Consider the following 72,089-nt stretch of genomic DNA (forward strand, 5'->3'; position numbering starts at 1 on the left):
CAGAAACATACACAGATCGCTATGATCCATGTATGTTTCTGCCTGTAAAATAGAAAAAAAAAATTAAATATCAGAAAAAAAATTACATAGGGTCCCCTCCAAAAGCCTTAACCAGCCCCAGGCTTGCCAGCCTGTCCTGGTTTCTAAAATTACGGGGAACAAAATGTGTAGGGTTCCACTGCAAGTTAGAAACCAACACCAGGCTGAAGGGCCAGTCCTGGTTTTAAATATAGGGGGAAAAAAATTGCGTAGGGTCCCCCTATATTTAAAACCAGCACCAGACCCAAAATGGTCGGGAAGTAATGCCACAGCCTGGAGACCATTTCACCAGGGCACCGGGGCCAAAGCATTATCAGCCCAAGCCATTCAGGCCAAGCCGGGGAGCTCAGGGGAGATGGGGACCCCCCCAAGAAGGGACCCCCCCAAAACCACAGGCTTGGGCTGAAGCCCGGGGCTCTTCCCCGCACCCATGGAGCATTGGGTACGGGTGTAATAAAGTGTGAAAATAGAAGTAAACTATTGTATTTTACAGTGGGACTACAGGTGCCAGCATGCCTGCCCTTTGGCACTTGTGGTACAGGTGCCAGCAGATGGGCGGCACCTGTACCCACACTGTAAAATAAATATTTAAATAAAGACAAAACACACACATCGTGATTAGTAAAGCTTCATTACATACACCTACCCATTCACACATACTTACCTATACCAGATGTTTCTGTCCCCTTTTCCAGTAGAATCCGTAATGACTGGCCCTGCAAAAATAGATTACATAAGTCACCCTTATCCTGGCGCTGGTCTCCGCAGCATCCCCGGGAATTGGCAAAACAAAAAAAGTCTTAGTAAATTTACCCCTTAGGGTCACCCGATATGTCAGCCCCTGCTGCATCCCGCTCTATGTGGTCGACACACGCATCACCAGGTTGAGCTGCATGTAAGGTCAACCTGACGATGCGGCTTGCGACCAAACGGGAGTACGCAACAGCCGACATACTGGGTACACACTAGACGATTTTGATAATATGGTGGCGCGATCCACTGGAATCTGGCTTATCATCCGAGAAATCGTCTAATGTGTACCCAACTTTAGAGGTTGATAGGCTGCTCTTGTCAACGTCTCCACTTTACCACTCGCCAAGGCTTGATACATCTCATCTTTAATTTTTGTTTTATTTTTGAGTGGAATCTGCCTTTGCTAAACAAGGAGCCTCTATTGAGCAGGTGTTTTTGGATTACAAAAAATGGAACCGTTATAATTAATTGGGGTCTGGTTCAAAAGTGGTAGCAGGCAGAACTATGAAGGGATGTTTCTTATATTTGCCCGAATGCGTAATCTTACCACAGTCACAGACGGGGGAAGAAATTAGGGGCATGCACCTATGAATGCATACAATGACCCAGTAGATTCAATTGTACAAAATCTACAGTATCAGGTAAGGAATGGATGCACACATTTTCCACTAGTCCCCAATGAGATATAGCATTAATCCAGGCCTTTGATTTTACATAGCAACAACAAGCCCACTATATTATAGGCTAAGGTTGGAAGCACTCCTTAATTAAGTGGACAATGGTTGGCTAGAATGCCTAAATAAAAATCGGCTTTGCTATATACATCCACAATGCATTTTGTTGCCTGTGCTCCAACCTGAATGCATTCTCATGCCTTTTCCTTCAGATACTAATCCAGTAATCTTTTTTTAACACCTTGGTAATGCATGATCACAATCTCTTAATAAACAGAGTGGTGTGTGTGTGAGATGTAAGCTGCTCCTGTGTTGGATACATCAGAAGGAATTGGCAAGAAAGCTCTTTCGAAGATTAATAGCGTCAGCCTTCAAATAGGAGGCTAATGGTCATATTTTGAAATCTGGTATCTGTCTGCATTTTGCTGTGAACTTGACACTGAAAGGTTTATTTTAATGCACAGAGGTTTCACAGTCAAACTCTGGGAAATGCAAAGAGAGCTAATGTGTATGAATAAAGAATATTTTGCATAATATATAGGTGAATTAACATAGACGTGTCCACTATATAGTTTTCACTTTGTTGATGATATCTACAGTACCATGTAGGCAGGGAAGGACTGGCCCTGTATTTAGCCCTGGCAGTCCGCCCTGGACTTGCGTGTGAAGGAGACGTGGTTAAATTCAGAGGGGCATGCCGCGAGTCACGGGGCTGGCCTCGCGGCAAGCCCCCGTCTTTCCACGGCCCAGCACAGCAGCCAGCGGCCCATCCATGCCTCCACCCCTTCCGTCTCCGAAATATTACAGTGACTCCGGAGCCGTGGGGTAGAGAGCGGGAAAACTCTTTATTTCCCCCTCCTCGAGCAGGTCCTTAAGCTATCGGCCCTTCTGGCATATGCCAGAAGAGCCCAATGGCCAGTCCGGCCCTGCATGTAGGCATAGTGCGGATCATAATAAGAGCAGTATTCAGGCCTAGATTCACGGTAAGACCATATTGGCTTTAGCCTAGGGCTGCAGAATTAAAGGGACAGCAAGCCCCTTTTTTCTGTCATGCAGTGTGCATGTGACTTTTATTATAGTTATAAACCTAACATTATATCATGTTCTAAGCCTATATTTGGACTTATAAATACACCAAGCAGGGGCAGAGGATGCTAAAAAAACAAACAAACGTAATCACCATTTGCCTGAGATTACCAGCCCCCCCCCCCCCCTTTTTTTTTTGCTTGAACTGCAAAGAATCAAAATTTAACAAAAATATTTTTTTTCCCATGTTGGAATGCTAAGAAATTTTTTAAAATGTTATATTTAGTTGGATTTTTTGCTTTTACTATTCTGGTATAATGAGCATCACTGCCTTTGGACTCAAAGAGGAGAATTAAATTGTTTATCACGGCCACAACTCCCATCTAAAATGACCGGGTAGTTGTATTTTGGCGCCCATTACTTATCATGGATTTCTGCTCGCAGCCTCCTGAAGTATGGGCAGAAAATTTTCCAAAGTAGGGCAGCTGGGCGCCTGAACCACATGGCGCTGGGCATTTGGGTGCTTTAACTGTCACTTTAGGCAGGAGAAGCTGCTATACACGGCTAATGGCCGGCATTTTGGGACACGAGACCTGTGATAGTGATGGGCGCCCAAAAACAATTGAATAGCCCCGGGTTACCTTAGACGGGCACTGCAGCCACGCAAAACAATTGAATTGACCCCAAAAGAGCAGAATTTGGGGCTCCCCCAAGTGTTTGAAGTTTGGTCAGCAGGAGCCTCTTGGAGAGGATTGCAAGGCTATATGTAATGTCATACATCTAAAGTTTTGTCTTGGTACAAGAACTTTTTGAGCCCGTGCAAAGTTATTTCTTTCTAATTTATTTCTGGTGACCCTTTAATACCATCACGCCAACTTCTGTCGATGGAGTCACTCTTCTTTTAGCTACGTACGTGACAAAACTTTATGGAAAAAAAAATAAAAAATGTTCCAATTATATAAAAGCGCAGATGACTGGAACCACCCCAGTGAAGAGCCCAACTCCTTAATGTATAGCAGATTGGCAGGTCATTATTCTAATATATGTCTGCGTTCCTCGATGAGCTAGCAGCATGTGAAGGAGTTGCCTCTAATCAGAGAGAGCTCAGCAAGGTCATCCGTGAGTGAGAAGAGAAAGTATATTCCACGTCAGGCGAGCTTCCATCGCTGAGAACCAATAAACCCTGGTGTGGGAGATTCAGCTTTGTTCCTGTGGCTAATAGGAGCTATAACTTTACTAAGAGTGAAATATATGTCTGCAGGAGTTGGTCTGTCACCTTTAGTTTGGAACTCTGGAATGAGAACACATCTACACATTTTTTTGGCAATAGATCTCCTTGAAGGAACCCAATTTATTTCTGTATAATTGTTACTTTGCTTAGACAGGGCACAAATAATACGACCATGAATCAGGAGTACCGTGAAGAGGTGACCTGGCGCGCTGACTGTAGAGTCCCGTCCGCTCGCCTAGTGAGACATATAAACACTTACTGAGCAGCTCCTTCAGATAAACAAAGTCACAGCACTTCGATTTTAGCAACCGAATGACCTTGTGGGGCAGCTCCCCACCCGCAGTACAGAAAACGTCTCATCCCTGAGACAGCATGCCTCTTATTATGAAGGAGAAATGTCAGCAAATTGAGCACCAACCCAAAAGGGTGACATTGTCAGATGTCAATATTTCTATTAAGTTATTTGGTTATTCAGCTCTTGGAGGGAGAGAAAAAAAAAACTTGTCTGAACTTCAGAAAATGCATATTTTTCAATATAATGTGTACTAGTTACATTTCATGTACTGCTGTAGACATTTAATGGGAACCCGCTTTCGAAGATTCGCTTATTACGGCTCATGTTTAGGGACACACTTCAAGAGGGCCCGTTCCAAACGGTGCAAAGATAACGCAATTATGTAGATTATAATTGAAGTCTAATGCAACTTCCCTGTACGTTTGTTGGATCATGAGAACAATAAATTGGCTGGCCTGCTTATAGCATGCTTATTAGTGGTTAGCGTTGCTGGACAGAGCTCTGAGCAGGGGCGTATTTATAATGGGTGCAGGGTGTGTGGGGCATACGGGACCCTGGGTCCAGGGGGGCCTGCACCGCACACCCTGCACCCATAAAACTTACCTCTCTGGAGTCCCATGTCGGCTCCGGTGTCTGCACCTGTAAAAAAACAGTTTGAAAATGGCCATTTTCCCGTGGTTTGTGCATGCGCAGTACAGGGAAAATGGTCGCCCGGTGACCTGCGCATGCGCTATAGACTCTGGGCACACTCTAGTGCCCAGAGTCTATAAGTGCGGCGCTAGCCGCGCACCGCTCAGTGCGCAGCCGGCAGCCGGACGGAGAGGAGGGGGCCAGTGACAAAGACTGCACACGGGTCCAATCCTCAGTAGAAACGCCCCTGGCTCTGAGCCTCTAGCAGCAATGACCCCTTCTATGGGGATGCAGTCAGGAAGCCGACGGTCTAAATGACGACCGCCGGCTTCCCGACTCTCCAATCCCGGCAAGGTACTAATGGCCGGCGTCGAAAACTCGACGCCTGTCATTAGACCTACGCCAGGAGCCCGACGCCCGGCATACCAAACGAAGGAAAGCCGGGCGCGGACAGCCGCGGTGGGGAGGGTTAGGTTTTAGGGTTCCCGGGGGGACTTAGGGTTAGGTACTCCCCGGGAGGGTTAGGTTTATACTAGGGGAAGGGGGAGTTGAGGTTAGGCAACCCCCCTGGAGACTTAGGGTTAGGCTGCGTCTCCTGGCGATGATAACCATCACACAGGCGCTGTGTGACTTGTATGTATGGGCAGTGCTTCCAACATCGGCCAATTGCGTGCGTAAGGGCATCGCGATTTTAAACATAATACAAGTTTATGAGACCAAGTTGGTAGAAAACATGGCTATGTACCCCAGATGCAAAGTTTCAAGGTAGTTGTATTTTATTTCACTGCCCCATCACTAGTCATAACTTAATAATAAATGAACAGATGGAAGTGTAGAGTCACAAAGGGAAGGTCAGCACACATTGCTTGGGTCAGCAGACTAACAAAGATTTCCCATGCACTGTTTGTGATCTATCTCTGCAGCCACGAAAACTTGTTAAAACTTTGGTTTTAGCCTTGGTCACCAGTTTCAATTAGCATAACAATTGTCTCTGTATACATTTAATAAACCTCTTCCCTCTGCTGGCTCCTTAGTTGAAACACAAATATTGAACACTGAACTCCCACATCCCACGTCCCTTGTCTGGTCGGGGAATTGAGGTGGGTGCATCAAAATTGGGTCTGTTGGGAGCTAAACACCAGATACTATTAATCAAGCAAAGTATACATGCCGTAGTATGACATTTGCTACATACTGTGGGGTTGGCGAAGAGGTGAACGTATGCTTAATTGCAGAACGTATCTTGCTTGACTATGGTCCTGATTCAGATTTATACTCAAACCCGAAGGTTTACATCCAAATCTGATGGTTCTGGGTCTGCGCATGTCCCACGTGATCGCTCGCAGTCTACAGCGTGACTGACGTGGCTGCGGCATTTGAGGCGGCGAGCGGAGGTGGTGACCAGGGCCATTTTACAAAACCGGGGCGTTGCCCCCTTTTGTAGGAGTGCCAAGCCCAGGGTCTCCGTCATCGGATGCAGACATCCTGGACCTGGCAGAGGGGTTCCAAGGGCAGGCTGAATAAGCTTTGGGGATGGTCGCAATGGTGCACTTGGATCACAGATGCATGCATGAGGCGTCCATTCCTACAGACTCCTCCTCTTGCTGCATTCGGATTTTACGTGTACGGTATTGCAAAGCTGCTTCCCTGCGACTGTGCAATACCATCCACATCGGAATCCGATCCTATGATCTGTGCATGCCCCGGAACTGAGCGCACACAACTTCCAGTGATGTGCATTTCGATAGAATTATTAATATTAATTATTAACATTTATTTAAACAGCTCTAGAATATTCTGTTGCACTTTATGATTGTCTCTACAGAACTGGATTATAACAGGGGAATTGGTATGAAATACCGCCGGCCGCATGGCCATCGGTTCGATTCCCGGCAGCGGCAGCCCGACATCAGCAGAGATCCCGGCAGCGGAAGCCTGACAGCGCTGGAAATCCCGATCGTGGATAGGTAAGTATTGTCTAGTCTAACCTAACCCCCCTAACCCTAACCCTCCTTAGGGGTGCCTAACCCTAATCTCCCCCCCATGTGCCTAACCCTAATCCCCCCTCTAAGTGCCTAACCCTAACCACCCCCTTCCCCGCTGCCTAAACCTAAGTCGCCCGGGGGGGTGCCTAACCCTAAGTCCCCCCCCCGGGTGCCTAACCCTCCCTCCCCCTGGCCTAACACTAACCCTCCGGGGGGGGTTGCCTAACCCTAAGTCCCCCCCGGGAGCACTAAACCTAACCCCCCCCCCCCCGCGGCTGTCCACTTGCTGAGCCCGGCATCCCTATGATCAGGATGCCGGGCGACGGTCTCCCGGCATCGGGGAAATGCCGGGCGTCTACATCTAGATGCCCAGCATTTCACCCTTGCCGGGATATGACAGTCGGGAAGCCGGCTGCCGGTATTTAGGCAGTCGGCTTCCCGATTGCATACCATAACAGGTGTTCTCACATAAGCAAAGTTCGGTGAGGGTCTATCTACAGAACTTCAGACTCTATAGAGTTAGATGTAAGCTAAAATACACAGCTGGATGCGGATCTTTTGCACCTAGTACATATTTGCTGACTTTTGGCACATCAGGGGGCGTGGCCAAGCATAGGTGGGCAGTGCGGGGGGCATGGCAGCGCAATTGTGTCATCATAAACCCACCCCTCTACAATGCTGATAATACTGGCATTTGTAAAGTAGGGGGCAGGGCTGCAATAACACGATTCAGCGCGAATCGCATTGTTTTCCGTATGGACCATTCATTTCACTCCGGAAGTGGGCGACGCCGAGCTGACGCAGGCAGCAGCAGCTTTGGACCAGAAGACTTTAAATACTCGTTCGGGTGGCCGGGAGTACCACCCGAGTTTTGGGAGCATCCCTGGCGTGTCGGGAGAGTAGGCAAGTAAGATCTAGTCAGGGGCGGATCTACCCATTGGCCAGGATGGCACTCGCCACGGGAGCTGCCCGGTGGTGTCACCCACGGCCAGGGGGTAGGATCACATTGTGTTACATGCCAGGCCCAGTGTGAGTGCGGTCGCATGACGGCTGCCTGGAGCCAGCTCCGGCTCCTTCTCTGGCTGTGAAGCAATAGGTGCCGGCGGGGGAAGGAGACTATGGCTGCGGATGAGCTTGGCAAGCTCAGTTTGCATCCAGGCTGAACCAGTTGAAGGAGTACAGAAGAAAGCAGATTAAGAACATGGAGGGGATGTTCCAAAGGTGAGTGCCCTAATACCCATGCCAGCACCACTAGCTCTCTGCAAGTACCTTCAGCCCTTCTCTCATTGCGCCCACCCTGTTGCCAGCCCACTGGGCATTCTTTTTACACCTTTTTCAGCAACCCAGGCCCCCCTCCTTACTGCATTCTGGCCAGCACCACAGGGCACCTGTACCCCTCTGCCAACCCCCTCCCCCATAGAACACCCTCTGAAGAGCCTAGGGAAGCACAGGGGGTGACGGATGGGGAGCCTGGAGAGACTCAAGGGGTGACACAGAGAGGGCCTGGAGTGACACTGGGGGGGTGGCCTGGAGTGATACGGGGCCGAAGGGGGTGCCAGTCTCTTACTTTGCCAGGGGCACTCAGACCCACAGATACACTCCTGGATATAGTATTTGACAGGTGCAGATGAGTATTAATAGCGATGTCTAGTAGCAAACCATGCACACGTCGGATTGCAGGACAGTCACATTGCAATACTAATGTAACCCGACATATAAGACAATATACACATTCTTTCTATGCACAGTTGTGTAAAATGCCACTTATTTACAGGCCCGGTATATATGCGAAAACTACTTTTCTACACACATATTTAGTCAAAGGTTTATTCTCCAAGTGACTTTACATGCAGGAGACTTGCTATGTTACCCGAGTAGTCTTTCCAGTGTCATTACATGATTCACTTGCGCAGTTACACACAGCCCCAGCCATGCAGAGTACTGTTAACGCATTTGGTGAGTCGACATTTTGTTAAATCATTCTGACTTACTTTGGGGATAATTAACTTGTAGTGTTTCAGAGTAAAAATATTCCTCATGCCGGATCACATGACCAAAGTAACTATTAAAACTTCAAGTACTATTATTTAAAATGTATTTTCTCATTAAAAAAGATCCTTAGCGGTTACATAAATGACCGTAATGTGAATAATTTATGATGCATTATGCATTGTAAAAACTCTGGAGCAGCAGAGACATAGTTAAGATAGAACAGGCTAAAATACTTCCATTCTTTTAACTGTACTATACATTTTGCATTTATATTTTAAATCAGATGTACTGCATTATGGATACTGAACTATGTGTTGATTATACAAAGTCTGAGAAGCAAACTATTATTTAAGTAGCAAGAACAGAATGCTGTTTTTCATCCCTGAAACCATCAAGACTGTGGTAGAGAACAACACAAAACCAATAACGATTACAGGCTAGGCTAGGGTATTTTTAGCCACTTAATGAAGTTTGGTGTTGAGATTTTGTTCCTTTACTTTAATTTAAAGGTAAATGATACACATAACCCATGTGGCTGCTGGGAGGATTAGCATAGGAGGATGAAGACCCAGAAGGCAAGATCTATGGGTCTCCTCAGCCTGATCAACCTAACAGCTCTGCCATTTACTATCAGGACAGTCTGATTTCTCCAGGGTAGGAATGGCCATCAGTGAGTTAACCAGCGATGGTCACCATCAATAGTATTATTGTTGGTTAACCTCGATGATATGAAATCATCAAAGGGGAATTATCAATCGTTTAGACCCACTGATAGTCATTCTAGACAGTGGGCAATAAGATAATCAGAGGTGGGCATGTCAGGGGGGGCTCTAGGCTTTGTGTCCCGGCGCAACCTAAAAAAAACAACTTTGCGGGGCTTTGTACCAATGATGGTAGAGAACCATTTGATTTCCTCCATCAATGGCAAAACCATTGGCCATCTGTTGTTAACCATTGATCGTTGATAACCATTGATGTTCAATGGCCATCTCTACTTCAGGGTCATGTACTCAACGAGTTGTTAAATGCACAGTCATGCTAGCCCCTGTCTACTCCATTGTCTTCTATAGTTGATGCAAATGAGCTAGTGGTGGATCTGTACTAGACTTGTTCAATCTCATCCCGCAGATATTTGATTGGATTGAGGTGGATACTTCTTCAGTCTGGATCCATTCCAGCAGTTACCGAACCTGGCAGTTTGGAGCATATTATTGCTGAAAAAGCTCATTCGCAGACAGGCACAAAGTGCACCCACTGCTGCCACCAACTGATGCATCACTTCTGCAGTGCTGTTCAGATATCTTGTGGTATCTAAATTTTGCTCTGTTCATATCCAGACACAAGTGTGCTGTGAACACAAATTCCACACCTTTCTGCTAGAACAGGATGGATCTGTGGAGCCTTGTAGCTTTTATGATACAAGTATTGAAGTGAATCAGCAGAAATTACAGATAGGTCCTCATTCACCTAGCAGTTTTGTGTCATATAACGCAAGAGACTTGGTGTGACTTTGATGCTCTGCCATGGGTAGCGATTCATATACCTTAAGTACTCTTTCCAAAATTTTGCAGCTTATTCACATCCTAGCCTCGCACAAGGCCCTCACAGTGTACCAGTCACACTAGATTACTTTTGTTGCAAAGGAATTGGTATAAAGTCACAGGTTTGTTGTCATGTAGTTAAATCATTAAACACTACTGTCTCTTAACTGAGTGTCATTGTTCATGACTCATCAGTCTGAATAACCATTACATGTCTGAGTGAATGTTATTCACCAAACTTAAAGGTCAGGCTGTCTAGACTGCAGGTGTAGGCTTGTTTACTTGGTTATATAAAAGGGTCTGCATGTGCCCAACCCTGTCACTGTGTATTGGAGCCTCACAGTGCTGTGCGGTTGTACAGTACTTGGGACCTGATTCAGACCTGATCGCTAAGTTGCGCTCGCTCGCTCTGAGTGATTTTCGCCCATCTGCGCATGCATATAATTTGCAGTGTGCATACGCAAGCCAGTCTTTGCGATCTGTTTTTGGTTGCTTGTAAGCCACTATCAGGTCGCTACTTTGAGTGACAGATAGTGCCATTTGTGGGTGGTAACAGGGGAAGGTGCTTGTAAATGTGGGAGTGGTGTTGCGGGGAGTGTCAGGCCACCAAAATGCCGTTTAAAGGGAGTGCATAATTAGCAAAGTAGCGTCATTGTACACGTCACCAGCATGTATTTCGGCCCACACTGATCGCTGTGCTTGCAGTGGGTTAAGGTAACCTCAAGGGCTGCGAGCAGCTCCGATGGCTCTTGATGTTCCCGATTAATCCTACATTTCCCTGAGATGAAGTGTGTTGCGAGTGGCAAGGGGGCGTCTTTAAACACTTGCAAGTGCACTTTGCCATAGCTCGATAAAACATAGACTCTGTGTGAGCACTTCATTTAAATATCCGGCCCCTTTTTGCAAGCTAGCGGCCGCAACTTGCGATCAGGTCTGAATCAGATCCTTTGCCCAAGAGAGACTGATACCTTATCATATTGACTGCTGTTAATCTTCTATCAACCTTATCCTGTTATCTTCAATAAAACCTACTCTGGTTTGGAATCAACGTGTGGACTAACCTCCTTGCTCACATCCGTTATGCACCTAAATGTGGGTCACTCATAATGGAACTCCGTCTTTGGCATTGTACTTTTGTCACATTAGCGTATATTTTAGGGGAAAGTCTCTGGCGGGACATTTGCTACAGCTAAGGCATGGCGAACAGTAATAATTGGCGTAATTTTAGCAAAGGTGTATGTGGATATATCTGTAGGACTGACCACACCAGAATACTATGTACCAAAGCATTTGTGTCCCTTGACCCAAGAAAAACTTACCCTATTCCAAACAAGTTGTGTGCTCTTGGATGCTTCTGTCAGTAGCACTCAGCTAACGTATCTGTTACTTTTGAATGGCACCACCTGGATTTGATTAAGTCTAGGAGTTACCCTGACTCCTATGAGTCTTAGAGGCCAAGGTGCTGAACTGGAGTCCTGGGGGCTTCAAAATCGATAACAGGGAGACTGCTGCCCCGCAACTGTCTGCCATCACTCTGGAGCCAATTTTGACATGGAGGGTGCCCTAGCTGGGAAAGTTAAATATACATTTCACAGGCTTGACGTAGTAAGGCAGTAAAGAAAAATATGACATAGAAGTCAAGGAATAGAACTCTGGCCCTGCAGCACTGTCATCACTAACTTAAAGATCAGCTCATCTAGTGCTACTGTGACCATTTATCATGGGGTCTGTTCTAGACAGTAGTGGCATTCTGCTCATTGGACTGGGTGTAGGTTACTTTCATAGCCTTGCCTTGCTGTAAGGATCACAAAAGCTGCTATTGTCGAGATGCTAAGATGGAGAGTTAATCACAGGTGGAGTCTTGGCATCTGTGTATATAGCCTTATCTAGCAAACTTTGCTATGTGAATTTAAGGTCTTGCTCCTGTGTATCCTTGCAGGCCAAACCTGCTGCTTTGTGACCTGACAGATCCTGCTTTGCTCACCTGTACTGCTGCTTATTAACTAGCCTTGTATACCTGTTTTGACTGTGTTTATTACTTAATTGTTTATTGTCTGCAAGTATACTGAGCCCAGGACTATGTTTAGGCTACACTTAGTGCTTAACCTTTCTGTGCCTCTTTCACCTATTGTCCCAGCCCTCTGCTGAAGCCCCATTTTGTGTCACTTCTGGTCCCAAGCTCCCAGCCCTCTACTGAAGCCCCACCTCCTGTCACCTCTGGTACCAGCCTTCTACTGTAGCCCTGCCTCCTGTCATCTCTGGTTCCAGCAGTCTACTGAAGCCCCACCTCTTGTCACCTCTGGTTCCAGTCCTCCACTGAAGCCCTGCCTCCTGTCACCTCTGGTTCCAAGCTTCCAGCCATCTACTGAAGCCCCAACTCCTGTCACCTCTGGTCCCAAACTCCCAGCCCTTTACTGAAGGCCTGCCTCCTGTCACCTCTGGTCCCAGCCCTCTACTGAAGGTTTGCCTCCTGTCACCTCTGGTCTTAGCCCTCCACTGAAGGCCTACCTTCTGTCACCTCTGGACCAAGCCCTCTACTGAAGCTCTGCCTCCTGACATCTCTGGTCTTAGCCCTCTGCTGAAGCTCGACTTTCTGTCACCTCTGTTCCCAGCCCTCTACTGAAGCCCCGCCTCCTTTAATCTCTGGTCCCAGGCTCCCAGCCCTCTACTGAAGCCCTGCCTCCTGTCATTGCTATTCCCAGCCCTCTACTTAAACCACACCTCCTGTTACCACTGGTCCCAAGCTACCAGTCCTCTACTGAAGCCCTGCCTCCTGTCACCTCTGGTCCCAGCCTTCTATTGAAGCCCCACCTTCTGTCACCTCTGGCCTCAGACTCCCAGTCCTCTACTGAAGCCCTGCCTCCTGTCACCTCTGGCCCCAGACCTCTACTGAAGCCCTGCCTTTGGTCACCTCTGGACCCAGCCTCAATCCCTCTACTGAAGCCCTGCCTCCTGTCATCTATGGTCCCAGCCTTCTACTGAAGCACTGTCCGAGCCCTTTACTGAAGCCACACCTCCTGTCATACTCAATCCCGGAGCTGCAGATATTATAGCTTGTACCGCTCTTGGACAATGGAGTCTGTCTGAGAATCTTAAAAGGTAGTTAAACTGCTATGTTAAAGTGACACTAGAGCTGATATAGGCCGGCATTTAGGACACAGATCAGATGGCATGCACCATTGTGCAACAGCTACAGCTGTATCACACCATACAGAGTTACCACTTGAGATGCTGCTTAGGAGGTGTGTGCACAAAGAAAGGGGTGTGGATATGACAATATATGGACATGGGCACAGCACATGGGGGCATGCCTCCTGTATACTGGTTAGCTACATATACCTTGCAACATTCCGTCAGTTGGGACACAGGTCCTAATTTCTGGGATGGTGAGGTGAGACGGTCACCTTTTAGAACTGTGCTGCTTTTTGCTAAGCTGCTATTGGTTACTAATATACTGATAGATCTTCCCGGTTTAGACATTGTATTCATTTATCCACGCCAGGTTCTATTGTTACACGTACAGAGATTCAGACTCAGCCGCACACAGATGCAGTATACAAGTGTCACAAATCAAATAAATAAAAACGCAAAAAAAGATGCTCAGCGCAAGTCGTGTTGCACAGGACCTGGTGGGTCGCTTGTGCCATTTAGCACTGTATTTGTAAATCAGAATTATGCAGTATGTATAGTCTGTGACAAGGTTTGGAAAGATGATGGTCACTTCTGTGTTCTGTGTGGTGTGAGTTGGGTTGATATAAAGGCATTTCAGGCCAAATTTTAATTACAAAATGCAGAGAACTTAGGGCCTGATTCAGACCCACTCGCAACCGGCTGTCCGCTCGCAAGTGGTTCAATGGTGTGCACTGAGCATGCGCACGACGGCTGGAGCTCCGTCGTGCGCATGCGCCAGACGCGACGAGCGAAGGACTTTCCTTCGCTCGTTGTGTCTGATCAAAGGGGGCGTGCTGTCGATGTTGATTGACAGCACGCCCCCTTTGGTGGGCGTGCCTCCCTGACGGGGGCGTTCCCAAGGGAACGCCTACCATCAGAAGCCGGCCCACTGACATCACTAGTGATGTCAGTGGGAGTGATTTTGGCTCTGATAGAGCCAAAATCACTCCGGGCCTTGCGGTTGAGAAACTCAACCGCAGGCTCCGGCTCGCAGTGGCGATGGTCGAGATGGTCAAGACCATCGCGGCCATCAACCAGCACGCACGTATTGGCTGTGGGTGGTGACCCACAGCTATACGAGCGTCTAGGAGGATGCTCCATAATTATGGAGGACGGCCCTCATTCAGAGCGTGCGCTCTGCTCAGAGCGTACGGCTCTGAATGAGGGCCTTAGCGTCCAAATGTGGAATGAGGTGAATATTTTGTGGAACAGTTTTCAACAGTTCATCCATCTCTACAAGTCATATACAGGGAACTGAGGGCCTGATTCAGACCCGTTCGCTAGGATGCGTTCGCACGCAGCCATCAGCAGCCAAAGTATGCAAATCCTGCGATCGCTAGCAAGACATTAGCGCGCCCACTATGTCTTGCCATGTGATCGGGGTATGTATTTAGACGCCCACCAGCCTGACACAAGATGCCTACTGTCCCTTAGTAACATACATCATCTCCAGGAATTGTATTAAACAAACGGTAACATCGAGTAACATCGGACCCATACGCAGCACTTGTGGCTGACCATACCCTACAGCAAGCACCGCGAGTGCTGCTGTGTGTAATTCAGCCATGTCACGTGTATGCTGATGATGCGTCTTAATTATGCACGCCCCTGAAACAGCGTTCAGAAGCACAGACACGCCTGCGTTCGCACCACCACCCCCCCGTTTCCATCGACCACCCCCCGTCACCCCCCACAAACGGCACGTCCTGTCACTCATTCTAGCAGAACGTCTTTGTACAGGGTGAGATCGCTTTGCGATCGCATGGACTAGTTTGCGCACAGCATCTTATACGCATGCGCAGATTGCAAACATCGGCAAGCTACGTGCGAACGCAGCCTAGCGACCGGGTCTGAATCAGGCCCTGAGTGCAAACTTGGAGTGTGCAATAAACCACTGCAACCAATAATTAGTTTGCTTTCACTAGTTTTCCTTGCACTAGACAAGCTAGTTGCTGATTGGGTGCCATTGGTTATTAATTGACACTTCCCAAGCAAGACCCAAGGTCACAGATCCAGTCAATCACTTTACAAATTATTGCAGCCAGGTCCATTTTTGGGTCCGCAACCTAACCCTAACCTCCCCCTCTTCAGTTGAACTGGAAGAGGAACCCACTCAGCTCTCCTAAGCATGCAAACCCCACACCAAATTTAGCAATGGGGATACCACTGTCCATGCTCCTTTGAACCGTTGGCCGGTATGTGCACATTTTCACCAATTATTAAAAATAACCCCACTATCATAAAGTTTCAAATCTTCTTTTCTAAATAGCAAAGAGTAATGGACACAAAAAGAAGTTCAGAAGGCGTCCTGCCGTGTTGCCAGCTTTCCATGTTTGTTTTTGTGTTTTGATGCTTTCTTTTTATTTTACAAACAAGTTTTAATAGTTAATTAGTTGCAAAAATGACCTAAAACATTTTAACTTCAACTCATCATGGAGCAACATGGTTTTTTCAATCCAAGCTTTAGTTGTTTATTCAATTTATTTTGCCATTTGTTTTGCATAAACATAGAGCAATGAAGAGTGACGTCCCATGGCGAGCGTCTTCTTCTAATACAATGGCTCGTCGTGTCCTTAGAGACACCTAATAATTCAGACTCCAGGGAACCCTCTATCTCAGCCTATGTAGGACCATCCGTCATTCCCGCTAATGCATCTGTGTTCATGAAAGGCTATTCTTTAAAACACGGCCCGTCGGGAATTCTTGGGTATAAGTATTAGAAACTATTTCTCGGATACCTGAAATGACTGAGCCGGGGGGACAGAGCAGAGATATAGACAAGTAATTAAGAATAGACACACGAAGGAAACTCGTCACGTACTTTCCCCTGGCAAATTAAGCACAAAAAAATCGCTTGCAAATGATGAAAGTTATTTGTTCAAGGATCTAATTAAGTTTTAAGCTCCTGAATGCTGCAAAAAATATAATTGAAGACATTTTGTAACAGGTTTAGGGGTATATTTACTAAGGTGCGGGTTTTTAGAAGTGGTTTTGTTGCCCATAGCAACCAATCAGATTCTACTTAACATTCATCTAGCACCTTCTAGAAGGTAATAGCTAGAATCTGATTGGTTGCTATGGGCAACAAAACCACTTCTAAAAACCCGCACCTTAGTAAATATACCCCTTAATGTATGAATTTAGAGTTATACCCTATGACCTGGTTCTGTTCTGCCACATGTCTCATCACTTCCCTCCTGTTATCCATTTTCTATTGTCCTTCATCCTAATCAGCATTTATATCAATCTGCGGCCCTATTTTTTTTCACTTGTCCTTTCTCCCTTAGGATGTTTATATACTTACTGTACATATGAGATTTTAGTATTTTAATGTAGCATATAAATTTAATGTAATAGTTGCTTTCTTTCATTTCTCAATTGTTATAGCCATAGCTGCATTATTGTAGATGTCTTTTGCAAACTACTGTTGCGTCCTTAAGGGCTGATTTAAACGGTAACGGCCTGTTTCTGAGTTGAATGAAATTTCAAACGCGGCTGCATCCAGTGGTTTTCCGTTACTGCGCCTTATGTCACGGGCTGCATACAGTATGCATCTTCACAAACATTCTATTTATTAACATTCCGTTCTCAATCTGCTTGCAGTGGGCTTCTGAAATTACATTCTCATTACGTGCAACTGGGGATCAGATCAAAGCATCACCTTTGCCTGTTACAGCCTATAGTATTTACTGTACTGTACTTGTACTGTTGCGATGTCAGTTTGCAGGTGAGACCAGTGAATAATATAATTTATTGATTTTTTTTTTCAGCCACTTGAAATGAATAGGGCTATATTTTTTCCTTGGGTGTGGCTGACAAAACAGTATATATAATATGCTATTAATTACCGGTATATCTAATACTACATTTTTATGTAACATATGTTTTTTAAATAAGCAATACAAGGATAAATGTTTTTCTCAATTTCAAATAGAGATGAGCGCTTCGGTTTTACACGGTTATGTTCGGATCTCAAAAACTGAATCATATTGGCTTCCCGTGTGGTTGGATAGCCAATAAGATCAATTCGAACTAATCTGACCTTGCGCTAATTTGGTGAAAAGAACCGACCAAACAGAACCGCTCATTACTCCTTCCAGACATACATGCCGTACGGGGTCTTCTAAAACGTAATGAAGATAACATCGGCAAAGAGAGTAGACAAGCATTCAAACGGAATCAGTATGTAATACCGACAGAGGGGATCCAGGCGGTCAGAATCCCGACAGGCAGGGCCTGTGAAAGGTTTCTTGGCACCCTAGTGCAAGGTTTTCTTGGCACCCCTTATACAGTGCCCCTAGTACTGGCCCCCCAAACAGTGCTCCCAGTAGTGGTCCCGCCTATGCAGTACCCCCAGTAGTGGTCCCATCTATGCAATGCTCCCAGTAGTAGTCTCCCCCCCAGCAGTAGTCCCCCACCTATGCAATACCCCCAGCAATAATCCCCACCTACACAGTGCCCCTAGTAGTGGTCCCACCAGTGTAGTGTCCCCAGTAGTAGTCCCCCCAGCAGTGCCCCAGCTGTAATCCCCCAGCAGTGCCCCCAGTAGTAGTCCCCCCAGCAGTGCCCCCAGCAGTGCCCCCAGTAGTAGTGCCCCCAGCAGTAATCCCCCCAGCAGTGCCCCCCAGTAGTAGTCCCCCAACAGCAGTGCCCTCAGTAGTAGTCACCCCAGCATTGCCCCCAGTAGTAGTCCCCCCAGTAGTGCCCCCAGCTGTAATCCCCCAGCAGTGCCCCCAGTAGTAGTCCCCCCAGCAGTGCCCCAGCTGTAATCCCCCCAGCAGTGCCCCCCAGTAGTAGTCCCCCAACAGCAGTGCCCTCAGTAGTAGTCACCCCAGCAGTGCCCCCAGTAGTAGTCCCCCCCAGCAGTGCCCCTAGTAGTAGTCCCCAATACAGTGCCCCAAGTAGTAGTCCCCCCAACAGTGCCCCCAGTAGTAGTCCCCCCCAGCAGTGCCCCTAGTAGTAGTCCCCCCCAGCTGTCCCCATAGTAGTAGTCCCCCCAGCAGTGCCCCTAGTAGTAGTCCCCGCAGCAGTGCCCCCACCAGTAATCCCCCCACAGCAGTGCCCCCATTAGTAGTCCCCCCCAGCAGGGCCAGACAGACACACACATGGAAAAAAAAACCTAAAAATCCCACTTACCTTAATCTCTGCTCCGCTCCCCACTCCTCCGTCCACGCCGACCCGCTCTGCATTATGGGAGAGATGTCATGACGTCTTTCCCATCACCCACTGCGGGAGCCGGAAAATGGAGCTCATGAGTGAGCTCCAGCCCGGCTCCGGCAGTGGCCGCAGCAGCCGATGAGAGTCTGTCTGACTCTCTTCGGCTGCTAAAACAAACACACAGCTGCCGGCGCCGGCGGCTGTGTGTTTGTTACTAGTAGTGTAGTGCGGGCTGCACTTATGTGCGATCCACACTACACATCAAGCCAGCGGCGCCCTGCAGTGGCCGGTGCCCTTATGCAGCTGCCTAAGTTTGCCTAGTGGTAGCGCCGGCCCTGCCGACAGGGTTAACATACCTACCCTAACCTTCCCTACCCTGGTGCCTGAACCTAACCTCCCCCTCCCCTCACCCACCTAACCCCCCTTAGAGCCTAACCCTAACCCTCCCTCTAGTGCCTAACCTTAACCCCTAAACCTAACCCTTCCCCCCACCCCGCTACTTACCTTCACATTCCAGAGGTCAGGATGCTGGCGTCGGGATTCTGACCGGCATCTGTATTCTGGTGCCGGTAAGGTAAGCGTCGGCATCCAAACCGCCGGAGTGCCACACGCATACCATTCAAACACTTAAAAGTGACAAATAATAAAAAACAGCCCGCTTACTCCCATTCATTTAATATAGAAATGAAGAGAAACTAAGCAGTATTTTAAGAGGGAAAAAGAAATGTTTAAATGAATGAATATAGTGTAGGTGCATCCATATATATTTTGCAGATTGTAAATGACTTTCACTGTTTCCCACAGGGGTTTTTCCCCAAAGACAGACCATAAAATAATGCAGTTTTTTAACACTTGCATTCCTACATTTTTGGCTAGAGTCCCTTTAAAGTCACTATATTATAAAGTACTTTTCTGGAACGCTGCATTGATCTTACAAAATGGTAAGTTGCATCCTGTTTCTCCTTTCTCATTTAAAGTGACATAAATCTTCCAAACAGGAGTGACACTGCAATCAGGAGGGTAATGGGGTTGCTTTCGCAATGTGTTAGTAATTTGATCTTTTATTAATCACTTAGGTGTGTGTTTTTATCGCATAAAACATATTGTTAATCACTGCTTTCTATGGGTTTGGATGTAGCTTGTTTCTCTGTAACGGATCGCCCTTGTCATTCTCGTTGATGCCTTCTGGCTGAAAGCAGATGATGGTAATGTGTGTTAATGCTCATTAAGACTCTTGAAGGGTGACGAGTGGCATTTAATGAGCAAGGTGTGGGAGGAGTGCCCTCTGAAGTTTTAATCCCCAGGCTTGCTCCAGTTCTGATAGTCAAATGTTTACCACAGGGTTTAAGTGGAAGTTTGCAACTACTGTCAAGGCCACCTGGGAACAATAGATGAAAGTAGACCATATATAACATTGTAAAGTAGACGCGTATGTTTGGCTGTGGCTAAAGATTTCAGATTAAAGAAGCTCCCCCCACCCCCCCTTAAAAAGTAAGTTAAGTATCTTTTCATTGTCATTTTTCTTAATTATCCTCCTGTAAATTAATATCTCCTTTTCAATAACTCTTTTACGGGCAAACATATGCTGCCACAGGCTTCCGGCTCTTATTCAGCATCTTATATGAGGACAGAGGGGGGAGAAGGAGAGGGAGGGTCTCACAGTGCAAAAGGCAGACACAAAACACACTGTCTGGCTGCTGGGTCTGAATGTCAAGAAAGTATATTACCAGCTTGACAAGTGTGGAGCTGACCTGCATGTGAAAGATCCAGGCATAATCCAGACCCAGTAGATGACACAGTGGATATCAGACCACATGTCTCTGATGAAGTTGTGAGCAGTAATGAAACGCGTAATGCTTTAGATACCCTTCTGGTCTTTTTTTGCCCTATTGCTATTGCCTCTACTTACCCACCTAATCTGGACAGCTAGCCATTTCCTGGCTGATTTTTAAATAAATCGGTTCCGGTAATGTGTTATCCATAGCTCTCATTTACTGGGTCCTGCCTACGCCTTGATCTATCGCACGCTGTGCACAACGCAAGTCAGCTCCACACTTAGCAATCTGATATCTTTTCTTCACAATAGGACCTAGTTTTCTATATATGACAGTCATATTTGGAGGTTCCTGGTGGTCATTCTGATATTTATTATATGAGGCAGTTATATAACAGATGCATATTGCATTTTGGTTCCTCCTTCTTATTATTTATTTGCAGTGGCAAACACAGGATTTCTAGAGGGGGGTTTCCAAATGCCTGATTTTAGAGTGAGTGTGGCCAGTCCATGAAGAGGGTAGAATTAGCACTTATCCAGCTTTAATATGCGCCATTCAAAGGGTTTTGTGTGTCATAATTCCAGCATATACAGGACCAGCGATCACAGTAAGCCATTTAATGCGGCAGTATGGCCATCCTGCCTGAGCTGAATGTATTTATTTTAGATGTAGGCATCATTCCAGAGTATTACAGCAAGTCCGGGAGTCTGGGAGCAGCAGAAGAACCTAGCACTAACCTGGACATATATGTACATATTGGGCTCCATAGCAGCACATCCCTAACAGTGCATGTTTTCCAAATCTCCTAGTTGGTGCACAGGTTATTTATTATTGGCTGATACATGTTAAAAGATCCACAGGTGGTGCTAATTATTTCATTTGTGATACTGAGAAGAACATGCAGAGATAGTACATTTATATTATATTACTATTTCTATTATGGTCATGGTATAGGCTGGTGAGAGGGGTTTCCAGGCAGCCAGAAACCCCCCCTGCGTTTGCCTAAGATCTGTATGTATGCAGCTTTAGTAAGCACTGAATAAATGTATTTATATTATTCATGCAGTAGTTCCATATTCTGTGTTTGCATAATAAATACACCTACAGTAAAGCACATTTATTACCTGCGCTGTCCATACAGTATGTATTAGTTTTTGATTTGTAGTTCAGGTTACTCTCCTATTAGGGACAACTGCCATATAAGTGATGTTAATTTGGAAAATCACATTTCAATTCTCAATAAGAACACTAGCAGAAGCCTTCTGGGTTTTCTTCTTCTACAATGTAAAATAAGCCTGTTTTATTATCAGAGAATATGTGTCTGCATAGTGCATACCTACACTTCTGTATTTGCAGAAACACACATACTAAGAAAGATACGTGCAACCTTATAAGTAGGGGTGAGCGGGTTCGGATTTCTGAAATCCGAACCCCCCCGAGCCCCCCCGATCCGAGTCCGATCCGAGTCAGGCTCGACTTTTCCCGCCTGACTCGGATCTGAAATCGAGGCAAAACGTCATCATCCCGCCTTCCGAGTCTCGCGGGTTTTGGATCCTATATAAGGTACCCGCGTCTGCGCCATTTTCTCACTCGGCTGTGGACAGTGAAGAGGGAGGGTGGGAGTTAGGGCTGTGTAGTGTAGTGTAGTGTAGTGTAGTGCTGCTGTTGACCACTACTTCAAAGTCCATAGGGGCTGGCTGTGTTGTGCTGTGCTGCTGTTGTTAATAGGGGCTGTGTCCACTACTTCAAAGTCCATAGGGGCTGGCTGGACTGTGTTGTGCAGTCAGTTCTCCATAGGGGCTGTGTCCACTCCAAAGTCCTGTGCAGTGTCCCAGACCTAAAGGGGTGCTGTAGTGTTGTCCAGGGGGTGCTCTGTCCATCAGGGGTGCTCCCCCCAAGTGCTAAAAAAATAATATATTTTCTGTGTTTGTGAATTGTGTGCGCAGTAGCCGCACGTGCATCAACAAAGTAGTGCCAAGCGTGCGCCTGTGTCATAAGTAAAGGGCCGGCTGGCTTGACCGTTAAAGGGTGCTGTAACCCCCGAAAGTACACTCCAGTCCAAACCAAAAAAAAAATATTTTCTGTGTTTGTGAATTGTGTGCGCAGTAGCCGCACGTGCATCAACAAAGTAGTGCCAAGCGTGCGCCTGTGTCATAAGTAAAGGGCCGGCTGGCTTGACCGTTAAGGGTGCTGTAACCCCCGAAAGTACACTCCAGTCCAAACAAACAAAAAAATTATTTTCTGTGTTTGTGAATTGTGTGCGCAGTAGCCGCACGTGCATCAACAAAGTAGTGCCAAGCGTGCGCCTGTGTCATAAGTAAAGGGCCGGCTGGCTTGACCGTTAAGGGTGCTGTAACCCCCGAAAGTACACTCCAGTCCAAACCAAAAAAAAAATTATTTTCTGTGTTTGTGAATTGTGTGCGCAGTAGCCGCACGTGCATCAACAAAGTAGTGCCAAGCGTGCGCCTGTGTCATAAGTAAAGGGCCGGCTGGCTTGACCGTTAAGGGTGCTGTAACCCCCGAAAGTACACTCCAGTCCAAACCAAAAAAAAAATTATTTTCTGTGTTTGTGAATTGTGTGCGCAGTAGCCGCACGTGCATCAACAAAGTAGTGCCAAGCGTGCGCCTGTGTCATAAGTAAAGGGCCGGCTGGCTTGACCGTTAAGGGTGCTGTAACCCCCGAAAGTACACTCCAGTCCAAACCAAAAAAAAAATTATTTTCTGTGTTTGTGAATTGTGTGCGCAGTAGCCGCACGTGCATCAACAAAGTAGTGCCAAGCGTGCGCCTGTGTCATAAGTAAAGGGCCGGCTGGCTTGACCGTTAAAGGGTGCTGTAACCCCCAAAGTACACTCCAGTCCAAACCAAAAAAAAAAATATTTTCTGTGTTTGTGAATTGTGTGCGCAGTAGCCGCACGTGCATCAACAAAGTAGTGCCAAGCGTGCGCCTGTGTCATAAGTAAAGGGCCGGCTGGCTTGACCGTTAAAGGGTGCTGTAACCCCCGAAAGTACACTCCAGTCCAAACCAAAAAAAAATTATTTTCTGTGTTTGTGAATTGTGTGCGCAGTAGCCGCACGTGCATCAACAAAGTAGTGCCAAGCGTGCGCCTGTGTCATAAGTAAAGGACCGGCTGGCTTGACCGTTAAAGGGTGCTGTAACCCCCAAAGTACACTCCAGTCCAAACCAAAAAAAAAATTATTTTCTGTGTTTGTGAATTGTGTGCGCAGTAGCCGCACGTGCATCAACAAAGTAGTGCCAAGCGTGCGCCTGTGTCATAAGTAAGGGGCCGGCTGGCTTGACCGTTAAAGGGTGCTGTAACCCCCGAAAGTACACTCCAGTCCAAACCAAAAAAAAATTATTTTCTGTGTTTGTGAATTGTGTGCGCAGTAGCCGCACGTGCATCAACAAAGTAGTGCCAAGCGTGCGCCTGTGTCATAAGTAAAGGGCCGGCTGGCTTGACCGTTAAGGGTGCTGTAACCCCCGAAAGTACACTCCAGTCCAAACCAAAAAAAAAATTATTTTCTGTGTTTGTGAATTGTGTGCGCAGTAGCCGCACGTGCATCAACAAAGTAGTGCCAAGCGTGCGCCTGTGTCATAAGTAAAGGGCCGGCTGGCTTGACCGTTAAGGGTGCTGTAACCCCCGAAAGTACACTCCAGTCCAAACCAAAAAAAAAATTATTTTCTGTGTTTGTGAATTGTGTGCGCAGTAGCCGCACGTGCATCAACAAAGTAGTGCCAAGCGTGCGCCTGTGTCATAAGTAAAGGGCCAGCTGGCTTGACCGTTAAGGGTGCTGTAACCCCCGAAAGTACACTCCAGTCCAAACCAAAAAAAAAATTATTTTCTGTGTTTGTGAATTGTGTGCGCAGTAGCCGCACGTGCATCAACAAAGTAGTGCCAAGCGTGCGCCTGTGTCATAAGTAAAGGGCCGGCTGGCTTGACCGTTAAGGGTGCTGTAACCCCCGAAAGTACACTCCAGTCCAAACCAAAAAAAAAATTATTTTCTGTGTTTGTGAATTGTGTGCGCAGTAGCCGCACGTGCATCAACAAAGTAGTGCCAAGCGTGCGCCTGTGTCATAAGTAAAGGGCCGGCTGGCTTGACCGTTAAGGGTGCTGTAACCCCCGAAAGTACACTCCAGTCCAAACCAAAAAAAAAATTATTTTCTGTGTTTGTGAATTGTGTGCGCAGTAGCCGCACGTGCATCAACAAAGTAGTGCCAAGCGTGCGCCTGTGTCATAAGTAAAGGGCCGGCTGGCTTGACCGTTAAGGGTGCTGTAACCCCCGAAAGTACACTCCAGTCCAAACCAAAAAAAAAATTATTTTCTGTGTTTGTGAATTGTGTGCGCAGTAGCCGCACGTGCATCAACAAAGTAGTGCCAAGTGTGCGCCTGTGTCATAAGTAAAGGGCCGGCTGGCTTGACCGTTAAAGGGTGCTGTAACCCCCAAAGTACACTCCAGTCCAAACCAAAAAAAAAATTATTTTCTGTGTTTGTGAATTGTGTGCGCAGTAGCCGCACGTGCATCAACAAAGTAGTGCCAAGCGTGCGCCTGTGTCATAAGTAAAGGGCCGGCTGGCTTGACCGTTAAAGGGTGCTGTAACCCCCGAAAGTACACTCCAGTCCAAACCAAAAAAAAATAATTTTCTGTGTTTGTGAATTGTGTGCGCAGTAGCCGCACGTGCATCAACAAAGTAGTGCCAAGCGTGCGCCTGTGTCATAAGTAAAGGGCCGGCTGGCTTGACCGTTAAAGGGTGCTGTAACCCCCAAAGTACACTCCAGTCCAAACCAAAAAAAAAATTATTTTCTGTGTTTAGCCGCACGTATATATCAAATCGATATAACATAAATGGAGGACCAAACTTTCTCCGATAAAAATAAAATAGAGAAAGATCAAGAACCACTTCCTCCTAGTGCTGAAGCTGCTGCCACTAGTCATGACATAGACGATAACATGCCATCAACGTCGTCTGCCAAGGCCGATGCCCAATGTCATAGTAGAGGGCACATACAATCCCAAATGGCAAAGTTCAGGAAAATGACCTTGAAAAAGACATTTAAATCAGCTGAAGAGAAACGTAAACTTGCCAATATGCCATTTACGACACGGAGTGGCAAGGAACGGCTAAGGTCGATCCCTAGTATGTTCATGACTAGTGGTTCAGCTTCACATGACGATGGAAGCCCTCCTCCCACTAAAAAAATCAAAAGAGTTAAGCTGGCAAAAGCACAGCGAAGAACTGTGCTTTCTAAGAAGATATCACAAATCCCCAAGGAGAGTCCAAGTGTGGTGGTGGTTGCGATGCCTGACCTTCCCAGCACTGGACGGGAAGAGGTGGCTCTTTCCACCATTTGCACGCCCCCTGCAAGTGCTGAAATTAGCACCCACAGTCCACTTGCTGATATGCAAATTGAAGATGTCACTGTTGAAGTACAACAGGATGAGGATACTGGTGTAGCTGGCGCTGAGGAGGAAGTTGGCGAGGAGGATTCTGATGGTGATGTGGTTTGTTTAAATCAGGCTCCGGGGGAGACAGTTGTTGTCCGTGGGATGAAAAAGCCCATCACGGTCATGCCTGGGCAGAAGACCAAACATTCCACCTCTTTGGTCTGGCAATATTTCTATCCAAATCCGGACAACAACTGTCTTGCCATATGTACCATATGTAAAGGTGAAATAAGTAGGAGTAGGGACGTCAACCACCTAGGAACATCCTCCCTTATACGGCACCTGCAGCGCGTTCATAAAAAGTTACTGTCAAGTTCAGAAACTTTGGCTAAGACCGTAAGCAGTCCAGGGACACCTAAATCCCGTTGTCCTGTTGTATCCAAGCGCCTGCAAACCACACCGTCAACTCCCTCCTCGTCAATTTCCTCCTTAGTCAGGATCGGAAGTAGTCCTGCAGGCCATGTCACTGGCATGACTGACTCTCCTATCCGGGATTCCTCTGGAGGATCCTGCATTGCTACGCCTACTGCTGCCGCTGCTGCTGTTGCTGCTGCTGGGAGTCGTTCATCATCCCAGAGAGGAAGTAGGAACACCACTACTTTTACTAAACAATTGACCCTCCAACAGTCCTTAGCGAGGAGGATGAAGTATGACAGCAGCCATCCTGAAGCAAAACGTATAACTGAGGCCTTGACTGCTATGTTGGTGTTAGACGTGCGTCCGGTATCCGCCATTAGTGCAGTGGGATTTAGACAATTGATGGAGGTAGTGTGTCCCCGGTTCCAAATCCCGTCTAGATTCCACTTCACTAGGCAGGCGATACCGAGACTGTACAGAAACGTCAGAAAAAGTGTCCTCAGTGTCCTGAAAAATGCCGTTGTACACAATGTCCACTTAACCACGGACATGTGGACAAGTGGAACAGGGCAGACTAAGGACTATATGACTGTGACAGCCCACTGGGTAGATGTATCACCTTACGCAGCAACAGCAGCAGCGTCACCAGTAGCAGCATCTCAGAAACGCCAGCTCGTTACAAGGCAGGCTACGCTGTGTATCATCGGTTTCAGTAAGAGGCACACCGCCGACAACCTCTTAGAGAAACTGAGGGAAATCATCGCCCAGTGGCTTACCCCACTTAGACTCTCCTGGGGATTTGTGATATCTGACAACGCCACCAATATTGTGCGGGCATTACATCTGGGCAAATTCCAGCACGTCCCATGTTCTGCTCACACAATAAACTTGGTGGTGCAGAATTTTCTGAAAAGCGACAGGGGCGTGCAGGAGACGCTTTGGGTGGCCCGAAAAATTTCTGGCCACTTTCGCCATTCAGCGACTGCGTGCCGAAGACTGGAGCGCCAGCAAACACTCTTGAACCTGCCCCGCCATCACCTGAAGCAAGAGGTTGTGACGCGGTGGAACTCAACCCTCTATATGCTTCAGAGGATGGAGGAGCAGCAAAAGGCCATACAAGCCTATACATCCACCTATGACATAGGCAAAGGAGGGGGTATGCACCTGACTCAAGCGCAGTGGAGAATGATTTCCGTGTTGTGCAAGGTTCTCCAGCCCTTCGAACTTGCCACACGTGAAGTCAGTTCAGACACAGCCAGCTTGAGTCAGGTCATTCCCCTCATCAGGCTTTTGCAGAAGCAGCTGGAGAAAGTGAAGGAGGAGCTAAGACGGAGCGATTCCGCTCGGCATGTGGGACTTGTGGATGAAGCCCTTCATTCGCTTTGCCAGGATTCCAGGGTGGTCAATCTGTTGAAATCAGACCACTACATTTTGGCCACCGTGCTTGATCCTAGGTTTAAAGCCTATGTGGTGTCTCTCTTTCCGGCCGACACAAGCCTGCAGAGGTGCAAAGACCTGCTGGTGAACACACTGTCAGCTGAAGCGGAACGTGACACGTCAACGGCTCCTTCTTCATTTTCTCCCGCAACTGGGGCTGCCAGGAAAAAACTTAGGTATCCTAAGCAACCCGCTGGCGGTGATGCAGGGCAGGCAGGACCAAGTTTGGACATCTGGTTGGGACTGAAGGACCTGGCAACAATTTCTGACATGTCTACTGTCACTGCATATGATACTGTCACCATTGACAGAATGGTGGAGGATTACATCGGTGACAGCATCCAAGTAGGCATGTCAGACAGTCCATACCTGTACTGGCAGGAAAAAGAGGCAATTTGGAGGCCCCTGTACAAGCTGGCTCTATTTTACCTGAGTTGCCCCCCCTCCAGTGTGTACTCCGAAAGAGTGTTTAGTGCAGCCGGGAACCTTGTCAGCGAAAGGCGTAGGAGGTTGCTTCCACAGAATGTGGAGAAGATGATGTTCATCAAAATGAATTATCAGCTCTTCCAGGGAGACCAGCCTCCAGAAGGTACAGAGGGACCTGTGGTGGTGGATTCAAGTGGGGACGAGTTAATACTTTGTGAGGATGAGGATGTACACACTGAAGAGGGTGAGGAATCGGTGGATGAGGAGGATGAGGATGACATCTTGCCTCCGTAGAGCCAGTTTGTGCAGGGACACATTAATTGCCAGCTTGTTTTGTGGGGGCCCAAACGAACCAATCATTTCAGCCACAGTTGTGTGGCAGACCCTGGCGCTGAAATGATTGATTTGTTAAAGTGTGCATGTCCTGTTTATACAACATAAGGGTGGGTGGGAGGGCCCAAGGACAATTCCATCTTGCACTTCTTTTTTTCTTTGCATTATGTACAGTTTGGGGCCTAGTTTTTCTAACTGCCATCCTGTCTGCCACTGCAGTGTCACTCCTAGATGGGTCACGTGTTTGTGCCGCCCACTCGTGTCGCTTAGCATAGTCATCCAGCTACCTCGGTGCAACCTTTTGGACATGAAAACACTATTGTGAGGTGTGAGGTGTTCAGAATAGACTGGAAATTAGTGGAAATTAAGGTTATTGAGGTTAATAATAGCATAGGAGCAGAGAAACCAACAAATTCTGTGATTTTAGCTGTTTTTATGCTTTTTAAAAAAAAAATACAGATCCAAAACACAAAACCCAGAACCCAAAACACGGAAGGGTGGTTTTGGCAAAACCAATCCAGATCCAAAACACGAAGAAAGATCCAGATCCAAAACCAAAACACAAAACACGAAAAGTGGCCGGTGCACACCCCTACTTATAAGTAGCTCCCAAAATGACGATTACTTCTAGAAGTGACCAGAGCAAATGTGTCAATCATCACGGACAACTGCAAAACTGCACCTGTCTTGTGTAGGGGCAGAATTGTGTCTTGGTAATCAGCATAGTCCAAATATACTTTAACTCATAATAAGATGTATATCAAAAAGTCATGCATGTGTTACTCATGGCTCGCCCACAGTTTACAGTGCATGCATGTGAACGCTCCTAATCCATCTCTTCTAATGCAAGTCTTACATATTGGCAGTGTATCATTTTACACGTTGCACTTGCATCCAAATCTAAATCACTCCTAAATGTTTTTATTTGGTTTCAAAGGTGAAGTCACCATCTCTACCCAACCCTAACCTCCCCCTAACACCCCGATACTTACCTTTGGGATGCCGGCGGTCGGGATACTGGTGCTGGGATCCCGACGCGTCGGATGCCGACTTCATACCCTCTATATGATTATTGGGAGCTTTGGTGATCTGTGATATTGTTTTTTTAAAATGCTATTTGCCACTTTAAGACTTTTAAGTGCCATCATTTTGGTGGACTGAAGCAACAGCGTGACATGACTGGGTGTGACTGACAGTGTTTTGTAGCATGAATGTCATTAGGGGAGGATGGAAATCATTGTGATTCTTCTCAAGTGCAGAAGCTAAATCTGTGGGCATGGTTTGTCTGATGTGGGCGTGGTTTGGCTGAAGTAGGTGTGGTCTGTCTGATGTGGTTGTTGTTTGTCTGATGTGGGTGTGGTTTATTTGATGTGGGTGTGGTTTGTCTAAAGTGGATGTGGTTTCTATGATGTGGGTGTGGTTTGTCTAAAGTGGGTGTGGTTTGTTTGAAGTGGGCATGGTTTGTCTGATGTGGGTTGGGTTTGCCTGATGCGGGTGTTGTTTGTCTAAAGTGGGTGTGGTTTGTCTAAAGTGGGGGTGGTTTATTTAAAGTGGGCACGGTTTGTCTGATGTGGGTGTGGTTTGTTTGATTTGAGGTGTGGTTTGTCTGATGTGAGTTATTAGTCTGAAGTGAGTGTGGTTTGTCTGGTGTCGGTGTTGCTTTACATAGCCAATGATACATAGAAATTATTTTTATTTCAGAGCTCTATATATAGTATAAATACAGCACTGTTCGATCTGACCATTATTCAATGCAGTTTATTTTAATGACCAACTCAGAAGACAGGGCCGGCTGAAGGCATGTTCGACCAGTGCTGTTGAACACGGTCGCCACCCCATAGAGGGTGCACCCTTCCCAGCCATTCCCGATTTCAGCGGGACAGTCCCGTTTTTTGGCAGCTGTCCTGCTGTTCCACCTGCGGGTGAAGTGTCCCGTGGGTGGTCGGGATGTTGGGCACTTCATCGCCACAGCTGTGTGGCGGTGCTGGCCCCCGGGAACAAGAATGGATGCTGCGCACCATTCAGTGCAGGGGGAGAGCTGGGGGCAGCCCAGCTACTGACGTAGTGCTGGGCTCCCCCCCTGCCTGACGCTAAATGGGAGGCGTGCCATACGGGCATGCCCCCAAATAGCGTCAGTTAGGGGCATGGCCTTAGTTAATTAGGCCATGCCCCCTTTTTGAAGCCGTACACGATAGTTGGGGTGTAAGGGTCCATCGCCGCACAGGGCGCGGCTAGGGCTGGAGCCGGCGCTGTCAGAAGAGCACCCTAAGGGACAGTGGGCCTGATACAGAAGCACGCGGAGCAGTTTCTATTGGCAGTTGCCCGTCTGTGAGTATATGCAAATGCCACTACAAGCCCCTTGCATACATCCATGCGGTCAAATGTGTAAGGACTGAGACGCCCACTTTCAGCGTCTTTACAAGCAGTAATACTGATTAGAGCGTCCTTGTACGCAACCATCAATCCCTCCAACGAAACTTGCTCCAGCCTTACGGCTATGGCCTCCCATGTCTGCATCTGTGTATGCAGCCGCTTGCACTGACACGCCCACAACGCTCACATAACACGCCCACTAAACATGCCATTATTGCGTGCATTTCTAGTAGGGATGTGCAGGCTCGGATAGGTTTGAGTTTGCACGCCGAGTTCGGATTTTTCCCTCCAAAAAAACGGAACACAGAAAGAGGCTAAACGTCATCTTGCATGGACAAACATCATCATTCCTGGGATATTTGTCCATACAAGATGACGTTTAGCCTCTTTCTGAGTTCCGTTTTTTTGGAGGGAAAAATCCGAACTCGGTGTGCAAACTCAAACCTATCCGAGCCTGCACATCCCTAATTTCTAGCCACCTCCCATCACTTTTCCACATGTCTGATACCATCCGCCTCGATCGCAGCAGCGCCTCTGTGTGTACGCTCCGTGTGACGCATGCGCAGTGCAAAAAATTAGTGAACTACATGAACACCAGCGTTCCCTGCCGCTCTGAGTCAGTCCCAGTGCCAGAAAGCTTTCATTGCCGTTATGCCGGCCGCAGATGCGCCCACTTTCTGAGCATGAATAAAAATGTGTATGTACAGTATACATCTGCGCAGCTGGGCTACCCCCAATCCACATGCGGAGCTTCAGATTCCCATTACAGCCCAGTTACGCCACTTCAGTTGCAAATGGAGATGCGACTGCGATCAATTACTACAGACCACTGAAGCGGTGGTGGGTGGAACATTTATGAACCCCCTGTCTCAAAGAACCTGGCACACTAATGGGACATACTTACCCCAGAAATCGGGTGCTAATGCCCCACAGCGGGGGGAGGGGGGCTGGTGATGCCATTCACGCTGAATAGTGTCATTTTGGCCCAGTCCCCTGCTTCACAATGGCGGTAATCACGGCATTGTGTAGCGTGGGTGGGGCCAAAATGAGGCAATCATGTGGCCACGCCCTCCCTGCTCTGCCAACAAATGCTGGATAAGATGTCCGGCCTTTCCCCCCTATGCTGGCCACGCCCCCTTCTATGCCAAACTGGCTGCTCCCTACCAGAAGGGGCAGACAGATTGTCGGGAAAGTATGTAATGGGATGGTGGGTGGGGTCCAGTGATTTGGCATGTCTGCATCTGCTTCTCCTTTAGTCCCCTGGTGCCATGGACGGAGTACCGAAATAGGAACCCCACTGCACTGAAAAGCTATTTTTTTTAAAGGACTGTATTGTTGATAAGCAGCGCTACTGTGCAGACTCCATTTTGTTCCTCCAGGGAGGCTTCATTCTCTGTTCCAAGACGGCCATCAAGGTTAGTAGTGAGCATGTGCAGAGCCATCTTCTTACTGTGAGAGAGTGACACAGTGGGAGACGGACGTCTACCACTTAGCTCTGGGAGACCTGACATATTATCCTGCAATTACCGCTGTCCCAGCATCCTGCACTGTTACCCGCAAGCTATATGCAGTCACTGGCTGGTGAGCTGTATCACACCCTGTTACGCTCCATCATAACCAGTGTATCACAGTGACTCTGGCTGTAAATCACATATATTTCTATAAGCCATCCTATTGGCTAAGCAACTGGGTTGTCTGTAGTGATAAGACATCTGCGGGTGTGTCCATAACTCTGCCATACCACCCTACCTAACCACACTCATTTCCAATGGATTGTACTATATTATATACCTATATTGTTGCTTGTTAAATTTCAATACGTCGATGGATATTGGTAGAAAATACATTAAATTGATTTACACAACTCCTAGACGTCCCTCTTTGTCATATGTTCAGAAGTGAGCAGCCAGAACATGAGCTTAAGGAGGTTCCTTCCCATTCACACAGTGCCTGATTCAGTGCTCTACGCCACCCACCAGGGTTTGCGCACCACAACGATTGTGAGAGAACTGCGCATGCACAGGATCTGTACTACGCACATGCAGGTCTCTCTCCGTGAGATCGCTCACCGTCTCCCCAAGTCGCAGCCTGTCAATTCACAGGCTGCAGACGTGTGGGGGCGGGGGAATGGCCGGGGCTGGCCTGCGTTCCTGAAAAAGGTCTTCCGGTGCAGCCTTCCTGGCCTCAGCTACCGAATCAACATTTCTGCTGCAAACATCACACAATGAAAATAAGGGGTCTATTTACTAAGCAGTGTTAGGAGACAGAGTGAAAAGTGATAAGAAAGTGATAAGGTGCCAGCCAATCGGCTCCCAACTGTCATTTTTCAAACACAGCCTGTGAGATGGCAGTTGGGAGCTGATTGGCTGCCGCCTTATCACTTTCTTATCACTTTTCACTCTGTCCCCTAACACTTCTTAGTAAATAGATCCCTAAGTTTGTAGCGGCCGTGACTTTGTGTCAACATCAACCACGCTGCTTGCAGAATTCCTGCCTGCCACAATGATGGCTGAAGAGATTAGTCTTCTTTAACCTCTATTTACCTCCGAGCCTGACATGAAACTATTAAACATTACGGTTATGGGAAGATTCTCCTTTAACAAGCCTGAGTTTGACCTGATTGGAATAGAGGAGAGCGGGACACAAAACAGTTGCTGTTAAGCCATCTCCCTTTAGAGTGCCATTGTTTGTGATTCTGTTTTGAGGTTGGTATGAATTATTTTGAGTTAAGGGGCTGCTGGAGAGGCCTGATGTGACCCGCGTGTCTCGGCAATGCTTCACGGCTCGTAATATAGATGTTGTAGCCATTGCTTTGAATAGTCTTATCCATCTCTCAACTCCCATAAATACTTTATCAGGTTGCCCAAAGCTGTGCTTCTTACGCAATGTAATTTAAGAATTCATCGTCAATCATAATGCAATAGACTTTGGATGCTGCTGGGATGTGTGAACTTTTCAATGCTGGAAAGTGTTTGTTTTGTGCTTTTTTTTCTTTTTATGTTGAAATCGCATACCCGCAGAAATATTTAAAATGGCATCTGTGTACTGTAAAAAATAAATAAAAATAACAAAAAAAGTTTTCCAAGCTTGTAGCTTTGAGTGTTGAATTCTCTTTTTAAACCACTGAAAGAAAACTATGAGCACTTTGAACTGGCAGTAGGTTAGATGGGAATACATACGGGATGCCGGCGCAGGTATTCTGACTGCCGGAATCCCAGCGATCGGGATATTGACAGCATCCCGGTTAGATGGCATGGCAAGTGCGTATATTGTGTCTAATTGAGAGTTGTACGCAAGCCCGGTGGTTTACATACAACTCCGACCTTTTTATATCTGCGCATGTGCAGATCCGATGCTGCGATGTCGCTTGCTTTGCCCCAAACGTTGCGCCAAGATTGACGATGCTGCTGGTGTTTGGGGGTGGTGACAAGCAGCGTGCTGAAGCCAGTGATTGAGTCCTTGGACGTAGCATCACTGGGTTCAGCAGCGTGAATTCCCAGGCCAAGCGTGGGTAAATGGAGGGTCACTCAGATGATCGATGTTCACACGTTTTGAGCCGATGATGCGTCTTCAGATGCAGCAGAGATTCAGAAAAGCCGGCGGGAGGCATTTTTTTTTATATTCACATTGTTTCTGAATCAGGGCATTGTGGGTGTTTGGTAAATAGCAACAAGGATGGGGGATGGGGATATCGTTGAACAAGCAGAGTACTGTATGTCAACTATCAATTGGTGTAAAACCACTGTTTCCGTTACATAATACTATTGCTAGCAAACATTTATTTAGACAGCGGTGGTGCTCACTAGTGTTAGAATCAATTGGAAAAAAAAGGAGAAGAAAGAACCCTGTTTTGTGAGCGCTCTTGTAGTAATAAATTATTAAAACTTAACTCTTAATATCAATTGCTAAGAAAAAGGTAAATGAACTGTAACACCAGACAAAAAAAACAACATGGAATATACATAACAAATGTGTACATTACACTGATATACAATTATTAGACCCAACAGGAACAGATAAAATATCAAGAGGTAGGAGGTATATGTGCCTCCTTAATCCTAATCCAATGGCAAAATATTAAATTACAACAATTTCATATGTAAAGCTGGGTACACACATAACGATTTTCTCTCCAACCATCCAACTAGTTGATTGGTTGGAATGAAAATCTGGTAACGTATGGGAGTAACTGATGATCAGCAATTTGCTCCTAAATGCCAGAAAACAGATGAAAATGGACGTCAGACAAGTTTGTTAAATGTTTGATCTCAACAATTTGTTCAAACAACAGTTTTTGTCCATTTTCCGGCGTTTGGGACAGGGCTGGATTTACCATAAGGGAACCTAGTTGCCCACCTAGGGCTCGTCAGGTTCCAAGGGGCCCGTGGCAGAGTCCCCACCTCTCGAAATCCGGCCCTGAAGTTAACTGCTGCTGCTGGCACCGGGGCCGGAGAGGGGACACACACAGCAGCAGCACGGACCGGGGCCCTGCCCCTACTGTGCGGGGGGAGGAAGAAGCCAGCTTCTAAAGTCAGTCAGTGTGAACTGGTGCAGTGCATTCACATCTCTCTCCTCTGCAGTCTCCTCTGCGCCCAGCCCCACTGTGTAGCGTAGCCAGCGTCCCCGCCCCTTCCAACCAATCCTCATAAGCCAGTCTCCCCCCTTCCGCAGTCACAGTCTGTCACACGCTGAGTGCAGCTGCCTTCCTCCTCCATTACCCCCCTCCGCACTATATGGCAAGCAGCCTCCTCCGGGTCCGAGCATCCAACCACCTCCCCCACTCCACTCTCAGTGAAACGAGCACTGTACTCCGGCTCCGTCCACTTGCCCGACCGCCCTCCACAGTCAGTATGGCAATCAGCCTCGGAGGTGAATACTTAAGTACTGTACATGTGATTTCTTAGTTGTTTTTTTATTATTATTAAATTTGCAAAAATCTCATAAAAACTTTTTACACGTTGTCATTATGGGGTATTGTGTGTAGAATTTTGGAGGTAAAAAATTTATTTATTCCATTTTTGGAATTAGGCTGTAACATAACAAAATGTGGAAACAGTGAATCGCTGTGAATACTTTCCGGATGCACTGTATATAACGACAAATCAGGATGGTCAGGGTAAGGGAACTGCTACTCTCAATTCTGCTGCTCCTCACATTGCCCAATAGCCATCTATGAGGGGTGAGAGATTAATACAGAGCAGTTTGCCCTTAGAAACAACAGTGTAACTGGCACATTCCTTAATTTTTCATTTCTGCTGTTGGATGTCTTGCTGAAAAGCATTGGACATCCAATGAGAGAATTACGCTATTGAGATAGTAGCAATTTAATAGAGGTGTAGAAAAGATACTTGATTATAAAGGATTCAATATTAGTTCATTAATCAAATAACCATCACAAATGTAGAAGGGCACCATGACATGAATCAAAATAACTATAGTGCTGACCAATACAGTACACAAATATACTCCATTAACCAGCATATGTTGCTATGGGCGATCTGTGCAAAATCTGCAGGTTTGTAAACTTAATACATATGTGCAAATATATCTTATTTTATTCCATCAGCCCCTTATAGCAGCAAGAGAAAAAGTGCTTGTACATAAATAAACAAACCATGTTATCACATGAGTCTCTTACATCATAATAGATCAATAGAGTAGCATCTAGACCAGGGGTGGCCAAACTCGGTCCTCGAGCTCTACCAACAGTTCACGTTTTCCAGGTCTCCTCACAGAATCACAAGTGAAATAATCAGCTCCACCTTTGGATCTTTCAAAATGTGTCAGTGAGTAATGATTACACCTGTGCACCTGCTGAGTGACCTGGAAAACGTGAACTGTTGGTAGAGCTCGAGGGCCGAGTTTGGTCACCCCGATCTAGACTATGGGTCTGATTCAGAGCCGGATGCTATTTGTGCTCGCTCGTTCAGAAAAAGGGGCTGGCTATTTAAATTGACCGTTCGCTCTTTACGGTCTGTTGACGCCTCCATGTCTGAACGAGCGAACAAAACATGCGGTCGTAATTTGGAAAAAACGCCCCCTGGCCGCTCGCATCATACGTCATCTCCGCTATTTATTAGATTAATCGAGTACATCGAACGGCGTATGAACTCCCGCTATTCTTGTGGTAGCATTTTCCTACCGCAATCATGCGAGCAGTTCAGGCTATAAGACAACCAACTGACGTGGTCGATGACGCTGCTTTGTTAATTATGCACACCCTTAAAACGCCCGTTTTGACCTTTTGGCACGCCTGCGTTCTGATCTCCACTCCCCGTTTTCAAGCACCTTCCCCTGTTACCACCCACATACGCCTCATTCTGTCACTCAAATTAGCAGGCATTCGCTATTTTGCGAGCACACGATTTTCGGCCGCACTGACTGCTTCGCGCATGCGTACTAAAACCCGTACGCATGCGCAGATGTGCGAACATCGCTCGGAACGAACGAGCGGCCGCTTACGAGCGGCTCTGAATCAGGCCCTATGTGTGTATGTTACTCTGTCAATCTATTATGATGTAAGAGACACGTGGAGTTCCTAGGTTAAAATTATATCATGCAATGTATCCTCCGATTGAACTGGAGACCTATTAAGCCCTCATCTAGTATTAAACAGGAGCGTGTCAATGTAGCAAAAATTCCTGTTACAGGTATCCTGCCAGCAGCAGAATTATGAGCATTATAAGTCCCGGTATAGTTACCCAGCTGACTCCCATCGTACATTTCCTTAGGGTAGGTATTGCTCGTCCGGTCTTTCCACACTCCGGCTGCGGCTTATGATCCACGGAAAGTGCTGATAGTAACTGCGCTTGTCCCAACAGGTAAGCTTTAAACAACACTTGCTCCATGACACTTGGTTTTGTGGTTAATTCTAGGGAACTTCACTGCCATATGTAAACAAAGGTGGAAGGTGGTAGGTCCGCAAAATAACAATCCTTTGACGTGTTTCTCCATCACAGTAATCTGACGGTTTCATCAGAAGGTAATTAGGGTTTATTAGAGATGATTCATCGGATTTTAAAATTCTGCTATATTTGCAGGTGAATTTGTTCACTAATTAGTTTTCATTTGCCAATAACTCTGAATCTAGGTTTAGAAATCGCCTTTTGCCTCCTACTGTAGGTAGAATGGCTTATTACTACTGAAAAAGTCAGGGCTCCCATGCACATAAGCTTGATAGTATACTTCAGTAGCGATTGTATTATATATACATATATATATATATATATATATATATACACTGTATATATATATATTGTATAATATAGGCTCCTAACATTATGAATACCTCTCTTATGAGCCCTTGCAAATATATGGCTCTATTTACTACAATCCGCATTAAGGGGCATATGTATCAAAGCTTGATGTGAGATAAAATTGTGAGTTACAGTATATATCACCAACCAATCAGCTCTAACTTACATTTTGCAGGCTGTGTTTAAAAAATGATAGTTTGGAGCTGATTGGTTGGTGATATATAATTCACAATTTTTTCTCACATCAAGCTTTGATACATATGCCCCTAAAATGCAGATTGTAGTGTGATATCACAGGGATTTATTACTGTGATAAAGCTCTGTCCCTGCAAGTCCCCTCCGCAGCCTTATCATTGTATTTTTCGGAAAAAATTCAGTGACAACTTGCCCGTGCATGAGCTGACCGGCCACCGCTTCCCCTCTCCCCGCGATAGCCCCCCCTCCTCCCCCTTAATGTCACTTACCTCCGGTGATGACCATGGATCACCGGTCCCTGGACTCAGGTAAGTTTTTTTTTTTTCATTTTTTTTTTTTTGTAGCAGTGATCAGCTTGTGGTCTTTGTAGAGTACACAGCTGATCACTGGGGCCGGCTCCGGGCTCTGCTCTGCCTGTTGTAGCAGAGCAGGAGTCTGGTAACCGGGGGAGACCCTGGATAACGCCACCTTCAGGTGGCGTTATTATCACAGGGCTTCCCCCAGTATTTTTTCACATTATATTTTTAGTAAATGTCAGACAGATCGCATTTCCCATTACAATTATGGGAAATGCGATCTGTTTACTAAAAATATGTGATAATTAGGGCTTGGAGTAGAATTTTACGCATTCTACTCCAATTGCCCTTTAGTAAATTTAGGTGAAACTAAAATAATGTGAAAAGGGTGTGAAAACAAATTTTTTCACTTTATTTTAGTAAAAATTATGTTAATAAATAGAGCCCATAATGGGCTGGCCCATTCTCCTGCTGGGCATAACTGCAGATAGCATTACCCACTTATTGGCTTACGGAGGTCTTGCTAACAGGATGTACAGTCAGTGGCGTAAGTTCATCCCAGACGCCCGGAGGCAAGTTATAATTTGGTGCCCCCCCCCCAGCAGCAGCTGATGGTGTGACATGGAGTTCTCCACTAGTGTATGGTGACTTCTCAGGTGCCGGGAAGGGGTGCCATGTATTGGGCGGCCGTGGTGGTACTCTGCGAGTACATAGTTACAGCCCTAAGTGGGGTGAATATGTTGTGGACAATGGAGGAGGTGCCCCTTCAGAGCTGGAGCCCGGCGGCAAGCGCCTCCATTGTCTCCCATAGTTCTGCCCCTGTGTACAGTAGTTAATGGCACCACTGGGGGGGGTAGGGGGGAGTTAGGTTTAGGTAGTAAGGGGAGGGTTAGGTTTAGGCACGGAGGGGAGAGGGTTAGGTTTAGGCACTAACGGGGAGGGTTAGGATGGGGTGGGGGAGGGTTAGTGTTAGGATGTAGAAACAGAGGGTTAAGGTTAGGGTAGAAAGGGGGAGGGTTGGTATACTTAGCATCGGGATGTCGCTGTTGGTATATTGACACAATGTTGTATGTCTGGGGCTAATTCACACATTTACTAACAGACAATTTTTGATTTGGTTGTTTAAGTGTTAGTAAATGTGTGCAATTTGCAGAACAGCAGATGTGACAACCCCGATGTTGGCGAACGGTAGCGCGCAGTCATGGGTACACATCAGACAATGTGTACGATATGTCACTCCAATCAGCGGGGTCGATTGACATATTTACCCCTATTTATCATCAATATTAAACACCAGTGAAATTTTTTGTTTAGTAACTATCACTGTGATACAAATGAAAAATGTACTGGTATTTACCATTGCTTACCCCTCCGGTGAGGTCCAGTGAAGTCCTCGTCCTCGGCGAGGTCCTCCACTGGGCTGCTGGCAGCCGAAACGCTGCCAGCGACGGGGCTCCGGTGTTATGCGTCTGCGCGGCGGTCTGTCTTCGCATATGCATGACATGGGGACCCGACCGGCAGTGCCTGGAAGGCTTCGCTGAAGCCGGAAAGGCACCGATGCATAACCTCTTTAGCGAGCGCTAAAGGGGTGATGCATTGTTGATAAATGGGGGCAATTGTCTGCTGTGTACCCATCTTATGTTTATATGACTTACACCTCTAAACCTGGTGGATGAGCTACTGGTACTGACCTGCTTGCATCTTGCATATGCCCCTTATTGCTGCTTTTTTTTAACAAATGCATTTTCCAACTGCGATTCTGCGGCTAATGCGCCGATGTTGCATCAGCCCGAATGTTCATTACAGTGCAGTAACATCTTGAGAGAAGTATAATAACTTTTGTCCATTCGGTTATGTTCCAAAACCCTCACGCCTAATTTCCTTATTATTTTCCTGCATTTGTAAATCCATGCGGGCACGTCGGTAAATACACCGCGCAATTAATTCAACTTTTTAGGAACTAGTTGTCTACTGTGTTTCCACATAACCAATTATTTTGATGAAGTCTTTCCGAACCTTTTGTGCCTCTGCCCTGGGTCTTCTAGTCTCAACTATCTTGTATCCTTAGCTGGTTTCAGCATAAATAATATGACAAATAAATCAGTGTCTTATGCTCAGATTTATCCGTCCTGTGGCTCTTATGTATTGTCAGAAAAAGTATCTGATGGGGGCCCCCTGTCACAGTCTATTTGGGAAACTGGTGAAGTGAGTAAATTGTGAAGTTGGGGCACCCACACTGATATAACAGTGCTAGGTGGCTGATTGTGTAACCTCCATTTCTAATAATGTAGGGTATATATTCTTATGGCCCATATGGGAGTTATGGTGCATACACACGGTTAGACTTCTGGTCAATCAGATAACGATCGTTGTCTCATCGTCCTGCATGTGCTGGATGTTCGATATTGAACATCCAGCACATGCACCAACCCCCCCATCGACTATAATAACTCGCGATTAACGATCACGGGTCCCTATAGTAACCAGGCCAACCTGGTCGATATTGACCAGGTTGGCCTGCATGCACGGGCGATGGTCGATATTGATATCGACCACCTGTGCCCGTGCTTCGACCATCGTTTGAAGGGATCAGAAGCTGGTCGATTTGAACGATAACAATATGATCGATATCGTTATCGTTTAAATCGACCAGGGAAATCTGACCGTGTGTATGCACCATTACAGTATAGAAAGAAAGAACAATGGGCCTGATTCAGAGCCGCTCGTAAGCGGCAGCTCGTTCGCTTTGAGCGATGTTTGCCCAACTGCGCATGCGTACGGATCGTTATACGCATGCGCGAACCAGTCAGTGCGGCCGAAATTCATGTGCTCGCAAAATAGCGAATGCCTGCTATTTTGAGTGACAGAAAGCGGCGTATGTGGGTGGTAACAGGGGAAGGTGTTTGAAAATGGGGAGTGGAAATCAGAACGCAGGCGTGCTTAAAGGTCAAAACGGGCGTTTTATGGGTGTGCATATTTAAAACAGCAGCGTCATGGACCACGTCACTGGGTTATTGTATAGCCAGAACTGCTCGCAAAATTGTGGTAGCAAACACCAACCCCAAGAATAGCGAGCAGTTCATACCCTTGTCGATGTACTCGATTAATCTAATAAATAGCGGACATGATGTAGGATGCGAGCTGCCAGGGGGCGTATTTTTCCAAAAAATGAACGCAAGTTTTGTTCGCTCGTTCAGACATAGAGGCGTGAACAGACCGCAAACAGCGAACGGTTCATTTGAATAGCCACCCCTAGTTTTAGAACGAACGACCGCAAATAGCGAGTGGCTCTGAATGAGGGCCTATGTAATTTGTTTAGAAAATTCCACATAATAAATATGGGATTGTGTGATTAATTTACAATTGTGTTAAACATACACAAGTCTCCTCTTAGAAGATGTATCATATCCAATATGTGAATACGTCCCACGCTTGCAAGCCACGCCCACAGACTAACAGCCACAAATATTATATATGCATCCTTATAAAGAAGCTTGACGCCTCTGGGCTTGATTCAGCTCTGGGTATAGAGTAAGATTTAGAGCAAGTTACTATGCACTGATTCAGAGATGTACACTAACCCGCACATCTCCAATGTTTGTGGGTCTGTGCAGGTGCAGAACGGGTCCTGCGAGCTAGCTTGCAACCCCCCCCCCACCTTAGTAGCGGCATGATTGACATGCTGCAGAGTTTGGGGGCCAAATGGAACCATTCTCCAAAAAGCGGGCGAGTCACCAACGTTTTGGAGGCGTGCCAAGCCTAGGGTCTGCGTCAGCAGACGCAAACTTCCTGGACTCAACTGTCTATGTCCGTTGGCCAGGCTCAGTAAATCTCAGCTTACGCAGCCTGCGATGGTGGGCCAAGTCAGCATCTATGGACGCTGCACTCAGATCACAGATGCAGCCAGGGGGTGTCTATTTCCTGCAGACACCTCCTCCTGCTGAATTTACATTTAGTTCCTTGTTGCTGTGCAATACAGTCCATCTCTGAATGAGACCCTCTGTACCTGGACAAACCATTTTGCAATGCAAAGGGTGCAAATACATACCTTTGTTTTGCATGCAGGGTAAATACTGGCTGCTTTTCCATCTAGCCCACAAATGCTGCACAGCTTTATTGTTACACTGCAATTTAGACACACCCCTCCCAAATCTAATTCTCTCTGGGCCTGATACATTACCAATCGCAACTGCGATTACACACGTAATCGCCCGATTGTTTCGTTCTGCGCATGCGTATGCTTCGCAGTGCGCAAACACTCCACTGCGATTGGGACTGTTATCACAGTGAGTAAGCAGACCCATCGCAGGGTGATTGACAGGAAGTGCCGTTTGTGAGTGGCGATGGGGGGGTGGTCGGGGAAACGCAGGCTTGCCAGTGCATGGGTGTGCATAAATTATCCACTATGATACCCTACGCAGCCGGAGGCCTCATAGCGTGCGTGGAAGTTAGCAATTCCTGAGTAAGCTCAGAGCTTGTGCAAGTGTGCATGAGGCTGCGATGGTACTCAAATGTACCGATGGTTTCGTAGTCTTGCTAAACATTACGGATGTGTGTAAGGTAAAGTGGGCATCCTTATGTTGTGCTGCGACGGCATAGCGATCGCAATGGATTAGCATACTATCGCAGTGAGACTGCTTGCGTAATCGCTAATGCAATGGCAGTTGCAATCGGTAGTGCCCTCTGCACATTTTATATCTGCCCCACCTGCAGTGCAGCATGGTGTTACCAAGGTACACAGGGCCTGATTCAGAGCCGGACGCAGTTTAAGAGCGCTCGCTCTGAATCAGGGCGGTTTTTTTGTTGTTGTTGTTGCGGCCTCCCAGCTGCTTGCTAAGCTGTGGGTTACCACCCACAGCTTTTGCCAGCGACCAGGTGATGGTCGCGATGGTCGTGACCATCGTGGCTTCCAACGAGACCCTTGTGGTAGGGTCTCGTCCGTCGCAAGCCCCAGAGAGCTTCCTGCTCTAACAGATCAGGAAGCTCTCCACTGACATCACTGGTGATGTCAGTGGTGCCTCCCACAAATGGCAGGCGTTCCTTCGGGAACGCCTCCGTTTGTGTAGCCACCTCCACTCCCCGCCTACAAAACGGGGTGAGCTGTCGATCAACATCGACAGCCGCCCCTTTTGTAGTGAGTCCTGGAGCGAGAGAATTTCTCTCTCGCTCCGGGGCTTGCACATGCTGCGCGTGTGCAGTACCCCACCATCGACCCGCTTTCCAGCGCTATGCGGGTCTGAATCAGGCCCACAGTTTCTTGCTTTTTCTTACTCTATTCTGAAATTTGAATCAGGCCCTCTGACAATACTACATTTCTGGGCATAGATAGTGTGTAAATTTGTTATGCAATATTTAAAAACTTACAATTTCATTGTATCACCTTGCAAATGTATTTCTCTATAATCCATTTTGTACTTGCTCAGGCTACAATAAAATGCATTCTTATTGCTTATATTCACTGTACAAGGTAATGGCTTCTGCACTTTCCAGATCTACCTTTTCATTTAAAATATATGTCGGGAAAGAGGCTTTCTGCTAAATCCCCTTATTGTGGCTCCTGCCCACAGGGTACAGGGACATTGGAAAGTAATGCATCACACGTCCCTTTGGTTTGTAGCAACACTGTTTAACATTACAATGTGCTTCTGCAGTTGGTGCATTGATATTAAAATAACATAAAATATAACATTCATGGGAAAAAAGCTTTATGTATAGTAATCTAAGTTCATCCAGGCAAGTTCCCCAAGAGCCTTAAATTATATAGCAATTTAATAACATATATGCTTGTTAGGGGGATAATAAGAACGTCCCTCTCCCCATTACTGGTAACAGAGAGCAAAAGTAGAATTATAGAGATTGGGGGTTTTAAACCGAATGGTTAATAATTAACCATTCTTTGTATTGGTTTCATTTTCACCAGAAATATTTACTTACCCAAAATTTAGAATGTTATGAATTGTGACACCTCCGGGAAGGGGTGTGGCTGCATTAAATTTGGAGTACGATCCCGGTTATAAGGGTGGCACCCCTGACAGTCAGGGCCACCCCCCCCCCCCCTGGAATCCAGACTGCCTTATCTACGACAGATGGGAGGGATGCATAAATGATTAAAGCCAAAGTTGCAATCTTGCTATGACAATTAAACAAAAGATAACGTTTAAATAGAAAAAAATATATATATTCAATACAATTTGTATTCTTTTGTTGGAATAGGTATGATCCGGCGGTGGAATCCCGGCATCGGCTGCCCGACATGCGTGAAAATCCCGATAGTCCCTAAGGTAAGTATTGACTAACCTAATTCCTTCCCCTAACGCTAACCCTCCCTTAGGGGTGCCTAACCTTAACCTTCCCCCCAGTGCCTAACCCTAATCCCCCCTCTAAGTGCCTAAACCGAACCCTCCCTTCCCTGCTGCCTAAACCTAATTCCCCTGGGGGGGTGCCTAACCCTAAATCACCCCCAGGGGTGCCTAACCCTAATCCTCCCACCCCCTAGCCTAACCCTAACCTCCCAAGGGGGGCCTAACCTTAAGTCCCTCCCGGAACCCTAAACCTAACCCCCCCCCCGCGCGGCTGTCCGCACTTGGCGCCCGGCGTCCCTTCAATCGGGATGCCGGGCGCCGGTCTCCCGGCGTCGGTAAAATGACAGGCATCTAGATTTAGACGGCTGTCATTTAACCCTCGCCGGGATTAAGCAGTCGGGTAGCCGGCTGTCGGGATTAGGTCTGCCGGCTTCCCTACTGCATACCCTTTTGTTTGTTTGGGAGAGAGGTAGAAATATATGTTAGCAGTATAGTGGAATGAAAATGTATTTAATTAGTTTGGGGTATTTTTTTTTCTAAATTAATGCAACAGATCCACACATCATTTATTGTAAAAATTTGAAACTTTATAGGATTATCATTAAATGTATATGTTATTAGGGGCTTAGTAATCACCGAATGTTAATCTAAAAATCTAATTTGTTGTTGTCATAATAAGAAATTATGTTTTGGGGCTATGTATAAATATTTTCATGCAGGGGCTGCTATTGGCACCCGTCCCTGTGATGTCTAAAAAGTAAAGTGATCGCTTACGTGAACTGATCTGTCTGAGCTACTGCCCATGCGTGCCGCACATGTGCGATCAGCAGGGGGAGTAAGTTCATGCTAGTAGCCCGGAGGCGAGATAGTTGTTGGTGTCCCCTCCTCTAACATTCACTACCAACACCCTAGTCCCAACAGCACTCAGACACAACCCAGGGGTCAAGCTAGGCTTTCTGTCACCTTGGGCAAATATTCAGTTTGGCACGCCCCCCACCATCCCCCGTGGATAGTAGTCACCTGCTACCTATATGACCGCCATGTAATGCAGAGAACATCACAGTGACCACCATACAATACATAAAGCATTGCAGTGAGCAGTACAGTGACCACCATATAATGCAGAGAACATTAGTTACCACCATATAATGCAGAGAACATTTCAGTTACCACCATATAATGCAGAGAATATTACAGTGACCACCATACAATACATACAGCATCACAGTGAGCATTACATTGATCACCATATGATGCAGGGAGCATTACTGTTACGACCATATAAACCAGAGAGACAGCACAACAACACAGCGTGGCCCCTGGAATGGGATATATATATATATATATATATATATATGTATATATATATATATATATATATATCAGTGATAATTAGCAGGGCATATTATGTATTGAGTGGACAAATGTGTGGCAAGTTTTATATATTGGAAGCATTGAAGCATAGTTGCCTACCTTTGGCTTCTCCTCCCCGGGAGAAGCCTTGGTAGGAGAAGCAGGTGGGCTGTGACAGGGGGGGGCCTGATGGTTCACGGCAAGAAGCCCTGCTCCCTTTGCGGCAAATTGCCGTGATTGGCTCAAATTTAAATAGGGGGCGCTAAATAATGCGATTCACTGAGAATCGCATCATTAAGCCATGACCCCTACACGGGTACCCGCGATTGCTGCGGAAATTCTCCCCATTCTGCCTACCCTTCCGGGGGTGCGGGGAGTTATCCGAAAAATCATGAGCCTCATGCGAAAACCCGGGAGGGTAGGCATGTATGCATTGAAGTGTGGTATAATTATGCAGCGATGTGGCATATAATCAATTTGTGGCACTAATGTATGGCATATTATGAATTTGGTGCAGTGTTATGATGTACATTATGCATTTGTGGCTCTACTGTGTGGCAAATTAATTGTGGCATTTCTATATAGTATATTATTTATTTATTACCAGTTATTTATATAGCGCACACATATTCTGCATCACTTTACAGAGAATATTTGGCCATTCACTGCCACATGACATACACACTATTGTTAATTTTTGTTGGGAACCAATTAACCTACCAGTATATTTTTGGAGTATGGGAGGAAATCGAAGCACCCAGAGGAAACCTACGCAAGCACAGAGAGAATAACCATACTCCACACAGTTAGGGCCTTAGTGGAAGTTGAACCCACAACCTCAGTGCTGTGAGGAGGTAATGCTAACCATTACACTGTCCGTGCTGGAAATTTGGCATATTATAGATTGGAGGAAATTGATGCGTGTCATATTATGAATTAGTGGGAGCAGGGTCGGTGGGCGAAATGGTCCCTGGGGCCAAAGCCGTAGCTAGACTTTTTGCGTGCCCTGTTCCAGAAAGAGCATTGGCGCCCCCAACATTTTTTTAAATAGGGAGATAACACACCCGAAAAAATGCCATGGCCTCATGGGGAAGTCCTAGGGAAGAGATCGGGGAGGCCAGGTGATGCTGGGGATAAAATAAGAGAAAGCTACAAGTGAGAATGATAATAAACAGAAAATTGACAGGCCCAAACAGCGCCCCCTGCCCTGCGGTGCCTTGTGCCATGGCATTGGTCGCACTACCCTAGTTACGGCCCTGCCTGGGGCACCCAGAAACCTTGCCCTCATTAAAGCCAATGTTTGGAGTCTTGCTTCCGGTCATCACTAAAAATCACGTTATTCTCAGTAGTTACAGACCATTTGATATCGCCCCCGTTTTTTGGGAACCTGACACACATTATCCTTCCTATTATTGATTATTTTTAAAGTGCTGACATATTACGCAGCGCAGCACCTTGAATGGATTAAAATGCCAACAAATTCTATGCAATGATAAACCAGACGGTACTCAAACAAATGCAAACATGTGTACTTCACCCCTATAAACAGCATGTAGAATACAGTTACCCTTTATGCTAGCATTTCATGATATGGGTGTCTGCGGATGACTGATTTAAGTATTTAAATATGTATTTTTTTTCTTTCCCATGTTCTTGTGTCTCCAAAACTGAGAATGTGCTAATGTTACCGGAACAGTTCGGCTTAGTGCTAATGAAAAGGGAAAAGATTATTTTATTGTTGGAAGGGAATGAGTACCCTGCAAGCCCTGGGGTGTATGTAGGAACATTACTACATATTGCATGGAGAAGCTATTTTAAAAACCTATAGCTAGAACATTAAGGAATGGAATTTGATCGGCCATAAGAATGCGTTTATTTTTAAATTTATTTTTCTGGCGACATTTGCATAAGAAGTTCTTAATGGCATTGAAGAAAGCTTCTGTCAAGGTCACGAGGAAATCTTGTCCTGATGCTGGTACTAAATGCACTTAGATAGAGGACAAATGGCAAAAAACAAACAAAAAACAAGTGGAATAAACTAGATTTAATTTATGGTGTTTCAAAAACTTGAAAGGGCCTATTTATTAAAAGAGGATTTTGGTACTCACCGTTAAATCTCTTTCTCTGATTCCATAGGGGACGCTGGAGTAAAGACTTAGGGGTATAGACGGCTGCAGAGTGGAGCCGGCACTTTAAGAATTTAGAAAGTGTGATTGGCTCCTCCCCCTTTATACCTCTCACCTCCTCAGTTATAGAAGCATAGCCAAGAGGAGCCTGAGAGAAACGACCTCTAGAGAAGGAGGAAAAACATAACAACTAGGGGTAAATTTACTAAAGTGAGAGTTTTTAGAAGTGAGTTTTAGAAGAGATGCTGCCCATAGCAACCAATCAGATTCTACTTAACATTTAACTAGCACCTTGAAGATAACGGCTAGAATCTAATTGGTTGCTATGGGCAACATCTCTTCCAAAACTCACTTCTAAAAACTCTCACTTTAGTAAATTTACCCCCTAGAATCTGAAATAAGAACAGGAACAAACTGCAAGAACACAGCAGTCACACCACAACAATAACAACAGATAAACAGCACAGGGAGGGTGTCCAGTGTCCCCTGTGGAATCAGAGAAACAGATTTTATGGTGAGTAATAAAATCCTGTTTTCTCCTTCATCCACAGGGGAGACTGGAGTCAAAACTGTGGGGACGTCCCAAAGCTACCCGCACGGGAGGGGGGATGCTCAACACCTGTAAAACTGAACGGCCATTAGTCATTAGCCGCAAAGGTGACAAACCTGTAGAAATGATCAAACACGTAAGTCCCCGACCAAATGGCCGCTCTGCAGAGCTGAGAAACAGAAATCCCTCAGGCAGCCTCCCAAGAAGGCCTGACAGATCGCGTAGAATGCGCTGAAATAGAGGAAGGTGGATCCCGGGATGCAGCTAAATAAGTCTGACGAATAGTCAGCCTTATCCAACACACCAGAACCTGTTTAGAAGCAGGTCATCCTCGTTTAGACGCTTCATACAGACCAAACAAGGAATCGGACTTGCGCAATTGAGCAGTCCAGTCCAAGTAGACTCTTAGGGCGCGAACCACATCCAAGGAATGTGAGGATGGAAGTTCCTGCTCTAACACTGGGACCACAATAGGTTGGTTGATATGAAAGGAGGAAACCACCTTAGGCAAGGAGACAGGGCGAGTATGCAGTATTGTCTGATCTGCATTAAAAATCATATAGGGAGAGCGACATGAAAGAGCTCCAAGCTCCGAAGCTCTCCTAGCTGACGCCAAGGCCAGCAAAAGAACCATCTTTCAAGAAAGATATTTCAAATCCACAGTCTCCAATGATTCAAATACGGAAGACTGAAGGAAAGAAAGAACTAACTTAAGATCCCAAGGGGCCATTGGGGGAACAAAGGACAGTTGAATGCGAAGGACTCCCTGCAAAGAGAAGCAATGTCAATTTTCGTAAAATGAACAGAGCCGAAACCTGGACCTTTTATGATCCCAAGTAAAGGACTGCATCCAGACCAGACTGAAGGAACCCCAAGAGACTGTCCAGGTGAAAAGATGAGGTATGAAACCTCTTCTTTCACCCCATGCCACATAGGCCTTCCAAATCCGAAAATAATGGGCTGAGATCACCAGCTTCCTAGCCGGAGCATAGTAGGAATAATACTCATGGAATACTCTTCCATTTGAGCACTCGAGGCAGAAGAAGAAAAGGTGCCATGACCTTTGTGAATACCCTGGGGGCTGAGGATACTCTGCTAACTCCTCCGCCCATCGTTCAATAGCTTTATTGACCCAGGATACTACAATGGTCGGGCGAAGAAGAACCAATGCTACAGTATATATAGATTTTAAGTTGTTTCCAACTTACGGTCAGCAGGTTCCTATAGAGAAATCACCCGGGAAACTGGGAGGGTAACTGGGAGGGTAGTCTTCTTGGAGAGACAGGATACAGAAGAGTCCACCAGTGGAGGGGATTCCCATCGAGTCCTATTGTCTGTAGAAAAAGGGTAGGATGAGAGAAAGCGCTTAGAAATCTGGAACTTTTTGTCCAGATATTTCCACGCCACCGCCATCTGATCATCAATGCCAGAATAAGAGTACTTGATGACCCGCATCAAATTCCTGAAGGAGATCTCTCTCATCCAATAAAGGCCCTCATTCAGAGCCACTCGCTATTTGCGGTCGTTCGTTCTAAAACTAGGGGTGGCTATTCAAATGAACCGTTCGCTGTTTGCGGTCTGTTCACGCCTCTATGTCTGAACGAGCGAACAAAACTTGCGTTCGTTTTTTGGAAAGATACGCCCCCTGGCCGCTCGCATCCTACGTCATGTCCGCTATTTATTAGATTAATCGAGTACATCGACAAGGGTATGAACTGCTCGCTATTCTTGGGGTTGGTGTTTGCTACCACAATTTTGTGAGCAGTTCTGACTATAAAATAGCCCAGTGACGTGGTCAATGACGCTGCTGTTTTAAATATGCACACCCATAAAACGCCCGTTCTGACCTTTAAGCACGCCTGCGTTCTGATTTCCACTCCCCATTTTCAAGCACCTTCCCCTGTTACCACCCACATAAGCCTCTTTCTGTCACTCAAAATAGCAGGCATTCGCTATTTTGCAAGCACATGAATTTCGGCCGCACTGACTGGTTAGCGCATGCGTATAACGATCCGTACGCATGCGCAGTTGGGCTAACATCGCTCGGAACGAACGAGCGGCCGCTTACGAGCGGCTCTGAATCAGGCCCAAAGACGTTAGATCATCCTCTGAGTCATCCGACTGCAAGATTGCCATTAAGAACTCTCTTTCTGGCCAAGACTTGTGGTGGTGCCCCCTGGACCTGTGAACCAGAACGCACCACCTGAACTAAACTCTCCATAGAGCTCGCTAAAGCCTGAGCCCAGGCCGGCTCCGCTATTTCTCTAGAAGCCTCCCTTTCCTTGCGGGACTCTTCTAGTTCCGCAGAGAAATCCGACATGACCCATGCAAACGTGGTGATCCAAAGTCAGAGCGCGGGAGAAGTAGAGCTCTTTTCTCTCCTGTCACTCGGGAAGAAGCTCCGCCCCCTCCGGAAAGGGCCTCTACACTGAGCTGTCTGGCTACTTGACTCCAGTGTCCCCTGCGGATGAAGGAGAAATAGTGTAAAGATGGCCTTTTCCACAAGGGTTATGGCGAAACGAAGTTATACTGATATCTAGTACAGCTATAACTACTAAGCTACTATTTACTAAACATTCAATCCCTATTGACATCCCTTTATTTCTCTATGGGGAACGGTGATATGTAGCTAATTAACAAGCTCTGAAAAGCTTAGCTGAAGATGCGCACTCCGTATCCCCCTAGCCGAGCGTGTCAGAAAGGGGGTGTGGTTTAACAAAAGGGGTGTGGTCTTGCAGGAAATCTCTCCAGGGGCATGGTCAGCATCCCTGGAGATGCTGGGTTGCCCCCGGAAACTAGTTCCTGCACTGTCGGCTCCTCCTCTGTGACAGGAGCCAGGTGCTGTAGGAGATATCACACTGCAGCACCCGGCTCCTGTCACTGAGGAGGAGCCGGCATTCGGGTGTCATCCCCTCTGTGGGTGACACCCGGTGTGGCCCGCAACCCCAATGCGAAGCCACTGGCGTTAGCTGTCATCATGTCGACATTCAGAATTTCAGCATGGACAAAATGTTGATAACCAAAATATCGACATTTACAATATTACATGGGCATAATGGTGACATTGTCATAATGTCAACACTGTGAATGCCAACATGCAGAATGTCGACAGTCCATTTTAGTGTTAGGACTAGGCTGCGGTTAAGTTAGGGTTAGGCTGCGGTTAGGGCTAAAATCCACTGAAAACGCTAAGTCAGCATGCCGACATTATGTCAGTGCGGATTTAGCGATTGTCGACTTTTGACACGTCGACATACTGTCCCTGTCTGCATTCTGAATGCTGACATAACATGCATGTCGACGCTCAGATCATGCCGACATTTTGGTGGCAATATTCAGACCATGCTGACATTCTGGTGTCAACATTTTGTACCACACCCATTTTGACAATGTCAACAAAAGTTTTTTTTTTAAATATTAAAATATTTGTCTTTCAAACCATGACACCTGAATATGCAATTTTCACACAACTCTAGTGCATTCAGGTAGACGATAGTTCAGTTTATTGGAGTCCACCAGTATACACCACAAACCAGTGGCGTATCTATAATGGGTGCAGTGTGTGCAGGGCACATGGGCCCCTGGGTCCAGGGGGGCCCCACACCGCACACCCTGCACCCATATGATTTAGAACTCACCTGTCCGTGGTCCCGCGTCGGGTGTCAGCGCTGCTCAGAACACCGGGAAATGTCCGCCGTGGCCAGTCTCTGGGTGCTTGCGCAGTAGACTCCGGGCATACTCTAGTGCCCAGAGTCTACTGCGCATGCACAGAACGGCAGAAAATGGCCACCGCGCCCGTTTTTCCGGCGTTCTGTGCATTCGCAGTAGACTCCGGGCACACTCTAGTGCCCGAAGTCTACTAATGCTCCGGTGGCTGGCCAGCCACGTCAGTTGGCTGCCGGCCACCGGGGAGAGCACACAGGACCCCTCCTCTCTTAAGACGCCCCTGCCACAAACCACAGCCAAATTGCATGCATTGATCTTGGTGTGCACGGAATTCAGAAGTGTACATGAGCACAGGGGCTACAAAGGCTATTACACTGGTCACTGATACCGTACTGTAACAAAACTATACAGATAACACCTACAGTATTTCCGAAAACTTAGAAAAGAATACAGAAGATATTACATATGATATCTCGACAAGAAAAAATATATATGAATTTAATGGTACAGTATCTGGTCCTTGCACAGAAATCCCGTTTTTATGGCTGTTAAACAGTATCACCCTGCTAGTTATGCTCTCCCAGTGTCCAAGGCTTTTGTATTTAATATTTAACATTCTGTATCCCATAAATAATTGATGGGCCTGTCTTAGCAACTGAAAATCTGCAGCAAATTTTATTGTTGACAAGTGTAATAATGTTCTCTCACCTTCTTAACTTTTCCTATTAAATATTAATATTCTCTGTGTTATCCATTATACAGCTGTGACCTCTGAAATGTTTAGGGCCCAAAGATTAATACTTTATACTTTGCAGCTGAATTATAAATAGTAATAAGGACCCTAACGGAATAGGAGGAAAGTGCTATCATTATAATATCATGTGCACAAGGACTCTGCTTCTTCCCCTGTGTTGTGCTTCCACCTGGTTTGATCTTAGGGTTGGATTTGTTAAGTACAGTAGCAACAGACAAGTGAGGATTCCTCCAACCAGCTGACTTAAAAATAAATTTTTGGTAGAAACCGCTAAGATCCGTGCACAGGGCCTGATTCAGAGCCGGACGCTCTTTCAGAGCGCTCAATCTGAATCAGGGCGGCATTTTTTTTTGGAACCCGGCCTCCTGGCCGCTCGCTAAGCTGTGGGTGACCACCCACAGCTTTTGCGAGCGGCCAGGTGATGATTGCGATGGTCACGCCCATCGGGCTTGCAACGAGACCCTTGTGGTAGGGTCTCATCCATCGCAAGCCCCATTGAGCTTCCGGCTCTAATAGAGCCGGAAGCTCACTGCTGAGGCTGCCCCCAAACGGCAGGTGTTCCTTCGGGAACGCCTCCGTTTGGCCAGCCACCCCCCCCTGCCCATCTCCAAAACGGGGCGAGCTGTCAATCACAATTGACAGCCGGCCCTTTTCGGTGCGAGACCCGTAGCGACGGGGCGCCCGTCGCTGGCCAGGTCTCGCGCATGCGCACGCCGGAGCCGGCTCCGGCTTGCGCATTCGCAGTGGGGGACCATCGACCTGCTTGCGAGCACTGTGAATCAGGCCCACAGAGCGGATGGAAAAACGGCCATATATGACTCACAGGGTAAAAGCAGGTTTAAATAGCATATATTTGCCCATATGTGTTTACCATTTATTTGATACAAATTTGTTCGCTACTAGGCATCGATTAAATCACCAAAAATATCTGTAATGCAGCAGAAACAAATTATTATCTCAAGTACACAAAGATTCCGCGATCTGGTGGTGGCGTAGTGCTATGAAACGCATCATCGATATTCCACCTCGCTCTCTTCACTGGATTAGTTCCAGGATGCAAGAGGGCTGCCGATTCTCTTGGGAGAGGGGAGAACTCCCCAAATTTGGAAGTCTACCGCAAATTCCTGGTAAAGATAACAAGTATGACGCAAACATTTTTTTAAAAAAATTGTTCAGGAACGCTCACAAAAGCATAATATATGTTCAAGTGAAGAAAGCACCAATCGGCATCAGTGAAGCGCTCACAAATAGCTAGTCACAAGGGGTACGTCACCGCCTGCTCCTGCTGCTGAACATATATGACTTTCTCAGACACACATATCTTTTTCCAAGTTAGCATGTATTCAGGGGATGTAGTTATCAGAGCGGCAGACGGCATGCCACCGGTCTGAAACCCGACAGTGACTTAAGTTAGGCATTGAAATACCAACGCCTATTTTAATCCTGATGCTGGAATCCTTAAGGATGGCAGCCCGAACGAGGTAAGTCCGAGGCGCCCTTAGCGTTAGCCGCGTGGCGCAGGGGGGAGGAGTGTTTGGTTTAGGTAGCGTAGTGGGGCTAGGTTTGGGAGGTTAGGGTTAGGCACTCCTAGGGGGAGGATTAGGAGTAGGCACCACTGGGGGGGTTAGGGTTAGGCACTAAGGGGGGAGGGTTAGGTTTGGGCACTAATGGGGAGGGATTGGGTAAAGGTAAGGTTGGGGAGGGTTAGACTACAAGAAGGGAGGGTTAGGGGAAAAGGGGGAACAGTAACCTGACCCCTTTCGGGTTACCAACCATCGGTATTTTGACAGGAGGCATCCTGACAGTCGGCATTACATACCGATTCCGTATTCAGGAGTGCCTGAAGAGATGGATGCACAGATTTGTGCAAGGGTTATTGGTTGTGTAGGGGACATCCCCTTTGACCATGCCCACCCCCAAGCATCAGGGCCTAGAGGAACACTCAGCAGCCCTTTATCTGTTTGCAACTGTGTGAACACACACTTACTATACTTAGCCCAGGTTAGAACACCCCCATTCCACCTTGTATTATTCCCAACCCAACCTGTATGGCTGTTAGGATTTATATAAAGCATGTTGAGTGTTAAAAAGAAAAATATTATTAATTATACTAATTAATGCATTTTAAGTGGACCTTCTACCTCAGGAGCTCTTACATTGAGGAACATAGCCCCTCAGACAACTCAGGAGCTTTTAGATTGAGGAACACAGCCCCTCACACAACTCAGGCGCTCTAAGATTGAGGAACACAGCCCCTCGCACAACTCAGGAGCTCTTATATTGATGAACACACCCCTTAACACAACTCAGGCACTCTGAGATTGAGGAACAGAGCCCCTCACACAATTTAGGAGCTCTTAGATTATGGAACACAGCTCCTGACAAAACTCAGGAGCTCTTAGATTGAGGAACACAGCATCTCACACAACTCAGATGCTCTTAGATTGAGGAACACAGCCCCTCACACAATACAGGAGCTCTTATATTGATGAACACACCCCTTAACACAACTCAGGCACTCTGAGATTGAGGAACAGAGCCCCTCACACAACTCAGGAGCTCTTAGATTGAGGAACATAGCCCCACATACAACTGAGGAGCTCTTAGATTAAGGAACACAGCCCAGCACACAACTCAGGTGCTCTTAGATTGAGGAACACAGCACCTCACAACAACTCAGGACCTCTGAGATTGAGGAACAGAGCCCCTCACACAACTCAGGAGCTCTTAGATTGAGGAACATAGCCCCACATACAACTGAGGAGCTCTTAGGTTAAGGAACACAGCCCAGCACACAACTCAGGTGCTCTTAGAGTGAGGAATACAGCACCTCACCCAACTCAGGCGCTCTTAGATTGAGGAACACAGCACCTCACAACAACTCAGGACCTCTGAGATTGAGGAACAGAGCCCCTCACACAACTCAGGAGCTCTTAGATTGAGGAACATAGCCCCACATACAACTGAGGAGCTCTTAGGTTAAGGAACACAGCCCAGCACACAACTCAGACACTCTTAGATTGAGGAACACAGCTCCTCACACAACTCAGGCCCTCTTAGAGGAACACAGTCCCTGTAAACAACTCAGGAGCTCTTAGATTGAGGAACACAGCACCTCACACAACTCAGGAGCTCCTAGATTGAGGAACACAGCACCTCACACAACTCAGGAGCTCTAAGATTGAGGAACACAGCACCTCACACAACTCAGGGACTCTTAGATTGAGGAACACAGCCCCGCACACAACTCATGCCCTCTTAGATTGATGAACACAACCCCTCACACAACTCAGGCGCTCTTAGATTGATGAACACAGCCCCTCACACAACTCAGGCGCTCTTAAATTGATGAACAGAGCACCTCTCACAATTTAGGGGCTAAAAACATGCATGAAGATGTTTCGTCTTATGGCAGTGTAACAGGTGTGTCGCGAGCGCATCATTGAAATCAGTTGCATACAAAGACGATGAACTCCTCACACAGGGGGCCTAATTCAGACCCGCTCCCGAGCGCTGAGTGCTCGCAAGCGGGTCGATGGTGCCCTAATGCGAATTCGCACGACGGAGAGAGCTCCGTCATGCGCATGCGTGAGACCCGCATAGCGACAGCTAAGCAGTCGCTATGGGTCTCGCACCAAAGGAGGCGTGCTGTCGATGGTGAGTGACAGCACGTCCCCTTTGGTGGGCGTGCCGGGGGCGTTGCTGCCCAGACTGAGGCATTCCCTTGGGAAAGCCTACCGTCTGCGTCCGGCTCCACTGACATTACTAGTGATGTCAGTGGGAGTGCTTTTGGCTCTGATAGAGCCAAAAGCACTCCTGGGCTTGCGGCAGCGAGACCCTACCGCAGGGTCTCATCGCAAGCCCGATGGTCATGACCATCGTGACCATCTTTTTGGCCGCTCGCATAAGCTGTGGGTGAATCAGGCCCTGGAGCCCATAGTCAGACAGAGAGCTATGGGTCAGGTGCAAGTTTTGATGGTGCGACTGATGTTTCATCTAAAGACGCATCAGGTGATAAAGCCGCATCTATGGTCGCTGACAGTGGGCGTCTGAGTCTTTGCACATTCAGAGGCATAGGATGTACACCAGGGAAGGGCCTTGTAGCGGTATTACCATAAAGACTCAGATGTGACTGCGGAAAAGGACACAGCCACCTCCGCATCTCTCCCGAATTGTGTAACCAACCAGTTTCAGGAAGGATGTCCCTATTTGCCACATACTGTAAGGGCAGGCTTTAGACATTGAGGGGGCGACCCACCTTTATAATATGATTGAGATACCAAAATAAAAATAGAACAATAAACAATTTTCTGTGTTCCTTGATAGTTGAAGGCTACTTTCTTTCATCAGCCCATTATTCCCGGCTCAGTCGCTCCCTCCAGCCTGTGCTCATTTTTTGTGACTTCCTTCCTTAAGGACACATAAAATATCCCACTTTATTCCCTTGTGTATCCATTAAATATTCTCTGATTCACTGATATCTCTGTCTGTAGTTAAACCAGTGGAGTCATTACACTATAAAGGGCATCCCTGGATTACGTACAAGAAGATTCATGACAGTCGGTGCATGAATATCTGAGTAAAAAGATTTCATTTTATGTTTTGCATAAAATACATATATACATGAAAACCCCGACACCCTTCCCGTTCACTGATCAATCCTAGGTATTGAAACTCGTTTATTATATAACATATTTCTTTTACAGGTACTTCTAAGAACACCTTCTTGATTTTTAAGACAGTTGTAATTAGGTGTGAACGGGTTCAGATTTCTGAAATCCGAACCCCCCCGATCCGAGGCCGATCCGAGTCAGGCTCGACTTTTCCCGCCTGACTCAGATCTGAAATCGAGGCAAAACGTCATCATCCTGCCTTCCGGGTCTCGCAGGTTTTGGATCCTATATAAGGTACCCGCATCGGCGCCATTTTCTCACTCGGCTGTGGACAGTGAAGAGGGAGGGTGGGAGTTAGGACTGGCTGGGCTGTGTAGTGTAGTGTAGTGCAGTGTAGTGTTGTGCTGTGCTGCGCTGTGCTGCTGTTGTCCATAGGGGCTGTGTCCACTCCTCCAAAGTCCATAGGGGCTGGCTGGACTGTGTTGTGCAGTCAGTTGTCCATAGGGGCTGTGTCCACTCCAAAGTCCTGTGCAGTGTCCCAGTCCTAAATGGGTGCTGTAGTGTTGTCCAGGGGGGTGCTCTGTCCATCAGGGGTTCTCCCCCCAAGTGTAAAAAAAAAAAAATATTTTTCCTGTGTTTGTGAATTGTGTGCACAGTAGCCCCACGTGCATCAACAAAGTAGTGCCAAGCGTGCGCCTGTGTCATAAGTAAAGGGCCGGCTGGCTTGACCGTTAAAGGGTGCTGTAACCCCCAAAGTGCACTCCAAACAAAATAAAAAATATTTTCTGTGTTTGTGAATTGTGTGCACAGTAGCCGCACGTGCATCAACAAAGTAGTGCCAAGCGTGCGCCTGTGTCATAAGTAAAGGGCCGGCTGGCTTGACCGTTAAAGGGTGCTGTAACCCCCAAAGTGCACTCCAAACAAAATAAAAAATATTTTCTGTGTTTGTGAATTGTGTGCACTGTGGCTGCACGTGCATCAACAAAGGAGCAGCGCCAAGCGTGCGCCTGTGTCCCATTAGTAAAGGGCCGTCTGGCTTGTCTGTTAAAGGGTGCTGTAACCCCCAAAGTACACTCCAAACAAAATAAAAAAATATTTTCTGTGTTTGTGAATTGTGTGCACTGTGGCTGCACGTGCATCAACAAAGGAGCAGCGCCAAGCGTGCGCCTTTGTCCCATAAGTAAAGGGCCGGCTGGCTTGTCCGTTAAAGGGTGCTGTAACCCCCAAAGGGCACTCCAAACAAATTAAAAAAATATTTTCTGTGTTTGTGAATTGTGTGCACTGTGGCTGCACGTGCATCAACAAAGGAGCAGCACCAAGCGTGCACCTGTGTCATAGGTAAAGGGCCGGCTGGCTCATTTCTTGAGGGTGCTGTAACCCACAAAGTGCAATAGTGTCCAACAAAAATAAAAAATTATTTTCTGTGTTTGTGTGCGCCTTAGCCGCACGTATATATCAATACAACATAATTGGAGGACCAAACTTTCTCCGATAAAAATAAAATAGGGAAAGATCAAGAACCACTTCCTCCTAGTGCTGTTGCTGCTGCTAGGAGTTGTTCATCATCCCAGAGAGGAAGTAGGAACACCACTACTTTTACTAAACAATTGCCCCTCCAACAGTCCCTAGCGAGGAGGATGAAGTACGACAGCAGTCATCCTGAAGCAAAACGTATAACTGAGGCCTTGACTGCTATGTTGGTGTTAGACGTGCGTCCGGTATCCGCCATTAGTGCAGTGGGATTTAGACAATTGATGGAGGTAGTGTGTCCCCGGTTCCAAATCCCATCTAGATTCCACCTGCATCCTCAAAGCAGCAGCGACAAGTGTGCATCTGTCTGTTAAAGGGTGGTGTAACCCTCAAAGTGCGCTCCACAAAAAATGAAAAATTCTTCTTTTTTTTCTGTCTTTGTGAAATGTGTGGGCTGTAGCTGCACCTGCATCCTCAAAGCAGCAGTGACAAGCGTGCGTCTGTCTGTTAAAGGGTGGTGTAACCCTCAAAGTGCGCTCCACAAACAATAAAAAATTCTTCTTTTTTTTCTGTCTTTGTGAAATGTGTGGGCTGTAGCCGCACCTGCATCCTCAAAGCAGCAGTGACAAGCGTGCATCTGTCTGTTAAAGGGTGGTGTAACCCCCAAAGTGCGCTCCAACCAAAATAAAATAATCTTTTTTTTTTCTGTGTTTTTGTGTGAAATGTACGCGCAGTAGCCGCACCTGCATCCTCAAAGCAGCAGCGACAAGCGTGCGTCTGTCTGTTAAAGGATTACATCGGTGACAGTATCCAAGTAGGCATGTCAGACAGTACAGGCCCCTGTACAAACTGGCTCTATTTTACCTGAGTTGCCCCCCCTCCAGTGTGTACTCCGAAAGAGTGTTTAGTGCAGCCGAGAACCTTGTCAGCAAAAGGTGTAGGAGGTTGATTCCAGAAAACGTGGAGAAGATGATGTTCATAAAAATGAATTATCAACTCTTCCAGGGAGACCAGCCTCCAGAACGTACAGAGGGACCTGTGGTGGTGGATTCCAGCGGGGACGAGTTAATAGTCTGTGAGGATGAGGATGTACACAACACTGAAGAGGGTGAGGAATCGGTGGATGAGGAGGATGAGGACGACATCTTGCCTCCGTAGAGCCAGTTTGTGCAGGGACAGATTAATTGCCAGCTTGTTTTGTGGGGGCCCAAACGAACCAATCATTTCAGCCACAGTCGTGTGGCAGACCCTGGCGCTGAAATGATTGGTTTGTTAAAGTGTGCATGTCCTGTTTATACAACATAAGGGTGGGTGGGAGGGCCCAAGGACAATTCCATCTTGCACCTCTTTTTTTTCTTTGCATTATGTACTGTTTGGGGCCTAGTTTTTCAAACTGCCATCTTGTCTGCCACTGCAGTGTCACTCCTAGATGGGTCACGTGTTTGTGCCGCCCACTCATGTCGCTTAGCATAGCCTTTTGGACATAAAAACCTTATTGTGAGTTGTGAGGTGTTCAGAACAGACTGGAAATTAGTGGAAATTAATGTTATTGAGGTTAATAATAGCATAGGAGCAGAAAACCAACACATTCTGTGATTTTAGCTGTTTATATTCTTTTTAAAAAAAATACAGATCCAAAACACAAAACCCAGAACCCAAAACACGGAAGGGTGGTTTTGGCAAAACCAATCCAGATCCAAAACACGAAGAAAGATCCAGATCCAAAACCAAAACACAAAACACGAAAAGTGGCCGGTGCACACCCCTAGTTGTAATTATCAATCCGTCATGTCACTTATTGGGCCGTATTCAATTGGAGACAAAAAGCCGTAATTGGTGAAAAAGTTTCGCGTTTTGTCGCTTTTCGCCTGGTCGGAACTTATCTCCAAATTCAATTCCAGATTTCGCCTAAGCGGAAACTAAATGCAATGTAATAGGCGAAAAAGATTCGCCTATGAATAGCAGGTGAAAAGAAGAGCAAAATCTTTATTTCGGGGTGCAAAGCTGGGTAAACAGCCCAGAACCCCTGGAACAGTCCCCCTAAGGACAAATCTGACAAAAAGAAATAATAATAAAAAAAAAACATAAGAACACCCCAAAAAAGTACTTGAAGTATAGGGTTGAAAAAGTAAAAAGTGGGGGGAATGAGCATAAAAACTAGAAAAATAGACTTCTTTCCGACTTCTCGCCTCTAATTTAATACGGGCCATAGTTAGGTTGTACATTAAAGGGTACTCCCGCTCCATTGATCAAAAGCAGCACCTTAACAGGGCTCAAATGTGCCCTGCGCCGGCCCACCCTCTGAACGCCCGATGTCATGATGTCGCATGGATTACATCATTACGTCGCACAGAGGAGTGGCGCCAGCAGCAATGGGAAGTGCATCACTGACCGCTCCAATCGACTGCACATCTAAAGGACGCTCCGGCCGCGCTGCAACAGTGATCCCGGCTGCAGGGCGCCATTCAAGGAGAGAGAGCACTGCATTTGTGTCATTGCTCTGTAAGTAGAATGAGCTGGACTCTGAGTTGCATGCTCTATCAATATAAGTGCAGGTAGCCGTCCTGTCCGCCCGGCTGCACCTCGTAACTATGGGAGAGACTTCATGACGTCTCTCCCATAGTGTGCATGGAGAGAGCCGGAAGCTGGAGTTCAGAAGAGAACTCCAGCCTCTGGCTAACGCGGCGCTGCAGGGAAGGAGCCGGGCGCCCGTTGGTAATAACATCTCAGCGGGCGTCCGGCTTAAAGCCTCCCTGTGGCACAGCCGGGCATGCATATGAATCATTCTGTATTATAGAATGATTATTATGCATGCCCGGCTGTCCGTCTATTACCCCCAGGAATTTAATTTTTACCACAAGTGGGGTAATTTACCCCTCTTCCCTGACCACTGCACTACGCCATACTTAGACGGAGTCTCTGCCTTGTCCCCGCCCCCAAACATTGACACTGCAACCGGAGCCGCAGCTCAGGTCACACCACATGCTCACTGTAGCTCCGGCGCATACCCAGTCAACTCATCATCGGAGATGTACACAGACCATCGAGCGTGCACACATCTCTAAAGCAGGTCCTTAGTGCAGAACTGCACCTTTGAAGAATGTTAATAAACGAGACCCAATGTCAATGGATATTGGTTCGTTTTGGTCTACAAAATGGCTGACTTCAGCACGACTGCAGCTTAACTCAAAATATGTTACTACATCTCTCAAAATGGCGGCATTGACAGATGTTCATAGAATGTTTCAAATTGCTCTTTCGTTCTGACAGGAATTTGCAATTCCCATCTAAAACGGTTACACTGTTGGGTCAGGGTACTCTCAGACACATCACTTGCATATTTATACGTACTCATTATTCCAGTCAACGTTTCACACAAAGAATCAATAGGACAGAACTTGAGGCAAGTCACACATAGTGAATTCACAAACAAATCTATTTTCAATCCCAATAGATTATACAACTGCTTGAGCAGCAGGGTTGGGCTGACTCAGTCGTGTCCCGCAGGAGAGATTGAGTTGAATCTTTACTTCCTACTTTTGTTGTATCTCCGACTAGAGACCCCAACTCCAGTGATTCATCTCCCACCCTGTCCACCCACCCCTCCATCTATCTTCCTAGCAGTGCATCCTGGTATAGTTATTTGTGCATTTGTGTTTTCTCCCCTCTTTGTGGCATCTACTATATCTTCCCATGAAACACACCTCCATTCTCTTATTGCTGCTGAAGTAAGAACAAACTAATGAGGGTTTGGAAGTGCAATCTTATAGCTTTATAGAAAACACTTTAAATTAGAACAAAACTAACTTTCGTGCCATGTTGAATTCTACACCCGGATGTGAATTTTTGCACCTTGGCAGAACCATGTAGCACTGCAGGTGGGGCAGATGTGAAATGTGCAGTGAGAATTAGATGTATTTTCAAATATAAATTACAGCGCAATAATAAAGCGGCTCAGGATTTATGGGCTACATGTAGCAGCAGCCGGTATTTACCCTGCATGCAAAAATTATACCACAGATAAAACCCAAGTCATTGCCGGGTTAACCCGGGTTGCTGCTGGTTGTGAAAGGGTCCAGGGTGAATCCCCAAGTCGAGTGATCCCGCAATCCAACGCGGGTAGCTTGTAGGGTTTAACATAGGAATGACCCGTGTAACCCTGCAGTGTTGATGGGTAACATGGGTCGTCCGACCGGGTCCCGTTTGCGGCATGGGGAGATCCGTATTTTCTAGCAGAAGAGTTCCAGACCCGGGACTTAGGTACCAAAGGGGTATAATAAATGTATTTGCACCCCTGGCATTGCAACGTGGCTGGTTCTAGATACAAAGTTACTCTTTATCTATTTTCTTAATTTATTGCTAAGTACCATTTCTATTTTCCTAAATGTTACGGCTCGTGTCTGCATAAATATATGTATGTATGGATAAATGGACTACATTACACAGGATCACGTCTCCATGAAGCCAAAAGGGTGTTCTGCCCATTTCCATAGGCATTGCATACTGCAAAAAGGAGAAGCAATCGGGAAGCCGACTGCCTATATACCGGCAGCCGGGTTCCCGACTGTCTTATCCCGGCAAGGGTGAAATGCCGGGCGTCTAGATGTAGACGCCCGCATTTCCCCGACGCCGGGAGACGGGCGCCCGGCATCACGATCGTAGTGATGCCGGGCGCAGCGAGCGGACAGCCGCTGGGGGGGGTTAGGTTTAGGGCTCCCGGGGGGGACTTAGGGTTAGGCACCCCCCCGGGAGGGTTAGGGTTAGGCTAGGGGGAGGGAGGGTTAGGCACCCCCGGGGGGGACTTAGGGTTAGGCACCCCCCCAGGGGACTTAGGTTTAGGTAGCGGGGAAGGGGGTGGTTAGGGTTAGGCACTTAGAGGGGGGATTAGGGTTAGGCACTTGGGAGGGAAGTTAGGGTTAGGCACCCCTAAGGAGGGTTAGGGTTAGGGGGGTTAGGATAGTGTATACTTATCTATCCACGATCGGGATTTCCAGCGCTGTCGGGCTTCCACTGCGTCGCACTCTGCTCCTGTCGGGCTGCTGCTGACGGGAATCGAACCGCCGGCCGCATACCCATTCCGCAAAAAGACATGAATCTTACATCAGCTTATACAGTCGTTTTCACACCTTGTCCTATATTTTTATTGGGAGCTATTTAATTTCATCCCTGCTGCTCTGCAGTGGAGAAGAACAATCCAGGTGCACTATAAGCCATGTAACATAACGTCGCACATAGAACAGTATCACATGTAAGGCAGATGGATTCGCTATCCTATCTCTCTCCTTAAGTGGCAAAAGGTTTGATTTAACACTTCTGCACAGGGACACTAGGATATTTTCATCCCTGCCGCACACTTCTAGGCTTTATGTTGGGAGGCACGTCCTAGTATTGGAGAGTAGGCATGTACCTTTTAATGCACTGGGCAGTAATCTGTGTGCATTGGTGTAATAGCAAGGTGTGCGCTTGTGAATGACTTCCAGCGTCTGTTACCTGCTCCAACCCTCTAGTATAGTACGGTCTCAGATCTCAGAAGAAGTGCCATTGCAGACATGACTCTGGTCCGGCCTCCAGGTGACATGCTAAGCCATTGTTATCCTTAATACTTGTTTACTACGCTAGTGAAGGTTATGATTGAACGTAAATAGACTAACAGTGCCTTCCACTGAACGCGTGTGGACGCTTCCTTGCTACATTTCACATTGCTTGTGCAGGTGGCGGAGAAGTGACAGCAGTAGGGATGGCCATTGACCATCGATGATTCATAATCATCAATGGTTTATGGCTGATGTCGAATGCTTTTTCCATGGATCGGGGAGAACCAGATGGTTTCCCTCCATCGATGTCTAAGCATAACCAAATTTCCTTTTTCTTTTTTTTGTATACAAGTTCTGGGACACAGAGCATAGATCCGCCCCCGGCACCCACAAAGCCCCACCCCCAGGTCCTGATTGGCTCACGGGATAATCAGCCAAAAACCAGGGATGACCATCGGTTAGTGAAACCATTGATGGTTATCCATTGCATAATTGGTAACCATCAATGTTTTTCTTTCTTTCCATTTTTACCATCGATGGTAACTGCAACGATGGCGTTCCCTAGACAGCAGAATCCTGGGTTCTAGAACCAAGAGGCAATGATTAGATCAGCATTATAGATACAGGAAGAGATTAATATCACTTACAGAGGACTGACTCTTCCCACATTCTGTAGCAGAACCCGAAAACAGAGACACCAACTATTCAGATCTGATCCCTGCCAGATCTCAGCACATACCGAATGATCAGAGATGTGATAACGCAATTAGCTCCATTGTACACCCTTGTACGGCTTACACGATGGCGCATCACCAAGTCTTACCCACCTCATCTGTTTGTACCGGTCCTTCATATCTCCCAGGGGGGAAGTATGAAAGCCAGGGATGTAAGATTAAAGAAAATATATGTATTTACCTCATATTACCAAAAATAAAAGTAATAATGTAAAGTTCCCGGAGACATATAAATAAAAGTATTGATAAGACGTTAAAAAATGGTTCATCCTGCAAGCTAAGGGCCGATCTTCCCGCTCCACCAATCTGGGCCTTCTCCGGTATATGCACGGTAAGGTTGAGTTATTAGCTTGTCCCTTATGCACATCTGACATCCAATCAAAGCACCAACAATTCTAGTGCAAGCTTCGCAAAGCTACAAACACTAAGATAAACAGGTCAGACGTACGCATCATTAAATCCCAGCAGGGGGAAATAATTTGATGCTATGATAGAATTTTCATTATTTATCATTTTATTTTACGATGGATCGAATTAATTGAAAGAGCTGTGAAGGAAACATCTGAGCATTACGAAACTGTCTCATTGCTAAGCTATACACATGGATACTGTCATGTGATTACATAAATTGCTCTGGTGACGTTGTTATTAAAGCTGTGCCATTCAAAGATTCCTGAGCTGAGGTTTTTGAAGATAGCCTCCTACTGTGCTCTAGAATAGGTAACGCTGGGAACAGGGGCGTTTCTAGAGAGATGGGGGCCCGTGTGCAGTCTCCGTCATGGGGCCCCTCCTCTCCATCCGGTGGCCGCCTGTGCCGAACTTATAGACTCTGGGTACTAGAGTGTGCCCAGAATCTATAGCCCATGCGCAGGTCACCAGGAAAGTGGCCGCGGTGGCCATTTTCCCTGTACTACGCATGCGCAAACAATGGGAAAATGGCCGCCGCGGCCATTTTCCAGCTGTTTTTTACAGGCGCCGACACCGGAGCTGATGTGGGACTCCGGAGAGGTAAGTTTTAGGGGTGCAGGGTGTGCGGTGCGGTGCGGGCCTCCCTTGGACCCAAGGGCCCATGTGCCCCACACACCCAACACCCATTATAAATACGCCCCTGCCTGGGAAAGAGCCAGAGGCCTCAGTAACTGGTCATGGATGGCTGAGGAAAGGAAGATTCATTCCCTTGCACTGTATAAAACTTTGCACACTCTGAATACTGTACTCCCGGGATTATCTATTTTATGATCAGAATTACTCAGAAATGGACGCAATGGTGATGTTCACAGCAATCCGCAATCCACAATAAAAATGGCTCCAGCGTCTCACTTCCTTCAGATATCAGTCTCAATTCTGTGTGACCATAGGGTTTCACAGATTTCCGATAATCGGCTGATCTACATCTTCGTATGCAGTCGTTGGATTTGCAAAGTCGCTGGTCGTCATCTCAATACAAATCCCGGCAGCTGCAACATTTGCGTATTTTCGCACAGCCGCTGCGTACACATTCACACCTGCGGCAGCGCTAGCGTCCTTTTCTGAAGCAGGCCCTATGTACGTAACATTAAGGGGACCATTTAGCAACAAGTTTTATCATACGCAACAAGTTTAAGACACATTGAGTATGATAAATGGTGCTCCAGCCAATCAGCTCCCAGCTGTCATTTTTCAAACTGTTGACAGTAAGGAGCTGATTGGCTGGAGCACCATTTATCATACTCAATGTGTTTTAAAACTCAGGCCCTGATTCAGAGCCAGACGCTCTTGATTTTTAGAGCGGCCTCCTGGCCGCTCGCATAGCTGTGGGTGACCACCCACAGCTATAGCGAGTGGCCAGGAAGATTGTCGCGATGGTCAACACAATCGCGACCATCGGGCTTGCGACGAGACCCTTGTGGTAGGGTCTCGTTGCCGCAAGCCCCAGAGAGATTTTGGCTCTCACAGAGCCGAAATCTCTCCCACTGACATCACTCATGATGTCAGTGGGGCCGCCCCCAAACGGAGGCGTTCACATGGGAACGCCTACGTTTGGGCAGCCACTCCCCCAGCCCGACCACCAAAGGGAGGCGTGCTGTCACTCAACATCGACAGCATGCCCCCTTTGGTACGAGACCCGGAGGGACGGTTTGCCCGTCGCTATCCGGGGCACGCGCATGCGCACGACGGAGCCAGCTCCGTTGTGCGCATGCGCACTGGGCCACCATCGACCCGTTTGCGAGCGCATAGTGCTCGCGAGCGGGTCTGAATCAGGCCCTCAGTGCGTATGATAAAATTCATTGATAAATTGGCCCCTATATTTTGTAAGTAACATACCATCCAACATGACCCCATCCACCATGAACAAAATGCTCTACTCCTGGGCTTGCCAATTAATTTATTATTACAGTCACCTGTGTTGAACTAGTTAATTGATGAGAAAGGTGTTTTAGCACAGGTAACAACAAAGATAAATTAACTAGCACGACCAGGAGCAGTGAATTGTGTACCTGGTGGGAGGGGTCATGTTGGACGGTCTGAAGTAACACAGGACGTGCTGACCCCTAGTGGTAGGGGAAATGGTGACAATTTTGTTAAAACAATAAAACGCGTTTCCAAACTGGGAAAAGAAAAATGCATCTAGTTTTCCATGAATGCTCCTATTTTAGGTGGCCAAGATGGCTTCAAATGTGGTGTGAAAAAATGTTGCCTCTTGATGCAGCCCATCCAACATGACCCGTTCCCTCAGGTTCAAAATGCTCTGATCATGGACTTCACCCTTAATTTATGATTGCCATAAGGTGTTGAAACACCTTTCTTATCCATTAACCAGTTCAACACAGGTGATGGCAATCATACACTGGGCAGGATGATCTAAGCCAGGGGTCTTCAACCTTGGCCCTCCAACTGCTGTGGAACTACACAGCCCAGCATGCACTGCCATAGTTTTAGCATGCTGTTTTATCAAAAAGGTGGCAGTGCATGCTGGGATGTGTAGTTCCACAGCAGCTGGAGGGCCAAGGTTGAAGACCCCTGCTCTAAGCATCACATCCGCGATGCAGTACGTCCCGCCTCTCATTGGGAACATGTACATCCCGGCCAATATATGATTGCCAATCAAAATCACAAAGGACAGCTCTCCCAATAAGAGCTGTTCTAGCATAGAGGGAATTCTGGGTTTAATACCCAAAAGTCCCTCTGGCATCCTTCAGCCCATGGGGGAAAGGCTTCTATTGGATAATGCCACCTGAAGATGGTGTTACCCACCGGGACGGAGCACCAGAATGCATTGCATGCATCACATTCCGATGCTTAGTGCATATAAGAAATGCGATAAAGCCACCGAAAACTGCATTTTGGGGGGTTTTACTGCATTTTTCCCTTTAGTACATTCCGCCCAGTGAGAGGGAAGTCCAGGAGCAGAGCATTTTGTACCTGATGGAACAGGTCATGTTGGCAGGTCTTTTGATGGGCAGATTGGGGGCATTCCTTGCTGAATGTGGGCTAGGTGCCCTTGTGTCCCCCACGGAATCGGTATGGGATGTCAGCAGTTGGGATCCCGGCTGTCAGTATCCCAACACCGCCATCCCGACATGGCTAGCATACCAATACTTGTTGTACGGTATGCTAACCCTCCCCCCCTCCCTACCCTAACCCTCCCTCTTTATGCCTAACCCTAACCTCCCCCCCTAGTGCCTAACCCTAACCCCGCACCCTAACCCTCCCCCCCACCTAACTACTTACCTTCGGTATCCCGGCGGTCAAGGATGTCGGCGTCTGCAGTGACCGTATCCCGTCCCCCACATTGCACCAACATGCACATAACAGGATTCTATTTTGGAGACAAGATATTTACTGTAAATGTGATTCAAGGACCGGAAAGGGTTTATATATGGCGTTATTGTCTGGATCCCTAGGGTCCGGGAAAAACTTTTTATTCCAGCAAAAGGACTTCATTTTAAAAAGTTTTTTTGAGTTTTCTGTGGCTGTCAGTTCTTATCTAACAAGTGGTTTATTATATCTACATTTGTTATATAAGTACATTGTTTATTATGGGCCCCATTCAATCCCTGTAAGGACCCATAGATATGGTGTCTGCTTCTCCCAGAAATACTTTCGCTACAGGGGTCGAATCTATCCCCTAGCAAGGGTCCAATCTTGCCTTGTTTCACCACTGACCCCTAAGAGCCAGGTTGTTGTGTTTGGACCATATGCTGATAAGATATACATTGGTTTATTGCTTCAAACCCTGAACAACCTTGTCTAGCTTACTTAACTTAAACTAATAAATAACGATACAGACAACAAGAGCTTGGCTAAAAGGTCACAGCTTTTATTTATAATTAATTAACCTAACCAGGGTGGCAAAGAGACGCTGCAGACTCAGTTCTAGCTTTTACATTGCTCCAATACTCGGGGAACGACTGAAACGTCCCCCCTCTAGACGTACTAACGCTGCGAGGGTCCCACTTGCCAATCTGAGATGCCTTCGTACAAAAGCGCCTGGGTACCCCGCACAGAGCATGACAAATTCGCCAGGTTCATTGAGGGCAAGTGCCCCCACAACGTATCTTGCGCCACATAAAGCCACTGAGCTGCAGATTACTCCCGCCATGCTGCGCCTCCCCTTCATTGGGAAAGAAAAGGTTAGTGTGACACAACAAAAACAGTAACGGGCGGGATGGTGGGTTTGAAAGATCCAGAAAAAAGAGGAGGTCTACATTCAAACAAGCCAATATATACTGATCATCTGACCACTCCCTTAAGCAATATCATTGGCTTGCCGAACCAGATGACCAGACAGCCTTATAATCTGCCCACCAACAAGGCTGTCATCAACAGCCATATAGCAAAAAACATAGTATTCTTATTTATTTTCACGCTTATCCAGCCTTCGCCTACTATTATCACTGAAATGGATTGGATTGCACATGCCCTCCTGCAACATTTCCTAAACACACACCTTGATACCAAAAAACCCTCCACTGCCTCATGCATGTTCCGCCATACCGGTGGCTGCATGTGGCGGGCTGGGCTCTGTTCACCGATGCCCACAGGTGCAGAGATAAACGCAAATTGTCTGTAATAGCTTCGGCTGACTATCCGTACACTTGGTTTGATACCCACGAGCATCATGATCGCTATGTACTTTTAGCAGCCTATACTTGGTGCGTATAATACGCCTGGAAAGTGGAAACAGGTGCATATATGCTTCCATCCACATCAGCTTAGCCCCAATTCTGTCAACACGTTCTGAACTTTGCCTATGTGAGAATGAACAACCCCGTTACGTTCGTTTTCGTTGCTGAGTGATACAACACAAAGCAGAGTCCTATCCCAGGGGAACAAAAACAAACAACCCTGACCGATGATATTAGTAAAATACACAGAAAATACCATAGAGATAAAGCAATGTATTTGGGGGAAAAGGGCGTGACAACGCAAGTAAAGAAAGAAGCAAGAGGCCCTGTCCCGCTGCTGGGAAATCAGTAAGTAGTGTGGGCTCTCTGTGACACTATGGGGTCTATTTACTAAGCAGTGTTAGGAGACAGAGTGAAGAGTGATAAGGTGCCAGCCAATCAGCTCCCAACTGTCATCTCACAGGCTGTGTTTGAAAAATGAAAGTTGGGAGCTGATTGGCTGGCACCTTATCACTTTTCACTCTGTCTCCTAACACTGCTTAGTAACTAGACCCCTAAGTAGTAGGGGAGGAGGTGTTGTATGGGGTGGGACTGGGACATAATATTATTATGAGGGGGCACTATATGGCATACTTGGCGGGCAGTAGGGCTTAGGGGTCTATTTACTAAGCAGTGTTAGGAGAAGTGAAAAATGAAGAGTGAAAAGTGATAAGGTGCCAGACAATCATCTCCCAACTGTCATCTCACAGGCTGTGTGAAAAATGGCAGTTAGGAGCTGATTGGCTGGTACCTTTTCATTCTATCTGCTAACACTGCTTAGTAAATAGACCCCTTAATATCAATATAGAGGCTCTGTGTGGCATACAAAAGGGCCACTGGAACATAATGTTAATATGAGGGATCTTTGTGGCATACTTAGGGGTGGCAATATGTGATATTCTGGTGGACTCTAGTACATAATATTTATGGGGACTGTGTGGCATATGGGGGACACTGGGGCATAATATTAATATGGGGGTAATATGCAGCATTTTTGCGTGGGGCACTAGTACATAATAATACGGAGGCTCTGACTGTGTGGCATACTGAGGGCAATATGTGGGGTACTGGGGGGAGCACTGGGGTATAATATTAATATGGGGGCTCTGTGTGGCATACTTGGGGACAATATGAGACATTCTGGTGGGGCACTAGTACATAATAATATGGAGGCTCTGTGGCATACTGGGGGCAATATGTGGAATACAAGGGGGCACTGGGGCATAATATTAATATGGGGGCTCTGTGTGGCATTCTGGAGTGGGTTGTTTTTCATACTGCGGCACAGTGGCATTATGTATATGATGGTGCACTCTGTAGCATAATGCAAATTTATTGGTAGGGGCCCCACAAACCTTAATCCAGCCCTGCCATTGCGACCATCGGTGGTTGCTGCCCCTGGTCAGGCTGTGTAACCTGGAGCTGAAGCTGACACAGCCTGGCTGATTGGCCTGG

The sequence above is a fragment of the Taudactylus pleione genome, unplaced genomic scaffold, assembly GCF_031769625.1.
Source record: "Taudactylus pleione unplaced genomic scaffold, aTauple2 ptg000437l, whole genome shotgun sequence".
Classification (NCBI taxonomy): domain Eukaryota; kingdom Metazoa; phylum Chordata; class Amphibia; order Anura; family Myobatrachidae; genus Taudactylus; species Taudactylus pleione.